This window comes from Corylus avellana, chromosome 5 (assembly GCF_965113065.1).
Source record: "Corylus avellana chromosome 5, dhCorAvel1.hap1.2, whole genome shotgun sequence".
Classification (NCBI taxonomy): Eukaryota; Viridiplantae; Streptophyta; class Magnoliopsida; order Fagales; family Betulaceae; genus Corylus; species Corylus avellana.
The window spans coordinates 17,112,394-17,184,482 of record NC_142494.1 but is presented as its reverse complement, the minus strand read 5'-3'; the positions used below and the strand labels follow the sequence as shown (position 1 = coordinate 17,184,482).

General features: G+C 36.7%; 5 protein-coding genes across 6 annotated transcripts; 2 read left to right on the top strand and 3 right to left on the bottom strand.

The window, feature by feature from the left end:
- Nucleotides 1-14,336: 14,336 nt before the first annotated feature.
- LOC132182329 (toprim domain-containing protein) lies at nucleotides 14,337-50,598 on the bottom strand. Of its 2 annotated transcripts, XM_059595540.2 has the most exons (22): nucleotides 50,285-50,598; nucleotides 49,733-49,939; nucleotides 49,343-49,476; nucleotides 41,271-41,326; nucleotides 41,118-41,175; nucleotides 40,905-41,012; nucleotides 38,024-38,107; nucleotides 37,242-37,322; nucleotides 35,947-36,012; nucleotides 35,748-35,864; nucleotides 34,877-34,924; nucleotides 34,708-34,793; nucleotides 34,547-34,607; nucleotides 31,498-31,680; nucleotides 23,935-24,066; nucleotides 22,967-23,028; nucleotides 18,742-18,825; nucleotides 18,047-18,178; nucleotides 15,822-15,918; nucleotides 15,616-15,750; nucleotides 15,474-15,541; nucleotides 14,337-14,745 (listed from the first exon to the last, which is right to left on the bottom strand). In XM_059595540.2, exons 1-22 carry the CDS (start codon nucleotides 50,442-50,444, stop codon nucleotides 14,691-14,693), a joined length of 2,214 nt encoding a protein of 737 aa, XP_059451523.2. In that variant the 5' UTR covers nucleotides 50,445-50,598; the 3' UTR covers nucleotides 14,337-14,690. The 2 variants fall into 2 exon arrangements, with proteins under 2 accessions (XP_059451523.2, XP_059451524.2); XM_059595541.2 differs by lacking the exon at nucleotides 49,733-49,939.
- Nucleotides 24,872-28,058, bottom strand: LOC148585858 (uncharacterized). Its single transcript, XM_088516335.1, has 3 exons — nucleotides 27,871-28,058; nucleotides 25,570-26,529; nucleotides 24,872-24,977 (listed from the first exon to the last, which is right to left on the bottom strand). Exons 1-3 carry the CDS (start codon nucleotides 28,056-28,058, stop codon nucleotides 24,872-24,874), a joined length of 1,254 nt encoding a protein of 417 aa, XP_088372461.1.
- A 4,210-nt stretch (nucleotides 50,599-54,808) lies between the features above and the next one.
- On the top strand, nucleotides 54,809-56,672 carry LOC148585857 (uncharacterized). The gene is made up of 3 exons (XM_088516794.1): nucleotides 54,809-55,390; nucleotides 55,640-56,092; nucleotides 56,664-56,672. The coding sequence occupies exons 1-3, from the start codon at nucleotides 54,809-54,811 to the stop codon at nucleotides 56,670-56,672; spliced, it is 1,044 nt and encodes a 347-aa protein (XP_088372920.1).
- Nucleotides 56,673-58,072: 1,400 nt separating this feature from the next.
- Nucleotides 58,073-58,456, bottom strand: LOC148585856 (uncharacterized). The gene has a single exon (XM_088516793.1). The coding sequence runs from the start codon at nucleotides 58,454-58,456 to the stop codon at nucleotides 58,073-58,075; it is 384 nt and encodes a 127-aa protein (XP_088372919.1).
- Nucleotides 58,457-68,342: 9,886 nt separating this feature from the next.
- Nucleotides 68,343-71,706, top strand: LOC132181110 (UDP-Glycosyltransferase superfamily protein). The gene is made up of 3 exons (XM_059594178.2): nucleotides 68,343-68,814; nucleotides 70,312-70,760; nucleotides 71,213-71,706. The coding sequence occupies exons 1-3, from the start codon at nucleotides 68,346-68,348 to the stop codon at nucleotides 71,684-71,686; spliced, it is 1,392 nt and encodes a 463-aa protein (XP_059450161.2). The 5' UTR covers nucleotides 68,343-68,345; the 3' UTR covers nucleotides 71,687-71,706.
- The last annotated feature ends 383 nt before the right edge of the window (nucleotides 71,707-72,089 follow it).

Sequence of the window (72,089 nt, the reverse complement as noted above, 5' to 3'; positions counted from 1 at the left end):
AAGTTTTCTTTGATAATATTTTCAAGCTACATGGGATTCCCAAGACTATAGTGTGTGACCGTGATCCAGCCTTTACAAGTATTTTTTGGAAAGAACTCTTCCGCTTGAATGGAGTACAATTTAATTTCAGCTCGGCTTATCATCTTCAAACGGACAGTCAAACAGAAGTAGTAAATCGCACCATTGAAATGTATTTACGGTGTTTCACTAGCTCAAAACCTAGTGATTGGGTTTGGTGGTTACCATGGGTGGAATTCTGCTACAACACTAGCTATCACTCATCATTGAGATGCACTCCTTTCCAGGTTGTTTATGGAAGAGAGCCACCTAATTTATTAACATATGTGCCGGGTACTTCTAGGGTGACAGCCGTGGAAAAACAACTAGTGGACAGAGATGAGATGGTTAAAGCAGCTCGGGAGCATTTGAAGGAGGCACAAGCGCGGATGAAGAAGGTTTATGATCAACACCACCAAGAGAGGGAGTTCAAGGTGGGAGATTGGGTTTATCTACGCCTACAACCATACAGGCAAATGTCGGTTCAAATGCGGAGGAACTTGAAATTATCCCCCATATTCTATGGGCCGTATCAGATTGTGGAGAAAATTGGGGCTGTCTTACAAACTAGCTTTACCATCAGGATCCAAAATACACCCGGTTTTCCATGTATCTTTGTTGAAGCAAAGGTTGGGCATGGCTGTTCAGGTGCAAGAGAAGTTGCCTTATGTTGATAATGTGGTTGGGGATATGCTGCCACGGCCAAGGACTGCATTGGAATATCGAACCAAGAAGGGCATTGTTGAGGTTTTAATTCATTGGGAGGGTCTTTCTCTGACTGATGCAACATGACAGATCTTGGATGACATTCAACAACGTTTTCCGTCTTTTGTCCTTGAGGACAAGGACAATCCTAAGGAGGATTTACGTGTGGAGTTGGAGACCACTTAGAAGTTGAAGGGCTAGAGAGGCGTGAACAATACAGAGTATTGTTGTTGCAGTAACTATGTTTTTTTCGGTGTTTATTTTCTATTAGAATTACTTTATGTTTGATTACTTAAATTAGATTAGGCTTATGTTTATCTTTAGGAGTTGAATAGAAGTCCTATTGGGACTCTATTTTATACATATTATGTTCCTTTAAATACTGCATTATTATGGAATGAGAAATCAATCAACAATTTATTCAAACCTTGTGTTTGTGGGAGTTTGAGAGCTTCTCTAATTGCTCTACCAAAGGAGGTCTAGGATTCCTCGAAAATCCTATCGCTAGAATAGTTTTCTTCTTGATTTCCCCACAATAGGAAGGTTAAGGAAGAACGATCCTGGTAAATTTCCAGTTCACAAACCTGTTACGCATTTAGATTCTCGAGCACGTAACTCATAATCAGTACAAACTAAAACAACAATTGGAAAAAAAAAAAAAAAAGGTAGTATTATAAAAAATATATATTATCATAGATATCAGCAAGAAGGCTTCTCGTCACTAATAATTTTAATATCAGGAATGTCAAAGCTTGTTCCTGTTGATAACGACAAGAAGCCTTATCGTCGATGATAATTTTAATATCAACGACAAGAAGTGCTTTTTTTTTCAGCGAGAACAATAATAGTTTTTCTTGTTGATAATGTACATGCATTTTCGGTGGAGCGTCAACAATGATGTTTTGGACTTTAGGGATGAATTTCGTTGTTGCTAAAGCCCGAATATCTTGCAGTCAATGAAAGTATTTCCGCGTGTTTATGTTTTGTGATTGGGTGTCCAAAACTTTATTTCATATTTTTGAGGATTTGGTTAGTTGTATACTTAGATCTACCGTCAACGATGTTGAAGATTGCTTAAATAAATTACATCAACTGATGTTCGATCGGACATAAACATCTAAGACATGCATGGTTACCCGGATATAAATGAACAGCTCCAGGCAGTCACAGACGTGTTTGATAGACTATTAAGAGTTTGTTTGGGATTACTTTTGAGGGACTTAAAAATACTTTTAATACTCAACAATTCCGTTTAAAGAAAAAAAAAAAAAAAAACTCGTTTGGTAAAAAAAATTAATAATGTTTTTAAGAGTTCAAAAAACCTAAAAATAGTAAAAAATTAAAAAAAATAAAGAAAAAAAAAAAACTTTTAACAAAAGTTTAAAAAGAAGCTTTTGTTCAAAAGCTATTTTTAACTAAAAAGTTTTATTTTTCAAACCTAATTCCAAACAGACTCTGAATCAAATCAATTTGATATTAAAAGAGAGAGATAGGGAGAGAGGGGGGAAGAGAGGCAGTGTATACAATCTAAACCAAGCGGTAAACAAATTTGATTATTTATCTGCATAATAATAATAATAATAAACAACACGTGAAAAAAAAATACAATGGTGATAATACCAGTGTGAAAATAAATAAAATAAAATAAAATAAAATAAGAAAATGAAGTGAAGCCAATCACATGGTCGACTTTCACATAGAAAGAATGATTCTAAATTGTGTATGAAAAACAATAAGAATGGTCTCTGGCAGGGCCGGCTCAGTGGCTAGGCCACTGAGGCGGTCGCCTAGGGCCTCGAGTTAGTTAGGTACAAAATTTTTCTTAATAAGGCCCAAAAAAATTTTTAATAAGGCCTAAAAATTTTTTTAATTTAATTTTAACTTAAGGCCTAATTTTTTTTTTTTTTAAATAAAGCCCAAAAATTTTTTCCATAAAAATTTAAGGCGTCTAAAATAAGACCATAATGTAAAATAAGCTCATTGTAAAATAGGACTAATTAATCCAAAAAAACAAATATATTACATCAATTTTTTTGGGCAACTAGATAAAAATTAAACTTAAAAGTCATGAAACAACAATGAGAATAAAAATAATAATAATATTATAAAAATATAATAATATTATTAAAATAAATATTATTTAATTAATATTTAAATATTTAAAAAAATAAGGTTCAACATCAAAATTTCGCCTAAGGCCTCTAAAAACATTGAGCCGGCCCTGGTCTCTGGAATTGTATGGATCCTGATCATCAGAAGCATGCGTCCAGTACACAGCAGCAACACAAGGCAGCACAACTGCACAGTAAACAAATACCACACAAATTAATTATATATCTGAAAAAATAATAATAATGAATGAATAAAAGAAAAGAAACAAGAGGAGATAGATAGAGGGCTTACCATCCTTTCCAGAAGCCATCGCCCCTAGACTTGGTTTCCACCGGAGGTGGAGGATTCTGAGTCTGAGAGTAGGCGGAGGCATCTTTTGTAGGATACCCAGCGGGTGGTGGAGCCACTACATAAGGGCCTTGTGCAGATGTAGGAAGCTGATCACTTGAACTCATGGTTGAAAGCTCTTCAAAAACCGAGGAAAGATATATAGATGTGTATATGCAAGCAGAAAGATAAAGAGAAGATGAAGGTGATGAAAACAATGAGAGATTAGGTTTATATATAAAGAGAAGTGATTCGATGGAGTCTTAGTTTCTTGGAAGACTAGAGGGCAGCTGTCGGCTGTGCCGCGTGACTAGGTGGCCGGTCGGAAAGGGAAGGAAGGAGGCAAAATTGGAAGCTAAAATACTATACGTTACTCTCTCACCCTCTCCGGAAGTATATCTCGCTTCCTTACGCGTCATATCAGGTGGGCCACCCGCGTTATCAGATCTTTTTTGTTTGCGTGTTGTCTTTTTCCACGTGTTATAATATTTCTAATAATTAAGATCGTCAAATAAAACTTGAATTTGAAGATTAAAATTTATTTTATTAATTTAGAGGGTTGTTTTTAAAATGAATCACATATCCCATGTCTTTCTCTATTTTTATGAATTTTCTTAATTTTTTTTTTTAAAAAATAAAATTTAAAAAGCTCAATAAAAATGGTAATGAAACTTTCAATAATATATCACAGGTTAATTACAAGTCACTACAAAAAAAAGGGCAATCTTTTGACGTGGCAAACAGTATTCATTTTTTGCCATGTCAACAAAATTTTTTTTGAAGTGCCAAAAGTGGCGCGTCAACATTTACTGACGTGTTAAATATAACACACCAGGATTTATTGACGTATCAATATTTGACACGTCAATAAATTTGAATTCAATTTAATTTTAAAACTTTTTATTTAAATAACTTAATAATTTAATATTTACTGACGTGTCAAAGTGACACGTCAGTAAATATAATGTTTATATATATATATATATATATGGTTTATTTATATTATATTTATAAATAATATATAATATGATCCCAACATTCAATGATAGTTTTCTACAAAATAAACACTTTACTTCCTCTTTATTACCCCATTTCAACATTCAAAAATACAAGACAATTTCTAACTGTTAGCCATGCATAACAAGAAAGCGTGCATGCTTTAATTGGGATAGCATATATATATAGCAAAACCAAAATGATATATAACATTTTAACGTGCATGGTTCAAACCTAAACGATATATAACATTTTCCTCATTAAATTAACGTGCTATAATTTGGAATCTCATTAAAATAATTAAAGTAACATTAGTCATATTGAAGTTTTGACATATATATATATATATATATATATATATAAAATAAACATGATATAAAAAAATAAAAAAATAAAAAATAAAAAAGATAAAAGAAATTCTGACGTGCCATATGTGGCACGTCAGGAATTTCTTTTATATATATATATATATATATATATATATAGTTTTATATCATTTTTATTTTACATTATATATATTTTATCTAACTTTTGTTTTTTATTAGGAGAGATTTTAAATGAAAATGAGACTCAAAATCTTCCCAGATCTTTATTAAATAACTCTATTGTTGCTCTTGGCCTTCCGATCCAGATTTCTTTGATTTATTATTCTCTATTCTCTTAGTATAGAAATTAAAAAAATTAAAATATGTTTTTTTTTTTTTTTTGCACGAAAAAACACTATTTATTTACAGATAAAACAAAGAGAGATAAAATGAAATTGTCGTTGCATCTACTAGGTTTTCTTCTTCATGAATTCTTTCTTCCTCGTCTTCTTCTTCTTCTTTTCTTGTCAATCAATCAGACCATTTTACAAAGTTGTTTTAGTGCACAACAAACAGTTATATATAATACGAGCACGATGACAATTTGATATTTTCCTATATATATATATATATATATATATATATATATATATATATATATATATGTGTGTGTCAAAACTTCAATATGAATAATGTTAATTTAATTATTTTAATCAGATTCCAAACGAACGAGGAAAATGTTATATATCCTTTAGGTTTGAACCATGCATGTTAATAAATTTTTATTTAGTATTAGATCAGTGTGGGTTAACCACATCTTACTTATTGAGTGAATTAATATCTTCATTCATCTTATTTACTCTTGTTAATAATTTTCACCATCACCTTATTATTTAGTTTGAATTTGCCAAAAAAAAAAAATAATAATAGTTAATAGAAATTCTGACGTGCCACATATGGCACGTCAGAATTTCTTTTATCTTTTTATTTTTTTTATTTTATATATATATATATTCCTAACGTGCCTATGTGGCACGTCAGGAATGTGCCTTGGGAAGGCCAGCAGGCCCATCGCCCAGAAATATCAGAAAGTGACACGTCAGAAAATTCTGACGTATTAAATCTAACACGTCAGAAATTTTTCGTTTCTGACACTCATAATTTTAACACCTAAAACACGTCAAAAATGCCATGTCAGGAGGATTTTCTGACGTGTCAGACCACCTGACACATCAGAAAGCGTGTGTGTGTGTGAATGATGTAAGAATAAGTTTGTTACTGATGTTGACATTATATTAGTTAGAGATATTGGAGTTGAATTCTTGATTAAGGTCGAACGATTTTTTGTTTATATTTATGTATTTTTCATTTTTGCCCCTGACTTTGAGCTGAGGAGGAATAGTTTCAGTGTGACAGATTATCTCTCACGGCCGGTAAAATAAAGTTTTAAAGAAATTTGAGCTAGTCATGTCTTTGATCTAGTCTGCTTTTGAAAACAGGAGCAAATTTGTTTCAGAAGAAAAGTCGTGCATGCATGGGCTAGTGGAGGATGCTATCATAGATAGTTTTTAATTGTAGGATTTTACTGATTGTATCTATGACATTGTATTAACATAGCTTTGTACTATGTTATGTAAGAGCATTATTCTTTGAGATGTTAGAGCTGTTATGCTCTAGATCTATTTTGAATGAAAAACGAAAGATTTTCTGTTAAAAAAAAAAAAAAAAAATTGTATGATGATATTCTTTAATATAGAGTTTAATCAATTAAGCATGTGCTGTTGTACATTTGTTTTATAGGTCACAACAATAACCATGTAGAGACTTGCTATTATTTTAATTCTCGATTATTTATTGTCTAACTCTTTTTCAAATTTACTATTGAATATATAGTTTAATAGTATATATATATGGAGTTGGACGGGAAATGGATTGGAGATGAAAAAACATGTGAGTCATATAGATTCAATAGTAAATTTAATATATATATATATATATATATATAAAGTTGGACAGAAAATACACGTAAGAAGGAAAAATAGCATTTCACAGACTATGTAACATCCAGATTAGTTAAAGGGGTTTGGGGTAAATTTGATTGAAACTTAAAAAAAAAAAAAAAAAAAAAAAAAGTCTGACGCGTGGTGGGGAATGACCCACCCCACCGAAAACACTTCCACTAGAAGAGAAGAGAAGAGACTGGGAGAGAGAGAGAGAGAGGGGGGTAGAAGGTATAAAAGTAATTGGTTGAGGCAACAACTTGTTCTTCCAAGGTGAAATTATCTTTATCTTAAATTTACATGATGATTATAGTATTTTGGAGAGAAAATTTGGTTTAATTTGGTGTCTTTGGCTATGGAGAAAGGATAAGGGTTTTGAAATTTTTTGAGATTTTGTTGGGTATTGGCCGAGTTTCTCTTGGGTGTTAAGAGTTTTGGAAATTTTCTTGCTATAACGGATTGTGGGTGTTTCAATTTTGGTTTTTGATTTGTATACTTGATGGGCTTTGAATTTCTAATGAAGAAAAATTTGTTGGATAGAATTTTAAAGAGAGAACTGAAATAGAAAGTACAGGGGTTGTGAGATTTGGTTAGGATTGGCAATTTTTTACCTAAACCGCTAATTCGATACAAAATTAAAGGTTTAGGGTTAGTGAATCTTACCCGTTTAATTAAATAGGTCGGGTTTCAGTTGATCTATATATCCTTATATCTATGTCTTAATACAAGGCAAACCCGACGTGCGAGATAGTGGGCGACATTTTTTTATATAACACGCGAACTTGACGTGAAATATAAAATTAAAGGGTTAGAATTGAGGGGTTTGACCAATTTAATTAAAGTGGTTAGGTTAGGGTTTACCTATGTAGCCTTATATTCATATATTTTGATAATTTTATAGATTAAAAAATATGCAATTTTGCTTTTATATATTGATATTTAATTATTTTATTTTATGAATAAGTGACACATGTTGAGGCGTGGTTTAGAGGAAGCACTTGATCAAAAGTTTGGTGCAGGTTGACACATAGCTTTCTGTACAGCTTAAGTCGTCAATTGTGGATTAATGGGTGTGAACTATATTCCCAACCACAGAGAATTGATGCTATTCGCTTGATACATAGCAAAATAAAGTCAACCCTAATATACTATCGATAAGAGAGCATATGGCGCAAGGTGCAGTTAGATAAGAAGACAAAAGTGTGTGCAAATTGAAGCCATGTCATGACCGTAGGTTTTACAAATGAAAGTTCGCATGGGGCAAAATTATTAGTACCTATGTAAAGACGCTCAACTAAAGTTTATTAACAAGTGATACAGTGTGATCAAGTGGAAGATGATGATATATGGATGATCACACCATAATAAGTGTGGTCACCCCCACATCAGAATATTCCCATAGAAGATAATAATTTCCATGAAGGTTAATAAAAGTGAATAGTAAAACACCATATACAAATAGAGCGGTTGTCAGAAACCATTGTACGTTAAATTTCTCTAACAATATTCTTTGGCTTATTTTTTCTTTGTCCTCCATAGGATTTTCACCCTAACGGGAAACTTCCAAAAGATCATAGTTTATTGCTTAAATAATTCTTCAAAAAACGTTGCTTTTTGTCGGCACTTTCCTTGTACTTGGCCACAAAATCTTGTAATTTGAATTGTAGCTTTGTAAGCTTCTTGAATCTGAACAATAATAAGATCTTCGGCATTGGCATTAGCATTCATTCACTTCGAATCAAGAACATATATGAAATATATTGTATATTAGTGCCTCATTTGAGACTTTAGTCTTTGGAGCTAGGGTGTTTTTCTATGCTGAGCAAAATAAGATACAATTTGTTGTGCCTCAACTTCTCATTGGGTCATCAACACATGAACATCCGTTAAAATTTCTCCATCTTTCTTGTGAGAGTGCTTTTGTCATGATATTGAGTGTGTTTTTGTGTGCCTATTTTTTCTGCGAGGACAACAATATTAATAGCGACAACATTGTTGTTGCTAAAGATTATTATTGTTAATACAAATGATAGTTTTTGTCGTTGTTAATGTGCATTTTTTGACGGAGAATCAACATACATTTTTTGGACTTTTGGGATGGTCTTTGTGGCCGCTAAAACCCAATTTTCTTGTAGTTATAATTAATGGAAGTATATCCGTGTGTTAGATTTTGTAATTGACTTATTCGGTGTCCAAAACATTATTTCCTATTTTTGGAAGATTTTGATAGTTATGTACTTGGGTTTTACCGTTGAAAATGTTGAATATTGCTTCAAAAAGAAGAGTGTTAGAGAGACAAGAAGCGCCGTAAACCAAATTGGATATTAAAATTGAGAGAGAGAGAGAGAGGTATTGTGTACAATCCAAACCAAGCAGTAAACCAATTTGATTATCTACATAACGATAATAATAAACAACATAATAATAAGAAGAGGAAGAAGAAGAAATAAACCTCTGAAAGAAAAACAGGGGTGATAATAACAGAGTAAAAGTAACAAAACAATAAGAAAATGAAGTGAAGCCAATCAGACAGAATCAATCCAAATTCTGTATGAAAAACTCTCTGCAATTCGATCGATTCTCAGAAGCATACGTCCAGTGCACAGCAGCAACACAAGGCAGCACAACTGCATGCGCAGTAAACAAATACACAAATGAAATCACAATTAATGCCACTCCTTTAAGTAAATCAACAAATAATGAATTAATAAAAGAAAAAAAATAAGAGGAAATAGAGAGCTTACCATCCCTTCCAGAAGCCATCGCCCCTAGGCTTGGTTTCCACCGGGGGAGGATTCTGAGAGTAGTCGGAGCCATCTTTTGTAGGATAGCCTGCTGGAGGTGGAGCTACTACATAAGGACCTTGTGCAGAAGTAGGAGGATATGCTGCTCACAAATTTCAATATATAATAAATAATCCCATATATAGAAAACAATAATAATCCCCATAACAAGCTAGCTTATGAAGATCAAACAAACTACTTGAATGAAGAACATGATCCTATAAGATAAACCCAAAAAAAAAAAAAAAAAATCTCCCGAATATATATTAAACAATTATTGAGTAAATACCTGCAGGTTGATCAGTTGAACTCATGTTTGAAAGGTCTTCAAAAACCAAGGAAAGATATATGTGTATATATGTAGAAAGAGAAGATGAAGAAAACAATTGAGAGACTAGGTTTTACTTATATATAAAGAAATCTGTTCGGTGGAGTCGTTGTTTCTTAGAAGATCCTATGACCTAGGGCGGCTCTACCGCGTGGCGTAGCATAACAACCAAGACCGGCTGGCAGGAAAGCAGGCTAAATACTTTTTTATACCGCAGGAGATATTTAGCTAAATTTTAGTTAAATAATTACTTTTTTTTTTTTTTTTAGCTATATATATATATATATATATATACCTTTCCTACTTTCAAAAGAAGGCCAAACAAGATTTTTTATTTATTTATTATTATTAATATAGATAAATATTTGTTGATAGCTCAGCTCAGAGCACTTACGTTCCACTGAGCAAATGTCTAGCTAAATGATGAGATTTTTCTATTTTAGCTATCTATTTTTTTTTTTAAAGTACTTACATCCATCTCAGCGTTTTAGTTATCAATTTTTGTTTTTTTATTTAAAATATTATTTATGGAAAATGGTAGATATTCTTCTAGTATTCATCTGATATTCTTCTAATTGTGATGTGACTTTTAAAATTATTGTTAAATTTGAAATTATCATTATTGACTTTTAATCTATTGGTGATTTTAAAAGTCACATCACAATTGAAAAAATATTAAAAAAAACACTAAAAAATTACCTAATATTTTTCATTTGAGCTACGGGCCAACTCAACAAACTCTTAGCCACTTTGACTAACCAAATGCGAGGTCCTTTTTCCTACATGGCTTTTTGTTGAGCTAGATATACGTATTCTCGGTAAATCTTTAGCTATTTTGTGAATCGGATGCATAATTTTTTTTTTTTTTTTTAAATATACATAAATAATGATTTTTTTTTTTTTTTTGAGTATTTATATTGAGTCCCCCATGTGAAGGCTCGCCTGTGAAGTCTTTACTTTTAGATTTATTAATGTATATATGGATTTCGTAGTCGTCATTATGAGCCCGTCCTCGTCGGCAATCTGATCCATTCCTACCTACACGTGGCCCACTTTTTTTGTTTGTACATCATCTTCAACGGAACTTGCAAGATAACATTCTTTTTGCCTTTTTGCCCCTTCAATTATGCAACACATCTGCCAGTTATTCCTCACTCTTTCGTATTCCTAAAGGTTCTTTCTTTTTTTGTTCGAATCCATCTCAAAGTTGACTTTTTTTTAGAAGTTTTTAATAGGAGAGAAAAAATGAAGAGAGATTTAAAAAAATTCAATCTCGACCATTGATTAAACTACAGTATACATACTGTTATTTTAATAACAGCACTTAAGCCAGATACTTTTTTTCCTCTTTTATTATTATTATTATTATTATTATTATTATTATTATTATTTTGTTTTATTTCTAAAAGTATCAAAACCTTGATGGGATTTTCTAGAATAATGTTTCAAGAGTCAGAAGTGATAGGCTATACCTTTGAATAACCAATTTTAATGTTATGACTTGAATATATATTGTCATCTAGAATTTCAGCTAACAAAATATGCATCGATTTTGGTTTTGACTATTTAAATTATTTGTTTGTAACGGCTCTTTTTCTTGGTTTTGCCCGTTGCTACAATTACAAGCACGTGAATAATGAATAATACAAGATAAAAACATTTAATATCGGCGTTTAATATTTTTATTTATCTCGTGTCCAAAAAACACACATCATCCCATGCATTAATCGAAGCAAGAAATACAGAAACAGAGTCAAGCAAAACACTAAGCTTTTTACCACTGAGAAACCATATTTTGCATCAATATTACAACAAAAACACTAAAAAATAAGAGTTGCAAGATGGTTTGTATAGATTAAATTTATTGTTATTAATATAAAAGTAAAAGAAACGTGTAGCGATAAGAGTCTTGTATACCATCAAATAATAAAGAAAACATGTAGCCAAGAATAAGCTTTGACGTGTGGACATACGTCATCGACTGAACCGCTTTAATTATGTGTCTTTCTTTCATGCTTTCATCTCTTTAAATTATTACGTAATTCTATTCAATTTGGTGTTGCCCAATTATGACACATTCAATTCCTATTTAGCTATAAAGAAGTGATCAGACAACATGATGAATCATCTTTATTCAATTTGGTGTTGCCCAATTATGACAGATTCAATTCCTATTTAGCTATAAAAAAGTGAGACAACATGATTAATCATCTTTAGCCTTTGCATGAAAGTAATACAATGTAAAGAAGAGTATAACAGAAGTATTTGTTGCATGTAAACGGGAAGGTTTACAAAGGAAAGAAATGAGAGAAATAGTCTACTCAACGACTAAAATTCAAGTAGTATACAAGCAAGCAAATCCAAGGCCTTCCATTAGGTTATACTTGATCACAAAGACATGGCCGTTGAGGAAGTTGATGGGGGTGGAGGAACGGAAGCTGTGGATGGTGTTCTCTTGATATGGGTTTTAGATTTATCGTTCATTTGGTTGATAGTAGATGTGGTCCGTTGTTTCCGTCTTGAATTGTCTTAGTGTTTGTTGATGTGCCCTAGCAGCCTACTGCAATTGGAGGGCACAAAAAAAAAAACCTAATTTATGTAAGGTCATTCTCATCATTTATTACTTTCTTTATAAGCCAAAGAAGTCATTTTTTAGCTTTAGATAAGCCAAACGGAGCGGTTCGTTGATGTGCCCTATCAGCCTACTGCTATTGGAGGGCACAAAAAAAAAAAAGTCTAATTTATCTAAGGTCCTATAAAAGTTATTTTCAATCATTTATTACTTTTTGCATAAATCAAAGAAGTCTGTTTTTAGTTTTAGATAAGCCACATGGGATTCAACTTAAAAAGAGCAAGTTGATGGGATAGATTGTATAAGCATCCAAATTCTTTACTACTCCTTTAGATTGCTGATTATTCAAAGCCAAACAAAATGTTACTTTCTAGGAAGAAAATAGGGTCTTGACAAATCCATCAGTGGAGTTGATTTCAATTGATGTTGCAATGTTGCCTAATTCTTCTCCTTGTCTGTCCTTTTGACTAATGAGGGGCTAATTTCGCTCATATCATAGCAAAAACAGAAGATATTCAACTTAAAGATTTTACCAAATTGTTTTAAGCGTGATTCATTTCACTAATAAGAGCATCTACAACGACATTATTTAAATTACCGAACCAAAAAGTGTAATTCTCTACTTTAGTTATTGTTTTTTTCTATCTACACTCTAACTAAATTTTTATTCTCTTTTCTATTTATCTATAAGTATTATTTTTCTTTTTTTTTATTATTATTATAATCTTGCTAACAGTCATATTTTCAAACATTTGTCTATTCTAACGATCATATTTTTCAACCGTCGTATTTTTCCAACTAGATTGCTAGAAAGTCACAAAAACATAAATGCCACAAAGTCACAAAAGTCACAGAAACGTGTCTACTTTTAATGCCACAAAGTTACAAAAACGTAAACGCAAACGTAGCAGCCAAAAAAAGTAAATGCAAAGAATTAAAGTAGAGAAACAATAAAGAACAAAAAAGTAACAAGGAGGATGAACAAAATATTCACGCATTGTGATACAGTAATTAGCTAGAGATTTTGAGAATTACTGTAGCAGAAATGTGTTTACATGTTCTAAAGATCATATCATGAAGAGAAGGAGATGCAAGAGATGATGAAAATACCTTTTAACTTTCTATGTTGGAAGAGTTGCAAAAAAGAGGTTAGGTTAGCTAGAACTCCAATGGCAACAATGATACAATCTTCAAATATGTGCTAGGAAAATGTCTGGGGAGGTGAAGGGCAAGAGAGACGGCAGGCATTTTACATTAACAAATGTTATTTTCCTTGATCAACTAAAAATGTATTAAGTTGAATCAAGATTTTCGGCTGCTTCAAACACCTAAAACTAGGAAAAACATTTTTTGAAAAAAGGTTTACGCCCAAGCAAACAAAGCCTTAATATTATAACTCGTGTATAAGTTCAATATTACATATTACACCTCTCTATGTTATTAAACGAGTAATTGACTAGACATTTTTTTGCTATTTAGACCTCTTACGAGTTTTAATATCAATCCATAAACCGACTTTTGACAGGGGAGGGGAAAAACCCTCTTTAACTGGAGTAATGCTACAACTCACTCTTGTGTTACTTCAAAAATGATGTAACTTCTAAAATTACCATTGACCTTGTGATTGATTATTATTGAATTTTAATCAAATAGTAATTTTAAAAGCCACCTCATTCTTAGAGTGTCACAAGAGGGACATAATTGTGACTTTTAGAATTACTCCTTCAACTAACATTACTTTTTTTTTTTTTTAACAAATAGGAAAAAAGTTGCAGAAAATCAAAATACTGAAAAAGAGGTGGACTCCCCTTCAACTAACATTGGTCAGAGATGTTGGAGTTGCATTCATTGGTGTATGGAATCTGTATGATTAGATCCTTTATTATAGAGTTCAATCAAGCATGTGCTGTGTATTTATTTTATTGGCCACAACATTATCCACGTGATGATAACCAACTAAATTATAATTAACACACCTACCATTCCTAGTGGCAGTGGCTCATTGATCAATTTTATCCAACCAAGCCACACACATTGAGAGTACATTGACTAATTGATGAGAAAAAGAAATAAATTAGGTTGCTGAACATAAGTTGATGCCATACAAGTTTACACAAAATAGATTAAGATTATACAAGTTTACACAAAATAGATTAAGATTATACAATTTTACACAAAATAGATTAAGATTATACAAGTTTACACAACCTATATCATATTATACAAGTTTAGCCAAAATAGATCATCAAATGATTCATCTCCAAAAGGAAGTCTCTAATCATCAAAAATTGTAACCTACCCTCCGGAATAGCAAGTTAACCATAATCTGATCAACTGTCGATGCTGAAATACCTCTGATTTTCATCTCTAACCACCATAATTATGCATGCACCAAGTGAATGCAGCCACCCCGCCATTCGAGTTGGCGGAAATCTGGCAATAGAAAACCCGCCTCGAGTTGAGGGCTTATATTTCGGTCGATCATACATTTTCTTAGTAATCATATCATTTCTTCTCGTTGCCAGATGGTAGACCAAGATCCATGAATTCACCAGTTACCCTACACAAGTAGCATCAATGTTGCCACCATTATTATTTTTTCCATATAATATACATAACAGAAGGAAGGAGAGAATTGGGGGCATGATATAACAAGAACCATCAAATGTTTGATATGAAGAATGTGTCCTCAGAGTGGCAACTAGGATTATGCATGATAACATGCAAGGAGTTTGTTTCTCTCTGTGTCTCTCTTCTTTTTCTTTATAATTCAAAATCATAAGATCGTTTACTATATGATTTCAGAGAGCAGATACCATTATTTTTTTTTTTCTTTTGTAATTGGTTTGAACAATCCTCCAACATCTCGAAAGAACTAGTTAAATTATTTTACAATTAGAGTATACTTTTCACCCAGAATATTTCCTTGAGAAATATTCCACTATCCTTTGCAGTTAGTTACTCTCTTCTCTAATCCTCTTGTTCCATGGGAAAATAGTTAAGAGTTCCACGGCCAGGCAGCATGCTACACACTTAGGTGCCGTAAAAAATCTACAGCATATGTTGTAATTTTTCAATGGTTCAGATTTAATTCTAAGATTTTATGAGAGAGAAAGAGAGTAAAATTAAACATGAACAGTTGAAAAAACTACAGCACATGCGTTGTAATTTTTTTTTACAACTAAGCCAAATCCAATGATAAAAAGTAAATCCTGACAATATATTCAATGATTTGCCATAAAAATTTAGTCAGTAAGAGACTGCAATAGGAAAAGATTAAAATCATACCTATTATAGGACAAGAAGGAATCACCTACGGTTCCAGCAACCTTATTCCGAACCTTCCGAACACAAACCTACAAGTACAATTAAAAAGGTCACGAAATAGACTCCAATGTGCAATAACCACAACAACAAATATAATACTCACCTGTACTCTATCGAGAGGCCCAGCCTCTGGATCCCGATTACGATGAATCACAATCCCATTGTCACATTTGTTTATAAAGTGTGCACTTCCGCTAATATCATACATATTAGGAGGACCCCCAACCCACTGGTGCAACTGTAAAACAAGGGGAGAAATTAGAAAAGAAAGAGATACTCTGGAGCATACCAGAGATCATGGTGGCCAACCTGTCTTGGATGTGCTACAAACCAAACATGGCAAGAGTGATGTTGAGCAAAGCGTTTGATTTTGGTAAGCATCTGACTCACATACTCTGTCTCGGTCCTGTCAAATAGATAGATTTTCAATGGAATGCAGCATAACATGACTGTCCAGAGCAGAATAGTAGGTGTGAGAAGAGATATCACTACAGATTTGAGGTTCACTCGTAACACTTTTGAAGGGGACTGCTCCTGTTCCTTCTTCTAAATACAGTGCATAGACATTAAGAACCAGGAAACCAATACAGTTGTCATCAAGAACAGCAGCAGGTGTAGAAAGAAAACACCCCAAGTTCCGAGGACTCTAAAAAACCATTCTGCTAGTTACCACACTGGTTGCCAGAGCAAACATGACAGATGAGAACTTGAAACAAAACTTTCAAGCATCCTACTTCTAGGCAAGGGTATATGGGAGAAAGAATTTTAAAAGAGAAGGTTTCATCCAGTAAGCTGGGCAGAGTGAGACCCACAAGCAATTTGAAGGTATTTTAAATCACCATTTGTCCTAAAAGCTTAAGCTGATAAACAAAAGTAAATTTAATCACTTAATCATTACTTTAACAAGGTATCCTCAAAAGGGCCTGATCACTAAGTTTTTTCCCATGTGAAGCTAAAAATCCAAGTCATGTTTAACTCATAGATAATGCTAAAGCCAAAGAAATTAAGGCTTCCACTCCATCTTGACGGATGAGAGCCATAACTTGATTTGAAATAGGGTGCGAATGAGCCGAGCTGATTGTGGAGCTGCTAGGGTCAGTTCAATGGCTATAAGGACTCAAAGATAGACTCAAGCCAAAATATCTTTCTTTAAGCATTGACTTGATTGCTGCTTGGATGGCTCAAGACCTGTTCTACCTCTACTTGATAGTAGAGGTTGTGTAGTCTTCTATTATACAAGATTTGTCATATATCTAAAGGTTGTAGTTCAAAGACAAAAAAAGATAAGGAGAAAGGCGTAAAGCCGACAAGACGTAATGGGAAATTGTGCATCCGGAACCAGAAATTACACAAGTTAATTCTTTGCCATTTTTTTATGTATGTTATGACATATACCACATGAAAGTTTCCAATCAAACTGCTAATGTAAAAGCCAAGAAAGCAAGAAAATATTATGCTTATGCCACAAGATTGTATGTTAACGAGCCCACACAGGTCAAGCTTGTGCCTGCTCATATGAAATAAGCTTAAAAGAGGACTTCAGTTTGGCTCATTAATTAAAGAAACAAGGCAGAACAAGTACATTCTTGAGCTAAAACCAAGCTACTTAAGAACAGCTCGGTCCATTGTCAGCCCTAATTTCAAGCAGTCATAAAGAAGTACACAATTCCACGGATGATAACAACTCATACTCTTCACAAACCTCAAATTTCACATATTAATATGATACAGACCTACATGGGGCATCTATGACGCACTGCCCTCTATTACGCTCTTTTGGGTGTGCTTCAAGCAGAAAATTAGATACCAGAAATATGAGTATACATCATCTCATTATAATGTAAATGCTCGCTTAGGCACTTTTGGCATTACAAAGAGTTCGAGGCAAAATATTACAAGGAAGAAGAATAGTGGAAAATAATGAATTTGCGGAAAACCACCAGAACACCAATTAACAACTGACAAATTAAGTAGAGCTGATGTGGTCGTGCCAAATTCTCATATATGAATTCACCATTAGCATTAGAATCTAGTCGAAGGTTTCACAAGGATGAGGAGAAGGGCAGAAAGGCATAAATTAAGTTCGCAAACTTCTGCCCCATTATTTGCTTGAGAGATCTATCCCAAGAGCTGATAGCACAAGATGAATTTGTGAAAGCTCAAACAAAGTCATATTCACCGCCCAAATTTTCCTCAATTATACAGTCACAAACTACATCATCTGTATAGTCCACTTGGTTTGAAAGTATCCCAGGAATTATACAGTTTGATGTGACAAAAACCTAAAAAACAGGTCTTAGTTAAAAAAGCATACAGCCTAACTAAAGAAGGCCTCTCAAATATGAAGAACTTAACAATCTAAATGTATGGCCAATGCCAAAACATGAATTGAATCCATATAATTGAACCAAATAGATAAAACACTTATTAATCAGCAGTAGCTACTTTTGGGGTCCATGGTTTAAACCTTTTGCCATCTTTCACAACAATCATTATCAGGCTAGCTCAATATGATAGATGTTGAAAAGACTCACTGGTTTGCAGAACGCTGATGATCAATCTCATTGTAAGGATCAATTACAAGTCCACGCACACCATGCCTCAGAACTGCTGCTCTTGCAAGATCAAGAACCCATTTAATATTTGGAAGGGAATCATCCTCACACCTATAGCACAGCCACAAACATAACCAACATGAAAGTCATTTTCATGGGCAATAAAATGACATCAGTCTTAACCTAAAAGGCAATAATATGATCATACCTCAGCACACAAAAGCATCAAAGTTTTTGTTCAAGGACTTTTCCAGTAAACCATTTTTTTAAGTGTTGATCCTGATTGCCATTATTATATTCAATGCTTTGTATATCAATAAGATTATAGAATGGCACTTCAGTATGCATAGAAAAGGATCTTCTTCCTCTGGAGTAGTAGTCATATACCACAGTTTTTAGCATAACTGCCCCATGCAAAATCATCTTCTGAGAAAACTGATCATCTTGAAATCAAAACTGTAGTGACAAACTGATAATGGCTCTTTAGAAAGACTAGTTTTGCTAATCTATAAATGCAAAAACCAGGGCAAGCACAACAGAAATATTGATACAAACCAGCCATGACCAAAAGAGGTTTGGTTGCAGTCTCCCACTGCATAATAACTCATAATAACATATAAGAACAGGTTACATTCCCCTCTTGCCTGGACAATGGTCTTCAAATTTCTAGTTACCTTATGAGATAAAATGTATCACTCAACCATTGCTTCCCGTTCTCCAAGTCCTCAACAGTCATACGTTCAGCAGATCCACCATAACTACAGTTTAGCCAAGGATGCAATACAAAGTTAATGACACTCATATGAGTTGTAAAATGTAACTTAAATATTCAACACATAAATGAACTATGAATGACAATAAGTTGGTTCATAGATAACTAACACTTGCAGGTTTTGATGGTAGGAGAATTCCATATAAAGACTAATTTTCATTGTCAGTTATATTTTTTTTGATAAGTAATAACTAGTCTTATTAAAAGCGTAAGGCACCCCTAAGCACACATGGAGTATACAAAAGGAATTACCTAACTAGAAAGGCAAAAGCAAACAAGAAAATCATCATAACTAATCGACAAAGGGGACACAAACGTTGTAGTCCAAAGATACAACGTATGAAAGAAAGAGGATAAAATGTCCTCCAACGACCTCTCTAGGTACTCAAAGCACCAATTGTTCCTTTTCCTCCATAAACACTAAAAGAGGTGAGTACGCACCACCTTCAAGACCGCATAACTCCTCCGTCTTCCAGAAGACCACCAATAGGCAAACAAGTCGAAAACCCATCTAAGCATTACCCAAGACATCCCAACATGACTAAAGATGGCACTCCACAAAGCTGAAGCTACCTCATAATGAAGAAGAAGATGGTCCACCATCTCCCCATTCCTCTTACATGTGCAGCATCTGTTCATCACAATAATATGCTGCTTCCTGAAATTTATCCAAGGCTAGGATCTCGCCTAGAGCCGCCGACAATGCAAAAAAATACTACCCTCGAAGGAGCCTGCGTCCGCTACACTCTTCCTGGGAATGCGACTACCTTCAGTACAATCCAAGGAGTAAAAGGACTTGACCTTGAAAATGTCTCTTTTGGAGGAAACCCACCACAATTTATCTTCAACAACTAGAGAAAGGAAGCAAAGACCTCCACCTCCTAGTCATGCGCCTCTCTAGAAAAACTCACATTCCACAGTTTGGATCCACCCAAAAACTACAAATTAGCCGCAACTGAGGCATCCTTCACACGAGCAATGCCAAATAAAACTGGAAATGCTACCTTAAGAACTGTATCTCCACACCACATATCAGGCCAAAAGTTAATCCTAGTCCCATCCCCCATCTTGTGTCTAGTAAAAACTTTGAGTGTCTCCCTCCCTTTCCTGATATACTTCCACAACCCCACCCCAAAGGCTCCTCTAGGCATAAGAACACACCACCCACCCCAAAAGTTGCCAAACTTCGAGTCTACCGCAACTCTCCACCAAGCATCTCTCTCAATCCCATAGCACCACATCCATTTACCTAAAAAAAGGCAATTGAACACCATCAAATCTTCGATACCCAACCCTCCGTCAATAATCGAAGTGCAAACCTTCGACCAATTCACCAAGTGGTATTTGAACTCTTCACCTATCCCACTTCATAAAAAATTGTGTTGTAACTTCTCTATGCACTTAGCAACACTCACCGAGATAGGAAAGAGAGACAAATAGTATGTGGGCAAATTAGAGAGGGTACTCTTGATAAGGGTGACCCTGCCACCCTTTGACAGATACAACATTTGTCACCTGACCAACCGATGTTCTAACTTCTTGATAACATCATCCCAGATATGCTTAGTCTTATAGGAAGTCTCCAACGGAAGACCTAGATACTTCATCGGCAAAGTGGAAACCCCGCACCCTGAGATACTGGCTAAAATTCCCACTTGATCCACATTCCCCACCGGAATTAAATCTGACTTGTCCAAATGAACCTTCAAACCGGAGGCAGCTTCAAATAGCAGGAACAAACTCCACAAAAACGCAACTGGGCGAGATGAGCATTGCAAACAAATCAGGGTATCATAGGCAAATAGAGGATGAGAGAAAGTAGTATTGCCGACTTAAAAGCCTTCTAATAGCCCCCCCATTAACCGCAACAGAAATCATCCTACTCAATGCATCCCTTGTCTCAACCCCTGGGAGCTATGGAGTGAAAGAATTTAGTGTATTTATCACCTTTAACCACAATACCCAAGATTTTTGCATCCAACTCATTTCCTCCGTAAAAGTACACCTCTACCTTCTTCAATAACTCCTCCTCATCCAAGGCCTTTCTTCATACACATCAAAAACCCGAAGATCTTCAAGAAGAGTCCTCTTATTCCTACCTACATTGCCAAACACCTCCTCATTCCATTTCTTCAAATCCAACTTCAAAGACTTGAGCTTGCGTGCAAGAACAAAACTTGCCGTACCTTGGAACACGTAAAAATCCCACCATTGTTTCACCAGATCCACAAACCCTTCCACTTTAAGCCACATGTTTTTTAATTTGAATGGCCAACTCCCACTTGAAACGTCACCACACTCAAGAAGAATTGGGAAATGATCCAAAAAAAGGTGTGGTAGCCTATTCTGCAAAACCCCTGGAAACTAGGCTCCCCAATCTGGGGAAACAAGAAATTGATCAATCCTAGACCAAAAGGCAGGGTCATGAGAAATCGACCAAGTGAAAGAACCCCCAACAAGAGGAAGGTCTATCAGCACCGGATCATAAACAAAATCAAACTCCATCATAGCAGAATCCATATGAACTCCACCCGATCTTTCACTAGGAAAATGGGTTACATTAAATTCACCCCATATACACCATGGCATGTTCCACCAACTGAGCATGCTAGCCAACTCATCCCAAAGAAGCCTTCTATCCCTATCAGAGTTTAGGCCATACACACATGTAAAAGCCCAAACAGATAGATCCACAACATTCTTGAAGGTAACAGACATGGTGTAAACCCTTACACACTCTTCTGCCTTCTCCACCACCTTATTATCCCACATGGTCAAGATGCCCCCTGAAGCCCCACTATAATCCAAATAACACCAATCCACATGACTACGCCCCCATAAACTGCGTAGAATGTTGTGCGACACACCCTGAAGCTTGGTTTCTTGAAGGCACACAATATCCACCTTCCAATCTCTGAGGAGATTACTCACCCTCAGACGTTTATCCTTCGATTTCAACCCTCTCACATTCCAAGAGAGAATCCTTGACTTCATACAACTCCTGAATGACCCCTCGCCTTCCTTTTACCACGACTAGAACTCATACCTCTAGCATCATAATTATTTGAGCGCTCCAAATTCATGACCTCTCTTATCCTTCGTACCACTAGTCGAAATATCATCAAAAGTGTAAAGCGCCCATATACATAGGAAATATACAAGAGAAGCCACCTAGGAATTAGGGGCAAACAAAATAAGAAAATTATGATGACCAAGTACTAAAGGAGATACATAAGTGGCTGTCCAAAGATACAAAGTGTTGAAGAAAAAAGATTTCATCTCCTCCAAAGTCCTCCCGCAGTCCTTAAAACATCTATCATTCACTTCCCTCCAAGACACCACAAAAAGCACAAAGGTACCATCTTCCATACAGCCGCACTATATAGACAATTACTATTCACAGTAGACAAAATATCTATTGTCAAGAGACAGAAGATGTAAAATAGAAGCCAGTTAAGTCATTATTACTATAAAAGTACCTGAGTCTAAAGAACAAAGAAGCATCGACCATCATGTATCATTGTGCCTTCACCATAAATTTCATTCCCTTCCCTAAATGTAAGGAAAACTCCCAAAAAGCTCCCTGCAACAAACTCCCTTGGTGTTCCCTAAACTAGGGAAACCCAAGGGAAGGGTAGCACTTTTGCTTCTCTTACCATTATTTTATTCAAAAAAAAAAAAAAAAAAGGCTTTCTCTTTCCTTTCTTTCCTCTCTTTCCCCTAGCATTTATTTGAAAGAATATTTAAATAGCTTTCTTTTTCCTCTCTCTCCCCTATCAGTTATTTAAAAGAATATTTAAATAGTATAGGAAAAGGATGTGGGAAGCTATTGAGAAGTCTATTTGAATAGGGAAGCAAAAACTAGTTTGGTTCCCTAAATTTAAGGAAAATCTAAGAAAAGTTGTTGCTAGTGCTCTTAAAGTGCATCCTAAGCAACCTAGACAGATTGCAAGAGGTGAACAAGAGTTTTTTTTTTTTTTTTTTCTTTCTCTTGTTTGGGAAGGTTGTTGTAGGTTGCCAGGCAATCTGTGCATTTCCAATGGTAACCTTACTGGTACTAATAAAACAACTAATTTTAGAAACCCCATCATTTTAAGCAATAATTAATGATATTAAACCAAACTCACCTTGCATTAAAGAAAGGCTTCTTTATGTGTTTCTCCAAAAGTTTCCTTGCATGATCCCGAACCTAAAGATCGCCAAATGGAGAGGGATTGAGATGAACAAGGATACAAAAGAGTACCAAAGAGCAGCAGGACAAGTATCAAAAGTTTAAAAGAATATTTAACATATGCCTTAGAATACTTTACCCAATTGGGAACCCTAAGAAAAAAGTCAGAATTAACAAATTTCAAGTAAAGAGTAAGAGTATGACCTCAAACACACACACACACACACAAAAAAAAAGGTACAATATATTTCTTTCTAAGAAGGATACTCCTATACTACTCCCAGAGTTTTTGGCATAACCATGTCACAGGTAAAAGGAGTAGCAGAAAGACTGTCAACAAGATATAGATATAGATAGTAAGATCAGTACTTATTAAGTTTATATGATTCATGCACATTTAATACAATCTTAAAAAGAAGGAATGGCAAAACAGATAGCTTTTAAGTTCAAAGACAATAATAAATCATTATGAACACACCACAAAAGAGTGGTAGCCCCCAGGGAAGGGGGGAGAGAAGGAAAGCAATTTATCACAGACAACGTTTGTGCCAATGGTAGGATCAATCAAAAAAATTATTCATCAACCAGCATCTCAACCAAGTTCAGGTAATTGGGTGACATAAAAGTACTTGTATATGTTGTCTTGAGAGAAATTCCTTGAATAAGAGTTATCAAAGGTGCCATACAGCTAAAATACAGAATAATACAGTGAAGAGTTTGTCAAAGATTTAATATGATAAATTCAACAACATATACAATGCTTTCAAACAATTCTTCTGATTGTCCAAGTGACACTCTCTACAAGCATCAAGTACAAGACCCCACAGTAAAAAGTTCCCACACATAATAGAAACATAAACCAAGATCAGAAGATCCCATATAGCAAATAAATATGAAGTCAAATTTGACCATAAACTACCTTACCTTGTTCTCCATAGAGCAAAGAGCAAATTTCCAACCAGTACTTTCATTAAGATTGCACAAGAGAGCATCAATCCACTCACTCTTGCCTGAATTAGGAACCCCAGTTACTATAGTCAACTCTCCTGGCACAACCTGTTTAAAATATTCAAATTTAGAACAAGAGTAGAATGCATCCCCACCACTACTCATCAACAATACCACACATCCATTCAGGCTAGTTATTTGCACTGATCTATATAAAAAATATAAAGGGAAGTACTCCCTTTATGGACATAAAAAGATAAGCAATCACACACTTTCCAGATTCCAAATGGCCAGTATGTTCTAACCAACTCATCTAACTGATCATCAAAGAAATCTTAAAAAATGGGTGGGTGGTGTTCTAGTGAGGTTAATGGGTCGCATGGGGTTGGTCTTTTGAAATTCATCAGGAAGGGTTGGGGGGAATTCTCTAGATACACTAGATTTGAGGTAGGGGATGGTTCCAAGATTAGCTTTGTATGATGTGTGATGTTGGAAGCAGGCCCTTAAGGTAGCATTTCCAAAATTATTTAGTTTAGCTCGCTTCAAAGATGCTTATGTGGCGGATCATGTACGGCTTTCTATTGCATCTCATCAGTGGAAAATTAATTTAATCGTAGTGGTGCCAGATTGGGAGTTGGATGTTTTCACCATGTTTTCCAATTTATTGTATTCCTTCAGATTGAGATGAGGTAGTGAGGACAAATTATGTTAAGCCCCTTCCAAGAGAGGGTTATTTGATGCCAGATCATTCTATAATATCCTTGTTCCCCATGACAGTGACCCCTTCCCTTGGAGGAGTATTTGGCATAATAAGTTTCCCTCAAGAATCATGTTCTTCGTTTAGTTGGCAGCTTTAGAGGTAGTGAGGACAAATTGAGTTAAGCCCCTTCCAAGAGGGTTATTTGATGCCAGATCATTCTATAATATCCTTGTTCCCCATGACAGTGACCCCTTCCCTTGGAGGAGTATTTGGCATAATAAGTTTCCCTCGAGAATCATGTTCTTTGTTTAGCCAGCAGCTTTAGAGAATAACTTAAAGGAAACGGCATCTCATAATGGTAAACGGGTGTTGCATGTGCAAGAAAAATGGGGAATCTGTAGATCACCCCAAACTCCATTGTGAGATTGCTTATGCCTTATGGAGATATATCTTCGGCCATTATGAGTTAAAGTGGGTAATGCCTAGGCAGGTGGTGGATCTCTTCGATTGTTGGGGAGGGCAGTGTTGCTCTTCTCAAGGATAGCAGTGTGGAAGATAATCATTTCTTACTTAATGTGGTGTGTTTGGAGAATGATAAATGATCGTAGTTTTGAGGATTGTGAGAGAACATTTGTGGAACTAAAGGCCTTTTTCTTCAAAACTCTATACCACAGGACAGCTGCCTTTTAGTGCGTCCATGTTACAAGCTTCAATGATTTTCTTTTTGGGTTTGGCCACCATAATCGCATAGTGTTATAGCCACAAAATGCACATATTTTTTTTTTTTTTTATAAGTAATGATGATATAAAAGAGCGCAAAGGGACGCAACCCATATACACGGGAAGTATAAACAGAGAGCGCCTAGGAGGGAGAGAAATGAAAAAGAAAATCAGATAAATTAATCACTAACGGAGCTAGCCAAGTGGCCGTCCAAGAGTAAAGAGTACAGAAGAAAAAATGAGTCAATTCCTCTATGGTCCTAGTGGAATTTTCAAAACATCTAGCATTTCTTTCATTCCAAATACACCACATAAGACACAGAGGGATCATCTTCCAAACAACCGCGCTTCGAGAACGACCTCCCGACCACCAACTAGCAAACAAGGCCCTCACCCGGCAAGGCATGACCCAGTGCAACCCAAACCGCTGAAAAATCGTGTGCCAAAGAGCACTTGCAAGCTCACAGTGGAGAAGAAGATGATCGGCTGACTCTCCGGTCTTCTTGCACATACAACACCACTCCACAACCACTATGTTCCTCTTACGCAGCGTATCATGAGTCAAAATTTTGCCTAGGGCTGCTGTCCAACCGAAAAAAGCCACCCGCTGAGGCGCCTTAGTACGCCATATGCTCTTCCAAGGAAACTCCTCTTGATTAGAAATGGCCAAGGCCTTATAGAACGATTTAACCTCAAACTTGCCCTTCTTGGACGGAGCCCAGCAAATACGATCTACGCTGCCTAGGGAAACCTTGCAAGAATACAACCGATCAAAAAAAGGAGAAACCAAATCCATCTCCCAATCTTGTACTAATCGTATGAAAATGACATTCCACTCAACAACCCCATTCCTTCCAATAAAATTATCCTTCACCCAAGCTTCTTTGTGTCTGGCGATACTGTATAAAGATGGAAAAGCTTGCTTCAAGGAATTGTCCCCACACCAAATATCATGCCAAAATCGGACTTTCGAACCCTCCCCCACCTCAAACCGAGTACTTTTGGCAAAGAAATTCCACCCTTTCCGAATATGCTTCCATAGCCCCACACCATGAGAGCCCGAAACCTCCTTCGTGCACCACCCACCTTCTTGGTCTTCATACTTAGCTTTGATCAACTTACACCAAAGCGCCCCGTTCTCATTTGCATATCTCCAAAGCCATTTCCCCAAAAGAGCTTGGTTAAACTAATGCATCTTCCGAATGCCAAGACTACCATAACGAATAGGGGTACAAACTTGGTCCCAACTTACTAGATGCAACTTGGGCTCATCCCCCATTCCTCCCCACAAGAAATCTCTCTGGACTTTCTCAATCCTTTTAGCTACACTAACAGGAATCGGAAATAGAGATAAAAAATAAGTCGGAAGGTTAGCCAAAGTGCTCTTAATGAGGGTTAAGCGACCTCCTTTAGAAAGGTACATTCTCTTCCAACCTGCCATTTGACGCTCCATCTTTTCGATCACTTCATTCCACATAACCGTATCCTTATAAGACGCCCCAAGAGGGAGGCCCAAATACTTCATAGGCAATTCGGCAACACTACACCCAAGAATGTTAGCTAAGCCCCTAATATTCTCCACCTCACCAATAGCCACAATCTTCGACTTTCCAAGATTCACTCTGAAACCCGAAACAGCTTCAAAACATAAGAGAATGAGACGAACATACCGGATTTGCTCGATAGAATCTTCACAAAAAATCAAAGTATCATCCGCAAATAAGGAGTGAGAAATCATCAACTCCGACAAGACCCTATTTCCCACCGAAAAACCAGTTAAAAGGCCTTGGTCAACCGTTGCATTCACCATCTTACTCAAAGCCTACATAACAAGCACAAACAATAACGGTGAGAGAAGATCCTCTTGCCTGATTCCCCTCGAACTGTTAAAGAACCCTTCCAGAGAACCATTCACAAGAATTGAGAATCTTACCGTCTTAATACACCATTCTATCCAAGCCCTCCACCTCTCGCCAAAACCACATCTATGCAGCAAATACAAAACAATGTCCCAATTTACATGGTCATAGGCCTTTTCCAAATCCAATTTACAAAGAACACCTGGCACCCCTGATTTCATGTGACTATCCACACATTCATTTGCAATAAGAACGGAATCTAGGATTTGCCGGCCCCCAATAAAAGCATTTTGAGAATAGGAAATGACCTTACCCAAAACAGTTTTCATCCTACTGGCAAGAACCTTAGACACAATTTTATACACCCCTCCCACCAGACTAATGGGCCGAAAGTCCATCTCCACCGCATCCGCCTTCTTTGGAATCAAGGAAATAAAGGTTGCATTCAAACTCTTCACCAATTGACGTCTGCGATGGAACTCTGCAAAAACCGCCATGACATCTTGCTTAATAACACTCCAGCAAGCTTGAAAAAAAGCCATGGAAAAGCCATCTGGACCCGGAGCCTTATCACCATCCATACCTTTTACCACCTCCCAAACCTCCTTTTCCTCAAAGTCTCTTTCTAACCACCTATTGTCCTCCTCCTCGATGGACAAAAATGGCTGGTTATCCATTCTAGAGCGCCAAGAACTTTGTTCCAAATGAAGACTTTGATAATACTGCACTATGTGATCTTTTATCTCCACTAGATCACCAGATAAGATGCCATTGATACGAAGCACTTCCACCCGGTTGTACCTTCGGTGAGAGTTAGCCATCTTGTGGAAAAAGCGAGTATTTCGATCCCCCTCCTTGAGCCACAAAGCTCTCGATTTCTGACGCCAATGAATTTCTTCACACAACAAAGTATTCTCCAAATCTTTCAACTTGTCCGTCTTCCGGATTTTCTCCTCTTGATCTAATCCTCTTGATTCTGCCAACTCATCTAACTCCTGGATATCTCCCAATAACTCCTCCTTTTTCCTCCCAATATCCCCAAAGACCTCCTCATTCCACTTTTTCAAGTCCACTTTAAGGGATTTTAATTTACTAGCAAGCACAAAGCTAGGCAAACCCTCAAACGAATATGACCCCCACCAAGACGCAACCTTATCAACAAAACCCTCTGCCTTAAGCCACATATTTTCAAATTTAAAACCCTTCTTACCTCCACAAGGAGTCCCACAATCCAGTAATAAAGGGAAATGATCGGAGAGCAGACGTTGAAGTCTTCTTTGAGAAACTGCTGGCTAGTGATCTTCCCAATCCGAAGAAAACAAGAACCGGTCAATCCTTGACCAACTCTAATTTTCTTGATTATTAGACCAAGTAAATTGACCCTCCATCATCGGAATATCCACCAGATTATTCTCAGAAATGAAGTCCGAGAAATCCATCATGCCCAAGGAGTAGTAAGAATCATTGGATCGCTCACTAGGAAAGCGTACAATGTTGAAATCCCCACCCAAACACCAAGGAACCTCCCACATCCCAATCAAACCAGCCAACTCTTCCCAAAGTGCCCTTCTCTCCACTTCCTCATTCGGTCCATACACTCCCCCAAACGCCCACACCCATTTATCCTCTACATTTTGAAAAGAGCAAGCCAAAGAAAAATGTCTCACGCACTCCTCCTTACACTCCACTACCCTCCTATCCCACATCATTAACATCCCCCCCGACAAACCATTAGAGCCTTTAACCTTCCACCCCACATGTTGACCTCCCCAAAGACTATGTATCACCTCTCTGGAGATAGTCTCCATCTTCGTCTCAATCAAACACACTACATCTACCTTCCATTCTTTCAAAAGACCCCTAATGCGCAACCTTTTTTTGAGGGCATTCAACCCTCTCACATTCCATACTACTATATTAAGCTTCATGATCCACCAAAGTAACCCTCTCACTTTCCTCAATTTCTCCGAGACCTTTGAGTGCAGGAACACCTGCAGAAACACCTCCCAAATCCAAATCGTACTGCCTTCTAGAAGCTTCAATAGCATTGAATAGAGCTTCCAAGTCCTCCTTTTTCCCCTCATCAGAAACTCCAACTTTTGGGCAAAAATTAAGGCAGTTTTCAACTACCCAGCTGGATGATATCGTGTCTGACCCTAAATCCTCCAAACCTGCTGTTTCAGCAACTCTATCCCCATCCAAGGCTAAATCAGACCCAAAAAACTTCAATTCCGGTGTTGGGTCCCTCCTTTCCTGCCCAAACTAAACCAACTGACCCAAACTCCTATCCTCCCCCCGACAAGTCTGCTGAGCCCACTCCCCCACGGCCAAACCAACCTTCCAGCGAGAGGGACTCCCCCTCAGAAACTGACGTGTGGCCAGAAACGACCCCTCCCTAGCCACGCCGGTCTCCATAGACCTCTCCGGCGCCATCTGTTGCCTCTTCGGCGCCATCTGTTGCTCCTCCGATGACAGCAACGTCTCCGGCACTCTTTGAGGCTTTTCCGACGTCAGTCCCAGTAGCCCTTTCAACTGCCCAGACGTCGACATCGAGGCTTCTAGCGAACCCATCCATGTTTCGTCCCTTCTCTGCATCCCGGCCTTCCTCCTCCTATAGGTTAGAAGAGTTAGTCCGTTACCAGTGGGCTGAAACTCCTCCGCCGGGCATGCGGGATTTTTTAGAACTGACTTCTCATCGGAAGTGCCGACAGACAACCTGGGAATCCTTTCTGCCGCTGACCCAACCCCCCCTTCCCCTAATAGCTCTCTGGCGGCCAGCAACGAGCGTGCCGGTGAAGGTGTGAGAACTCGCGATCCAGTCGCGATTTTCCCAGAGGCCTCCGACATCACCAGCCCAACTTGAGAATGAAGACTATCTTGAGATGGGCTAAAACTACAGCCCACACCAGAGCCCACGACACCTCTTGGCTTAAACATCACCTTCTTCTTCAACTTCAGCCTGCTATTGGTCTTCTTTGTTATTCCTCCCGGCCCAGTTTTCTCCTTCTCTTTCCATACAGCCTTCCCCTGACCTGCAGCTACCTCCTTTCCCGGCCCAAGCCCACTAAGCTTCATCTGATTAATCGCCCTGTCAATCTTATACATTCCCACGTCACATTCTCACTTCAGACTTCTCAACGTCTCCTTCACGTTGAGGAGCTCAATGCCTATCTCAGAGTAGGTCTGCCCAACATGGTACCCCATCCCTTCCCTTCCCTTCACGCTATCAGAGACTGACAACTGCACAGTCTGCGCTGCCGACTTTGCTGACCCACTCGCCGGACCTCTTCTCATCAACTCTACGCAACCTCCAGATATCGTATCGTTCACGCGAGGCTCTGCCGGACCTCGAGCAGATTTCGCCGGCCAGGAGGATTTCATCGGAGCCATAACAGATTCCTTTGGAAACCCCCCCGAAACTCCCTGAGCCATTGTTGGACCTTGGAACTTCTTCGGACCTAAGCTCTTGTTGATATAGCTTCGCCGACCTGGTTCTTGCCAGACTTCAGAGTCTTTCTGGGTTGCCTTCGTTGACAGTCGCACTATCTCCGCGTAGCTATTCTGTTTCTTCGCCTCCTTTTCTCCCTTTTCTCCCCTAAACTCTCTACGCTCACTGATTCCTCGATGATCACAGAGAGAAGAATTAGCTACTTGCAATTCTTTAATGAGACGATCCCACCCAAAACCACGACGACCTTCAGGGATGATGATCGAGCCGCATCTTCTTCTTCCATCGAATTCCTCCACTGTCAGGAAGTAACCATGTCTATTAGAACACTTCTGGGCAATAATTCTGGGGTATCCAGCTCTGGATTGATCCCAGAATACTTCAGAACTATCCACTGCCACCAAATCATCCACTATTCTCACCATCCAGGCTAGTTCATCCTTTTTAAGAAAGATGGACCTTTTGATTCTAATGCTCCTCTCAAAAATCCTCACTCCTGAAGCCCCTTCCTTGAGCAATACCTCAAACTCCTTGGACTCCACCATCCACCTCCTCGGTCCAGCCATGACACAATCTGAAAACTAACACCAAACACCTAACACGCGGCCCCACGCGCCGACACTCAAACTAACATCCACCTCCTTGGTCAGTTGGAAAGGACACTTTACTAAACTACAAAGACATACTAGAAAAATTCTCTAAACAGCTAACGAGAGAACACACAAAATCTCAATAAACGAGAGAATTGCTCTCTAAACAGCCACAAAATGCACATATACTTTATATATTTTATAATGCAGGTTTCTACTTACATTATATAACTCGTTCAAAGACCTCCACCCAGTTGGGATACCAAACTCACATCCATGAGTTCGGTGATAGTATGCATCAATTTCATCGAAGTAGTTTCTAAAGTTGAACAATCCACGTATAGGGTATAATTCAGCATTCTCAATTACTTCCTTCAGTACATCGGCGCCCAAATTCATGAGAACCTGTGAGCAAAATTACTAGGGATAAGTATAGAGATATTAGAGCAAAATAACCAAGATAATAACTTAAAATGTCTCTTCAGAACAAATTTCCATGTGAGGACCTTCATAAAGTCAGATATGCTACAACATGCAGCAAGAGAAACAGAAAAGTATCCCAAAAACTAACTCAATCTCATTATAGTAAAAGAATATTAGAGTGCATTTGGATAAGTTTTCTAAAAGTGTCTTCAAAAATGAAATATGAGAAGTGTCATGTGGGGTCCATATTTGAAAACTTATTTGGATAACTATGTTTGGAAAGTGTTTCTCAAAGAAAAAAACTAAAAAGGGAAACTACACTTACTGCCCTCAATCTACCACCCTATTTGCAGTGTCCCCCAATTCTTCAATTGGTTTAATATACCCTACCAATCTACCACTCAATTTGCACTGCTCCCCCCCTCCCTTCGTGAGGAAATTTTGTTAAGTCAGATGATAAGCGCATCTCATGACCTACACGTGATGTAAAATATCCATTATGCCCCCATGAAATTTATAAATATACAATTATACCCTTAATTTAGTTTATACAAAAACTCGCTTCGAGGTAACCAACAGCCAAGCAGTGGGTCTCGCACAACCTACGGCCTGGTAGTGGTTCACGAGTTTTCTATATATAATTATACCCTTAATTTAGTTTTTTTTTTTTTTTGCTTTTTTCGTTTTTTCTAAAACTTTTGCCTTTTTCTACACTTTTTATCTTATACGAGGTATTTTTGTTATGTTGGGTCGGATGAAATATCCATTTATACCTTAGGCGCACTCTATTTATACTTCCCGTGTATGTGGGTTGCGCTCCTTTGCGCTTTTGATATATATTACATTTACTTATCAAAAAAAACATGAAATATCCATTATACCCCTCCGTTAGGGTTGAACAAAATCTTAACAAAAGTGGGACTTTGCAACCAAGCATGGTAGATTGATAGGGTACATTAAACAAATTGAACGATTGGAGAACATTTGTAGTTTCCCCAAACTGAAAAGTGTTGAATGAAATATTGAAAACAATTTTTCCAAAATCCAAAGAAAGCAAAGAAATACGGAAAATTGTTGAATCACTTCTGGAATTTTGGAGGCTTTATCCAATCGCTCCATGAGTTTCTAATTTTATCATTTAACACCAAAGGCTTCGTGCAGGGACCAAAGCAGTCCTCCGCTGGATTCAATGACATTGCCAACACCTCAGCGTAACTCCTCCTTCACCACCTGTCCCTTCTTTCCAGCCTTGACACCGCGGAGAGCCAAGTTGGCCAAACGCACTTCCAAGATGAAACGATCCCAACCTTGCCCAAAGCGCCCTTCTAGAATAATGACTGGCCCAATCCTTCGCCTCCAATCAAATTCCTCTATCGTCAGGAAACACCCATGCCTATTGGAGCAACGCTGTACAATAATCCTTGGATAACCCGCTCTGGATTGATCCCAAAAGACCTCCGAATCTTCCACTACCACCAAATCCTCCACTATACGAACCAACCACGCTAACTCATCCTTCTACATAAAGATGGACCTTTGCTTCCCTTTGCTCCTTTCAAAAATCCTCACGCCAGAAACCCCTACCTTCACCATCAATTCGAAGTCCTTTGCCTCCACAGACCATCTTCTTCCTCCCGACATGGTGTTTCGGTTGAATACTTCAAGATCTTCTCCAAGCTTCTCCTTCCTTCTGTCACAACTTTTTAAATACATGAAGAATAACTTTACTCGGAGGAATGGGGTTGTCGAGTGGAACGTCATCTTTGTGCGGCCTGTCCAGGATCGGAAATGGGGTTGTCGAGTGGAACATCATCTTTGTGCGGCCCGTCCAGGATCGGGAGATGGATATGGTCCTTCCTTTCTTTGATCAATTGTACTCTTGTAAGATCCCCCTTGGTATTGTGGATAGTATTCGCTGGTCCTCGTCCAAGAAGGGTAAGTTCGAGGTGCAGTTGTTCTATAAGGCCTTGTCCAACTTTGACCATGAGGTGTTTCCTTGGAAGAGTATTTGGCGTACTAAGGTGCCGTTGCGAGTGGCTTTTTTCCGGTGGACTGCGGCCCTCGACAAAATTCTAACTCACGATAATTTGCGTAAGAGGAACATTGGTAGTGGAATGGTGTTATATGTGTAAGAAGACGGAGAGTCAGTCGATCATCTTCTTCTTCACTGCGAGATTGCAAGTGCTCTTTGGCATACTATGTTTAATCGGTTCGGGTTGCTTTGGGTTATGCCTTGCAGGGTTAGGGACTTGTTTGATTGCTGGTGGACGGGAGGGCGTTCTCCAAGTGCGGTTGTGTGGAAAATGATTCCTCTTTGTCTTATGTGGTGCTTATGGAGCAAAAGAAATGCTAGATGCTTTGAAAATTCCACTAGGACTTTAGAGGAACTTATTCATTTTTTCCTTTTTACTCTTTACTCTTAGACGGCCACTTGGTTAGCTCCATTTGTGATTAGTTTTTTTGACTTTCTTTTTCATTTTTCTCCCTCTTAGGCGCTCTCTCTTTATACTTCCCGTGTAATTGGGTTGCGCCTCTCTGCTCTTTTTTTATATCAACATTACTTATCCAAAAAAAACTATGTTTGAAAAGTACTTTCAGCGTATAAAAAAGTGAAGACGTTTTTTGAAAGTCCAACCAAACACGCTCTAAATTTTATATTGATGCATCTTTTATATGAAATTCCCACTACTCTGCCTGGGTGCTTCATGCATTACAATTATTTGCGAAAGGCCTTTAGTTAGTGATCAAGGGTACTTGTAATGAGTTAAAGATAAAATGCAAAATATAATATAATATTCAATGAATTTCAATCACTAATTACGTACATATACATATATTAATAACTGACCTCATTCGCATCTTTAAAATGGTCTACTTCATTTTTCTTTGGCCATTTTACACGCCAGCATCTGCAACCATACAGTCAACAGAAGGTTATTCTTAAGAAGCCTTCTGGAGATTGTTTTAGATTTATGGTAAAAAATGATATCTGGAAACATTCATGTAAACCTTTCCCTTCCAAGGCGGCGTGCAAGCTCTTCAGCTAAAGCTTGACCAGGTAGATCCCCATCAGTGGCAAGTATAATGCGTGATGCCTATCAATATCAATAAATTAAGAAAAGCAAAGCCTTATAAAATTACAAGTTCTAATTAAAAAAGTAAACCTATAACAATCAACCTGCTGTAAGTACTCTTTGCAGTTCCACAGATACTGATACTTTGTGTCCTAGTTTACAAAATACAAAGAAAGGCATCAGATGGAAATTTAAACAGGCATCACAAACAGGGGCTGATATTACAACTATCCAATGACAAGAATGCAGCACAACACATATATAGAGACAGCTTCTGAATGTAAATTAAGGGAGATATATCACTCCATGTGAATGAAGCTTATACTATATTCTTCTCATTCATAAAAGAACACAAGCAGCAAAAGTGAAGCTTATGGTACTGCAAATAAAAATAATAGGGATAAATTACACAAACTCCCTCAAGGTTTGGAGGAATACCAGACTTACTTCCTGTTTTCAAAGTGACATTCCAACCCCTGAAGGTTGTAATCCATATTACAGGTACACCATTACAACCATTCATCTGCCATTACAAACTACAAAATAGTCTTTTTTTCAAATTAAATTCTTGTCCACATTAACCTCAGATAATCGTTACTAACTACTTTTGTTAAATGACAAGGAAAATTAGGGAAAACACTTGAAAAAACATTAGAGGGACAAAATGTCATTTATAAAAATAGGAGATAAGTCCAGGTCGGAGTAATTTACAAAATAATGAACATATATAGATGTAGATGTTGGAGTATGTGTTGTATCTATTAAGATAATTTTTTGAAAATAAATCCTCTTCGATGAAAGAAATATGCCTCATGGGAGTATATCTGACATTTCGGCACACTTCAAGGTCAAGCACCAAGTTGATATTGGTTGAGTACCGCCACATACACTTTCTTAACAGAAACATGACTAGACTTAACAATCATAAAAATATTAATTCAACTGACATCTCAGAATTTTAAGGACGACAAACACCTTTTCTTCAGGTGGCAACTCCTTACTGGAAACTGATGGAGGGGCACCATCTGGGACACTCACACAATTAAAGAACCCAGCTTCTTCCATCGCAAGCTTGTCCATTTCACCTTCAACCTATACTGATTAAGTTAAATAATGAATATGAGGTGATATCATCATGATTTCACCTAATATGACAGAAGAATGGAAGACATACAATGATGATTTCACTTTTTCCTTGAATATCATCGAGCCCATAAAAAATTTTTTCAGTGTCTGCTTCCTGAAATAAAGCATAAAAATAAGAAAATCAATTCATTTCTACTTCAAACATCAAAAGAAGAAATACATGGGTAAGGGGAAATATAAAAAACATTAGAATCTCAAGTCCATGTTTAGTACAAGGTAGAAGGTCCAACTGCAACATAGTTAAAAGTTCACAGACCTAAGTAAACAGATAATAACATTTAATTATTTTCTGGAGTCCCTTTCCACAAAAGGCTCCTGATTAGACTACCATAGTCAGCAGATGGCTTCCATCAGATATTTCACACCAATTAGAAGCTTTCATCATCCAATTATCAGGCTTTTGAGCAAATGAGATTTCCTTGAAAGAATTTCACCTATTGGACGTTGACCAAACGGTCTAAAAGACGGTTATAATAAATAATAGGACAAATATCAAATAACCACCATGTACTAAGGCCAGTTCTTATTTTAAGACCTCGCTTTTCAATCTTTCTTTATTTCATTACCTCGAGCTATCCAAATTTTGAAATACGTGTCCTCCACTTTCCATAAATTGATAATAGAAAGCATGTACAAATACAATTATGCTCCCAATTCAAAATACAATTTTCTGTCAACCTCCTTGGCAGATTTGAACCTCCTCCATTGTTCTCCACAGCCATGGTGGCTAACATTGAGGTTCGACCTCCATGGCTATCGAGAGCCAGCAATGAAGGTCAGCCTCTATGGCTGTTGAGAGCCAGGAGGTCCAACCCCCACCTCCATGGTGGCCAAGGAGTTGGACCAAAGCCATAAAGGGCCATGGCCATGGAGGTACCTTCATGGCCAAAGCGGACCAGGAAGGAGGTCCAACCTCCAGGGTGGCCATGGCCACCATTGATGGGTAACGCCAAGCCAGCTACAGAGACCTTTTTTATCTTGTTCTTTTTCTTTTTCTTTTTCTTTTTCTTTTTATCTTTTTATCTTTTTTTCTTGTTTTTAGCTTTCTCATCTTAACGGTATAATTGTAATCTCATAAGTTTTCCATTATCGATTTGTCTGGGGCAGGCTGGTGCATTGCAAAAGTGGAATAACCTTCAGTAGTGAAATTATAAAAAAATTAAAAACCGAGGCCTTTAAGTAACCACCGGCCAAGGTGATTATTTGATATCTTCCCAAAATACCATGTTATCACATCAAGCATGCTTTTTTTAGACTCACCGTATAAAACATTCCATGTTAATTATTGATTTAGATAGCTAGAGTAACAAGTATTGCTCAAACCTGCCAAAACTTCTTGTTGACATCCCGATACTTGCAACCAACAAGCATTTTATTTCGCCAATAAGTAAATGCAATTGCTATCTGCCAATAAAATTTCACAAGCAATCAGAAAAGACAATCGTTGTCACATTTAGACTAAAGCAACCAGAATTGTATATTTTCCATGTGAACAGAAATAAGCTTGTCCAGAGTTTGCCATATAGAACTGAGCTTTCATGCTTTCAGTTTCACATGATAAAAACTACACTCTTTTCTCTTCACAATGGACAAGAATCAAAGTGCCATTTTCTTTGAAGTCAACAGATGAGCTTATTTTCTTTTTTCCCCTCTTTAATTTTCTTCACCTTAAGTATCAATTCTAATAACTCATTGTTCAGAAAACTAACAATGTCATATATGCTACTGGGGAGTTGGATTCTAAGAAATGAAACCGGACAGATGATCCAAACAAGCCACACCATCAACCCCTTTTCTCTCACTCAGTCAATAAAATTAAACTTTCTAAATATTCCATACTCATCAAATGTAGCTAATGTAATCATAATTCACCAAATGGACTAAATTCTTCATATAATATAGATATCATGTACAGGATCCTAATGGTAGTTATGCCTTCATACATCAACTGATTTAGTTTTTTGCTCTTTTTTATACGTGGAACTTCTATGGACCAGTTATTCAAATCATTATAATGCGCACATAAATATTGTTTTCTAATCTAGACACAACGATGGTCAACGATATGATATCAGGTTTCCATTCAATTCAGTAGTGCCATGGACCTGATCACCATATCTCTTCTGCATTACACCGTTTCTCTGCAGTGTTCCCTCTGTTATTGATCGCTCAGCGAGATAACCAACTAGCTGAAATAAGACAAATAAGATTATATTCAGTACATTGTGTAAGGCAAACAAAATAAATCTACTGAGAAGGTAGCAGGTGAGACCATCACAACCTAGTAAAATCTATTCTCAGACATGAAAGAAAAACAAGCATGTCTAACGCATAAGGAAGATTTTTCATCATATAGGAAAGGTAGCAGGTGAGACCATCACAACCTAGTACAATCTATTCTCAGACTCGAAAGAAAAACAAACATGTCTAACGTATAAGGAAGATTTTTCATCATATAGGAGAGAGAGGCTATGATTTTACAATGCTTGCATTGCATACATTCATAGCCTTATAACATGCAGTAAGCATAAAATAAAAGCAAACATGACAGACATTTGGCAATCAACTTTTACAACTTAATTCATCAATTTTTTTTTTTTTTTTTTGATAAGTAATATTTTATATCAAAAGCACAGAGGGGCGCAACCCTAGTACACATGAAGTATACAAGGGAAACGTCTAACTAGAAGAAGAGAAAAGAACAAGAAAATCAAAATAGCTAACAACTAAAGGAGCGAGCTAAGCCGCTGTCCATGTGTAGAGAGTATGGAAAAAGAAGGCCGTGAGTTCGTCCAAGGATATAAATCATTGAAGATAAACTCAAGTGCTAAGAGCCTTGGTCATGGTGGCATCCTCATCAGGTCTAAGGTTCGAATCCCCTAGGGTGCGAACAATTCCTTGGGGCCAAGTCCGCCGGCGAAGCCGGAGTCTAACTCAATCCATGTAAGAGAGCGCTTTGCACGGGTCTGAGGTTTGCATGACAAGGGTGAGTACACAAAGTGGCCTTACCATGGAGAGTTTCCCATCATCCAAAAAAATAAAAGGATAAAGAACTAAGGATATTTCCTCAAACTAAACATGCTAGGACAAGCTACATGGTAAACAACAAATCATAGTAAGTGGAATGGAAAAACTAGTCATGTGTATATATTGAAACCCTCGTCGGGGACCTGCCTTCGATTCAGTATTCCATAGTACCAAAATTGAAAGATAAGCATACTAACAAAATAAGAAATGCTTCTTATAGATAGGTAATATATTACAAATTTCTTTTATGCCATATCTAGCTATTGTACATGCTCGACCAAAGAAAAAGGGTCTAAGAATGTTGTTACCACAAAGACTTCCATAAAGAACAATGGGTAACATACTCATTCAACAATGCTGTCAGACAAGTTAGTCATACAAGGTTTCAAAGAAAAAGGTTTTTTTTTTTTTTTAATAAGTAATATTGTATATATCAAAACGAGCAGAGGGGCACAAACCTAATACACAGGAAGTGTACAAGAGGACACCTAAGTAAAAGGAGAAAAGAGAATGAGAAAGTCAATAAAACTAATCACTAAAGGAGCTAACAAGCAGTTGTCCAAGTAAAGAGAGTAAAAAATAAAAAGAACTTGAACTCCTCCAAAGTCCTCTCTTGGTTTTCGAAATTTCTTTTCCCTCCACATGCTCCACATAAGGCAAAAAGGAACCATTTTCCACACGACAACACTCCGAGAGCAACCACCCATCCACCAGTAGGCAAACAAATTTGCCACGCGATAAGGCATAACCCAGGAGAATCCAAAGCAACTGAAGATAGCATTCCATAAGACATTGGCGACCTCACAATGGAAGAGAAGATGATCAACGGACTCCTTGCTCAGTTTGCACAAGCAGCACCTATTAACCACGATGAGACGTCTCTTCCTAAGGTTATCCATGGTAAAAATATTTCCTAGAGCCACTGACCAAGCGAAAAAAGCCACTTTATTGGTCCTCCAAATACACTTCCAAGGGAAAGGAAGACTGTCTTTAAAAGCAAGGATCTTGTAAAGGATCTAACATCAAACTTCCCTTTGCGAGACAGGGCCCACCAAAGCTTGTCCTCCACTTCCCTTCTCGCTCTATTGGAATACAACAAGGTATAGAAGGAAGTCATAACATCCACTTCCCAATCATGAGCCAAACGAATAAAACTAATATTCCACTAAAGGGAACCGCTTGAGCAAATCCATATCAACTACAACATGCACATCCTTCACACAAGCAATGTTATATAAAACTGGAAATGCTTCTTTGAGACTCGACTCTCCACACCACACATCTTCCCAGAATCTAATCTTGGTCTCATCTCCTGGTCCAAATCTGCTATGGCTAGAAAACAACCTCCACCCTCTTCTAATATGCTTCCAAAGCCCCACCCTATGTGACCCTAGGGATCAATAGAGCACCACCCGCCCCAATCACAGCCAAATTTAGCGCCCACAACAACTTTCACCTAGCCTCTCTCTCATGCACATAACGCCACAGCCACTTCCTTAAAAGGGCTCTATTGAACAGTCTCAACTTCCAAATCCCTAATCCTCCCTCATAAATAGGAGAGCAAACCTTGGGCCATCTGACCAGGTGATATTTAAATTCGATGAATGCTACATTTACTCTCATTTTTTTACACAATTTTTCTACACCCTTAGGTGGCTTTTAAAACCATCATTGGATCAAAATCCAATAAAGATCCATCTCATATCCAATGGTGGTTTTAGAAACCAGCTATGGGTGTTGTAAAATTTTCCATGCAATCAGCAATAAATTGATCAATGTGCCTTAGTAGGAAACTACTGCCATTACATGTTTACCAACGAACAATGTATTATTGTGCAGAAAAATAAGTAAGCAAACTATTAGGGACAAATAACAGCTATAATAGGAACCACTCACACATTCTAAATCAACAACAATTTCACACGAGAAAGAGGTACAAAAAAGTGAAACTTAAACAACCTCGTCACAAAGTGGTTCTAACTGCAGATTCTCCATCGTGATTTCTCTTATATTCTTAAGTTTGGTTATTTTCTTCAATCCAAATGATGACCTGCTATCTGCAAAGGCCTGCAACCAAAGGGACAACACTAGCCAGTGACCCTCGCATTTAGTTATTTCAGAGGGCACAACTAGGAATAGGCATGAATAACACAGATGAGAAAACCATCTTACCGTTGTACTACCTTTCCATCCACATTTAGCACGGAAACACATCCATAAAGCAGAGCCCCTAACACTCAAAAATGCACAGCATAAAAAATAGTAGCAATCGGCTAAGAATCAAAGACAAAAATTAATAAGATAGATAAAGTACAAGAAGCATACCCATCTTCCGTAACAAAAATAGATAAGCTCTTTTCCTCTGAATCCCCACCTTTGCACTGACATACCAAAGTTAAACAAAAAATAAATTCAAATTTAGCACTACAAACAAAAATTGTTCTCACTTAAACAAAACACATGCCCAAAGGCATATCTATGTTAGGATTGAAACAAATTTATGATAGAAAAATGTGAAGGCCAAAAGTCTCTACTACATAAGATGATTTTTCAAATGTTCAAACATTTCCCAAAACCGGCTTAAATTTCTTTCATAATAGTTTTTACAATTGAAGGGCCACCTTCCCCAAGCTAGATGATTCCTTCTACAAATCTTTCACACTAATATATAATACCTCATAAATTGATTTCAGGATACGCAAGGATAGAGCTGCAAAACCGATTAGTGTAAATTCAACTTGAGTTCAGTTTTTTCTATTAAATGAACTAAGCATAAACAAAAGTTTAGCTCTTATATTAAATGAAAAAAAAAAAAACTAGTGTAAGCTTAGCTTGGTTCATACAAACGCGTATAATTTTATATATATATTTGATAAGTAATGATGCATTAAAGAGCGCAGAGGGGCGCAACCCAAGTACACAGGAAGAATACAAGAGAGCGACTAAGTAGAAGAGAACATAAAAAGAAAATCAGGGAAATTGATCTCTAGGGGGGCAAGCCAGCCTGTCGTCCAAGCAAAGAGCGTGTACAAAAAGAAATGAGCAAGGTCCTCAAGGTTCCTCGACAAATCCTTGAAGCATCTAGCGTTCCTTTCCTTCCATAAGCACCACATAAGACACAAGGGAGCCATCTTCCACACTACCGCACTTCGGGATTTACCACCCGACCCCCAACTAGCAAACATCTCCTTGACGCTTCTAGGCATAACCCAACACATGTTGAAACGAGAGAAGATAACATCCCACAAAAAGCGCGCAACCTCACAATGAAGAAAGAAATGATCCACAGACTCCCCTTTCAATTCACACATACAACATCGATTAATCACAATAATACCTATCTTCCGAACATTATTCAAGGTAAGAGATTTCCCAAGGGTGGCTGACCAAGCAAAAAATGCCACTCTCGAAAGAACCTTGGTGCGCCAAATACTTTTCCAAGGGAAATGGTTGGACTCTTCAAGTATAAGCTTACTATAAAAAGAGCGAACCTCAAACTTCCCTTTTCTAGATGGGATCCACCACATCCGGTCCTCCCCTTTCCCACGCAACGAGAGCGAATACAAGAGCAAGAAAAGGGAGGCTAAGGCCATCTCCTCCCAATCCTGAATACTTCGAATAAAGGTAACATTCCAATGAACCATACCATTTATGCTCTCCCTGATATCCGCAATTGAAGCGGCCTTATTGCTAGCAATATTGAAAAGGCCGGGAAAAGCATCATTGAGGGACATTTCACCGCACCAAATATCCTCCCAAAATCTGACTTTCAGGCCCAAGCCAAGGTCAAATCTAAAGTGAGAGTGAAACAACCTCCAACCCCTACAAATGTGTTTCTATAATCCCACCCCATGCGAACCACGAGGAACTTTAGAGCGCCAACCGCCCCAAAACACCCCATACTTTGCCACTAAAATCCTTCTCCACCAAGCCTCTTCCTCATTGGCAAATCTCCACAACCATTTCCCCAGAAGAGCTTGATTAAACAACTGCAAACTCCGAATCCCTAGACCACCCTCAGAAATCGGAGTACAAACCTCATGCCAACTGACCAAGTGAATCTTAGGCTCGTCATTGAGCCCCCCCCCATAAAAAATCCCGTTGAATCTTCTCAATGCGATTCGCTACAGAGGCGGGGATCGGGAAGAGAGACAAAAAATATGTAGGAAGGTTGGATAAGGTGCTCTTGATGAGAGTGAGCCTAGCCCCCTTGGACAAATACGAGCGTTTCCAAGGGGTCAACCTTCTCGCAATCTTCTCCAACATGTCTTCCCAAATAGTCAAAAGCTTTAAAGAAGCCCCTAGAGGAAGACCCAAATACTTCAAAGGCAAAGAGCTGGTGCCACATCCCAAAATGCCAGCCAACTCACCCTCCTCACCCGTGCCTCCAACAGGGACCAAAACAGATTTGGCCCGGTTAACTTTCAACCCAGAGACAGCCTCAAAGCCAATAAGAAGGGCTTTAATAAATCTAATTTGGTCAAGGGCAGCCCCACAAAAAACCAACGTATCATCAGCAAAAAGGAGGTGGGAAACAACAACCCGATCAGACTCACCGGCTCCCACATAAAAACCATTGATGAAACCCCTGTTGATAGAAACATTAATCATCCTGCTGAACGCCTCCATAACCAAGTTAAACAAAAAAGGCGAGAGAGGGTCGCCTTGTCTCACCTCACGCGAACTCTCAAAGAAACGGGATGGAGAACCATTGATCAAAACCGAGAACCGCGCAGATGAGATACAATGCTCAATCCATAAGCACCATTTCTCACCAAAGCCGCACCTTCTTAGCAAGTAGAGTAAAAACTTCCAATTCATGTGGTCATAAGCCTTTTCCATGTCCAACTTGCACAAGAGACCGAGATCCCCAGATCTGATTCCCATTCATTGGCAATAAGAACCGAATCCAAAATATGTCTACCTTTGACGAAAGCATTCTGCGGATTGGAAATGACCCGATCCATAACTCTCCTCATTCTATTGGCTAAGACCTTACTATAATAAGAACATTTGAAGTGTTCAAAAAGATTGAAGTAAGTCTTATCCCTAATGGGATAGATCAAGTGTGAATCCTTGTAAACTTAAGTCTTGATATATGTTCATGTGTGTGTGAGAGTCCACACGCAAGCACATGTGAATATATATGTATAATATTTTTTTTTTTTTAATAAGTAATCAAAATATCATTAAAAGCGTAAGACACCCACAGGTACACAAGAAGTATAAAAGAAAAGCCATCTAGCTAGTAGGGGCAAAAAAGACAAGAAAATCATGATAACTAATCGCCAAAGGAGAAACAAAAGTAGATGTTTAAAGATACAATGTGTTGAAAAATAAAGACTTAATCTACTACATGAATATATATGTATACTATTATTTAGATTTGAGATTAGATTGCCTAAATTTGTAAATAAGGTTGTAAGATATGATATACATAATTCATTTTGTAATTAAAAAAAAAAAAATTATCTCTGATTTGTTATAAACACAAAGTATATTTAATTTTTAACTATTTTTTTTATCATTAAAAGCATAAAGCACCCTCATGTACACAAGAAGTAAAGAAGAAAAGTCACCTAGCTAATAGGGGTCAAAAAAAAAAAAAAAAAATCATAATAAATAATCACCATGTGTAAGGCACCCTCATAAACACAAAGCATCATCTTCCACACAGTAGCGATCCCTGCCGGCAATCCACCAATAAGCTTACAAATCGATTTCTCATCTAGGCAAAACCCAAGAGAACACAAATCGATTGAAGAAAGCATTCCAAGTGGCACAAACAACCTCACAATGAAGAAAAAGATGGTTCACGGACTCCCCATTCTTCTTGCACATAATCTATCAACCACAATGACACGCCACTTCCGAAGGTTGTTTATGGTAAGAACCTTTCCTAGAGCCACCGACCACACAAAAAAGGCCACCCTCAACAGAACCTTAGTCCTCCAAACACTCTTCTAAGGAAAATGGAAACCATCATGACAACCTATAACCTTGTAGAATGATTTAACACCAAAAAACCATATCTTGGAAAGGACCCACCACAGCTTGTCTTCCCCTTCCCTTTTCTTCAATTTTCTTCCCTTTTCTTATTCTTACTAAATACAACATCCTGAAGAACGAGGCAAAGGCATCCTTTGCGCAAGTAATACTAAATAAAACTTATCAAAAAGAAATACTAAATAAAACTAGAAAGGCATCCCTAAGGGCCATATCCCACACCAAAGATCATGCCAAAATCTAACCTTGGAGTCATCTCCCACCTCAAATCTGGAGAGTACAAAACTTCTCCCAACCCCTCATAATATTCTTCCATAAGCCCACCCCATACGCCCCAAAAGGCTCACTAGAACACCATCCTCCCTAAGAACTTCCATATTTAGAGTCCACCACCACTCTCAACCAAGCATCTCTCTCAAGCCTATAGTGCCAAAGACATTTACCTAAGAGAGCATGATTGAACCTCATCAAGTTCATAATCTCCAACCCTCCCTCAAAGATCAGCATGCACACTTTGGGCCAATTCACTGGGTGATATTTGAACTCTTCACCTAGCCCACCCCATAAGAAATCACGTTGAAGCTTCTCAATACGGTTTGCAACACTCGTAGGGAGAGAAAAAAGGGACATGAAGTACGCAGGGAAGTTGGATAGGGTGCTCTTGATAAGGGTAATCCTACCACCCTTAGAAAAATACAACATTTTCCAACTAGCCAACCGACGTTCTATCTTCTCAATAACACCGTCCCATATATGCTTGGCCTTATAGGATGCCCCCAACAGAAGACCAAGATACTTCAAGGGTAGGGACGTAACCCCACAACCCAAAATCCTAGCCAGCTCAGCCACATTAAGAACATTTCCAATCGGAACCAATTATGACTTGGCTAAGTTCATCTTCAAACCTAACATAGCTTCAAAACATACGAACAAACTTTGTAAATTGCGAAGGTGATTTGGGTCGGCCCCACAAACAATCAAGGTGTTAGCAAATAGAAAATGAGAGATATCAACCCATGTCCCCACAAAGAAGCCATACAACACACCTCCACTCACAATAGCTAAAATCATCCTACCCAACACCTTCATCACTATGACAAACAACAAAGGAGACAAAAGGTCCCCTTGCCTTAAGCCACGAGAGCTACAGAAGAAGCTTATGGGAGAGTCATTCACCAAAATCGAGAAACACACTGGCGAAATACAATGAGTTATCCATGAGTACCACTTCCCCTCAAATCCACATCTTCTCAGCACGTACAATAGAAAATCCCAACCAACATGATCATAAGCTTTTTCTAAGTCCATTTTGCAAATAATCTTCGATTCTCCAGATCTCATTCTACTATCAAGGCATTCATTAACAATAAGAATAGGATCTAGAATCTACATACCTTAGATTAATGCATTATGTGACTTAGAGATGGTCTTCTCCAACACCGTCTTAAGCCTGTTCACTAGAACCATAGCAATAATCTTGTAAATGCTACCCATCAGACTGATTGGGCGAAAATCCTTAGGGACGACAATCCCTGGAATCTTCAGAATGAGGGCGGGGAACATAGCATTAAGGCTTCTCTCACTTCCCACTAGCATGTAACTCACGAAAGACCTTCATAATACCCTCTTTCAAAACAACCCAACATGCTTGGAAGAAAGCTATAGAGTTACCATCAGGGCCCGATGCCTTGTCACAACTTCCCACACCTTCCTTTCCTCAAACTCCCTCTCCAACCAACTAGCCTCAACCTCATCAATAGAATCAAAGGAAAGATTGTCCACCACAAGTCTCCAACTAAACTACTCAATAAAACACTTCTTATAAAACTAGACAATGTGCTTGTTAATCTCTGATTGGTTAGTAGAAATCGTGCCATCAATCAACAAAGAGTCAATGGTGTATCTGTTGGAGTTGGCCAATATGTGAAAAAACTTTGTGCACTTGTCACCCTCCCTGAGCCACAAGACCCTAGATTTCTGCCTCCAACTCACCAGCTCCATGAAAGTAGATCTTTTTAACTCTCTAATAATTTATGCCTTCTTCATTTGCCTAATGCCCTTTCTTCTTCAAAGATATCAAAAAAAAACATGTAGCTCTTCTAGAAGAATCTTCTTTTTCCTTTCTACATTGCCAAAAACTTCTTCATTCCATCTCTTTAAGTCAACTTTCAAAGCCTTGAGTTTTCTAGCTAAAATGAAGCTAGGAGAGCCTTGAAAAAGATAAGAGTCTCGCCACTATTTCACCCTGTCCACAAAACCCTCATACTTTAGCCACATATTTTCGAATTTGAAGGGCCTACTACCCCTAAGAAAGTCACCACATTCAAGGAGGACCGGGAAATGATCCAAACAAAGTCTAGGAAGCCTGCTCTATGACAAGCCAAGAAACTAGGCTTCCCACTTCGGAGAGTCCAAGAATCTATCAATTTTGGACCATGAGGAATTATTTCACCAGGTAAAAGTATTGCCTACAAGAAGGAGGTCCATCAAGCCCTGCTCATAAATGAAAACAGAAGACTCCACCATAGTTGAGCATGAATGATCTCCAACCAATCTCTCACTAGGAAATCTGGTAATGTTAAAATCACTCCCAATGCACCAAGGCAAATTCCACCGAATAAACCAGCCAACTCATCCTAAAGAAGTCTTCTATCCATATCGGAATTATGGTCATAGACGCCTGCAACATCCCAAGTGAAATGATACTCAACATTTCTCAATGTGACAGCCAAGGAGCAAATCCCCACACACTAATCGATTTTCTCCACCACCCTCCTATCCCACAAAACCAAAACAATCACCAAAGGCCGCTGTGGAATCCAAACAAACCAATCCACATGATGGCAACCCCACAAACTACACACAACACTACGAGACATGACTTCAAGCTTAGTTTCTTGGAACTAAACAATGCCAACCTTCCACTCTCCAAGTAAGTTTCTCACCCTCAAACGTTTTTTATTCCCCTCATTCAACCCTCTCATGTTCCATGATAATAGTTTAGGTCAAAATGATAATTAACTTGAGGAAAATAATCTCAACAATAATTAACTAACTAATAGTTAACACAGATATACAAAAAACATCATTAAATTCCAGTAATGGTATTTAATTTATGTGGGAAAAGTTAATCAAATAGCTTGTAAACAAGCTCAAGCTTGTTCAAGCAATAAATAAACCAAGCTTGGAAGTGTAATATAGTGTAGTAATGAGCTCAAGCTTGGCTAGTATTCAAATGAAACTAAACAACTCAATCTCGAACTTTTAATACTGACCTTGGCTCAGCTTAATTACTGACTAGGCAAGGATACTCCTACTAAGGATAATAATGACCTCAAGCTATTTTGACAGTGGAACAATAGATGATCCAGGGCTTCTCCATCTTTTTCGTAGATGTAACACCAAAACACAAGAAAAATGATTATTCATAATCAAAATCTTCTAAAGAGTAGCAGTGCAAGCATGAAAAACTACTTTAGAAGACCTTAAGAACACCAAATCTCATTCAAGGGATGTTCTATTTCTAGGACCCTCAAATCCATATATGATAACACTTGAGTCAAAATGATTATTCCTAGATATAGTCCATTCCACCTCATCTCCCATAGACAAGTCCCTTACAACAGTGTACATTAAATATTACTGCAACCTAAGAAACTCAACAATCAAAGCCAGCCACCAAGCCATAAAAACCATGATGGAAAGTAGACTCTTTTGGAAATGTCACATAGAGGCTCATGTCCAATTTAGTAATGGATTATCTCTTTCTAGTTTGCAGAAAATGTAGCCTCAAATTTACTAAATAGCATACATCGCTTGTCTAGTGAACATAAAGATGTACTCTTTCTTCTCCTCTAATTTCCTTGATTTACTCTCACATTAGATACTTGTTTTCCCGTAAATCACCAGAATCAACAAAATAGTTCATCTAAGTACTAGATTCAATTGAATAAAAGCAGTACAGCTGAAATATCAAATGGTTTTCTTTTTTCCCCTCTTCTCTTGGTGATTAATTTTAAGTCTGCTCAAGCAATAACCATGGAAATTCCGATTGAAATTTCATTAGCTAAAGCTATAACCTTCCCTTTTCTTCACTACCTATATAGTCACCTAAGTTTGTTGCCATAATTGAACCCATTTCCTTTTCTGAAACTGGCTTTTTACGGCTAGGCTGCCGAGATTTCAGATAATATTACACCATCAGAGTGCATATTCATTCTGTATACTTCAGAAAGTTGAAACTAGAAAGAAAATCGGTACATAGAAGTACAAATTTTATAAGTTTAACCAGACCAATTAAATCCTTGAAGTGCTTAAGAATCAAATTACCCGGAAGAACATGTAAAGCAATCAATATTATAGAAGCAAAACTAAAATGTAAATGTGCATACTATCGGACACAGCAAGTGGTTGTATTGCCCCGGAATACATATATCGGTGTCCATGCCAAGATTCTCCAGTTTCTTCTTCAGAATCTCCGACACTGCCGGATCAAGGCAATTCTTAGCCAGCCCCTCCCATTGAACTTCAAAAAAGAAAACCAGTCATATATCAACATATTTTCTCTCACACATACAAAGAACAATATTGATTCTCTAATAAGTTACGTAAACAACAATAGAATATACAAGCCTTCTAATTCAAAACATGGCACACTATGAACTCTTAACAAAAAATGTTTAATGAATCCAGTAATAATTTTTGCAAAAAAATAACAGCGTACAAGCCCTCCAATGTACATAATCCAAACGACATTCGCATGCGTCTTAAGTGGGAAATACCTGAACTTGGGGCATCGGCATGAGGCATAGAAGAGAAACCATTAGTTTTGAGGGAAAATGGCAGAACTCTAGAGATGGGTTTCGAAGAATGGGCAGAGAAGAGGAGTCTATGAGTGTGAAAGAGGCGTCCATGCGAAGAAGGGGCTAATGGGATTGCAAAGGAAGTTGATTTCAACATGTTCTTGGAGCCCATCACCCAACCCTGGCCTGTCATAGGTGTAAATGTACAATAATTTTAATATGAATTTAAATAATCTTGAATTATGCACATTTCATTGCTCCTATAAGCAACATAAAGTATTGCATAAGAATAAAAACCCAATTTTCAATTTCTTTTCCGTTGTTATATCTACGGCGAAACAAAGGGATAAAAAAATGATTGCCAAACAAGAATCAAGAAAAAAGGCTAAGAAATCAAAACAATGAGATAAACAAAAAGCTCTACACCTGGGCATGAACTGTTGTTGATGATATGAAAATGATGTAAGAAAACAGAGCATGAGGTGTTCTCCAGTGTTGGTTGGCGAGTGGTGAGACGAAGGAAGTAAGTACCTGGTGGAGAGGGGGCCTTGGAAACGGAATGGGTGGTGGCATGAGAGAGAGAGCGGTGCCAAACACGGCCTAATCTCCTGGGCAAGGTAGTAGAAGAGGAGGATGAGAAGAAGAAGGTGTACTGGAGAGGACGACACAGGCACTGCCGACTGAGTGCCATTTTTATTTTTATTTTTTTGCTCCTTTTAGGGTTCTTCAGTCTTCACTGCGCTTCCAACTTCTACAGAGTGAAGTACGTTTGTTGCTTCTCGTTGTTGCGAAGCAGTCGATAAATTTTTCCCTCAACTGCCGTGTCCCAAATTTCAAAAAGTTTTGGAGAACTAGCAAGATACTCTTTAGGGCTCTTGGCCATTTTTTGCATTGTTTTTTTTTTTATTATTATTTTTAACTGTATTTAATTGTGAATATCAATAAAATTATTTTTTTTATATTATCTTTGGATGGTTTAAAGAATATGTAACAAAATTAAATTGAATATATTTGAAAAAAAAAAACTAAAAAATAATTAAAAAAATCTCTAAATTAAAAAAATTTAAAAAAAAAAAAGGCAAAAAAAACACTTGGGGTGGTTTGAAACCAATGGCTAAGGCGTTGTAGGAGGGGGCTCGGCCACCCCCATTAATGAGACAAGGTGGCCAATCACTTCCAAAAACTGCTTAGGGGTGGTTCTCCAAGTTCTATTAAGGGATGGCTCGTCCATCCCCATTAATGAGACAATGGTGGCTGACCACCTTTGAAAGCAATTGGGGTGGTTGAGCGACCCCAAGCATTGTCAAGCCACCCCATTAATGAGATGGGGCTGGTTGAGCCACCCCCGAAAGCCGCTCAAATGTGGCTCGGCCACCCTCAGTTACCTGGGAGTGGTTCAACACCTTTGGAATTTTTTTTTGAAAAAAAAATAAAAAATTAATTAATTAATTTTTTATTGCTTTTTCTTTCTCTTTTTCCTCTTTTTTAGTTGGGTATAAAAAAATTAGAGTTGGATGTAAAAACGCTCAAACATAAACTCAAAAAATAGTAAAAAATAATTAAAAATAAAACATCACCCAAACATGTTAAATTTTCTCAAAAAGCTTCATGCAACAAGTGCTACTCAAGGTATAGTCTTTTTTTCTTTAAAACACTCTCAATGTCTTAGCCTTTTTTTAATGCAAAATAACTAACTAAAACTTACTTTTATCTAATTTAGCCGACAACTTTTCAAAACCTTCATACACCAGCTTATATAAATGTCTTCTTGTAATGCCCCGCTCAATTGACACCTATATTTTTAAATAATAAAATATGACAATGAAGGTAACATATTATTCCATCTTTCTCTCGTTCGATTCTTTTAAAGGTATTCTATTCAAAGTCATGTCTTTCCTACAATTAAAAGAATCCATTTATTTTATTTAAAAGCTTGCAACCTTCGAACAATCGAAGTTGGGTTCGAATGACTGCCAAAGAACGATCGTCCTCGAACGATCGATGTTGGGCTTAAATATGTCCAGACAACTTTTTTTTAAATGAAACTTTTTGAAAACCCTAACCACAAGGATAGCCCTATTTTAAAGGCAATGATACGGTTTCACACCAATTTGTTCTCCTATTTTTGAATCTCTAGTGTAATACCCCGACAAAAACACTTGTTTTAAAAAAGGTTAATGAATTACTATGAAACAGCTAGTGTTTTCATAAAACAAGGTTTTGTAAACCAAAAGACCTAAACCTTGTATAAGTAGCCCAACCCTTGAGCCTTTCAAAATGCAAAACCTAAAACCACTCTCTGACCAAACATACGCAAGGGGACCACTCGAGCGTACGCTCTTGACCTAAGTGCGAGCGTACGCTAAGGGGGCCACCATGAGCACTCGTTGACCAGTCTTTGAGCCAATGGGCAATACCCCAAACGTACACCTGAACCCTTTTATCCAGTGTGTAATAATACTCGAACACTCGCTGAATACTACTTGAGCTCGCTTACAAGTCTGAAAAGTAATTTTAACCCACGTTTTCAGAACAAGGCACGCCCCAAACCCCTATATAAACCATACCCTTCAACTTCAGCCTCTTCTTACACCAAGAAACCCTAACCCTAGAGTGATGAGTGATTTTAAGAAAGAAGGAGGAAGCCTTGGTAGAGTTTTGCCATCATCAAGGTAATTTCTTAACCTTTCCCTCCAGCCTTTTATGTTGTTATTACTACTTTATTGGTATTACAAGTTTTAAAGATGCCTTGGCAAGTCCTTGCACCCATTATCTTACAAAACCAAGAGTGATTTTGAAAAGCTTTAAACCCGCCTTTGGTTTCTTTAAAGTTTGCACGTTTGTACCTTGCATGTGTCCATTTGGAGCCTAGGATGAGATATACCACACCTTAGGAGCTTGAGACCCCGTTTGGAGCATCTAGCCAAGAGTTCCACTCTCTAGCCAAATGTACACCCACAAGACCGAGCGTTCGTCCAGAGAAGCGGATGCACGCCCAGAAACCCAAATAGGTGAGTTTAGGGTTTTGACGACCCCTTTCGCTAGGTAGAAACTTATTATGTCACTTTGAGAGTTCTCTAGCACTACTTATAATGATGTATCATATTATGCTATAACAGCAATTTGTGATATCGGAGGACTTAAGCGAGCGCACGAAGTAAGTAAACACTTACGACCACTTTCCTTAAAAATATGGGATATGTGAGCTGATTGAGCATGCCTATGATATGAGCATGCCTATATTTTTGTACAACTCGGTAACTGCTTTAATAACTGATTGATAAGATGCATTGTATGACATGGTACACCGGTACATGCGACATAATGGACATGGGCTTACTATATATACTTGATTTTATGGTCAAACCGTGTGCAGATATGTTATATGGGTCTTGGATCTAATGGTTAGTCACTATAGGACGTAAATCATTAGTAGCATCGGCTACTTAACGTCGGACTCGGTCAGGTTGCTACTGTTATGTACAGTAGCATACAATGGTCGGGGCACCAACATTGTATTACAGGTCCCTCAGGAAAGTGTCAACTCTACTGAAATGAGTAATATCTCGGGTAGATCATATATGATAGTTATGACTCATAAAGTATTTGTTTTCTGCATTAAAATTTCTTAGGTGATTGCCGTTGGAAGTACACAATTTTCTGTTAACAAAACAATACTTTTTGGGTGTATTAACAGAGACAATACCATTTCAAACCTCTGCCAAATTGCACGTTTATTTCTGTTCAATTATAATTGGCTCATGTCGTACTCAATTGCGAGGTTTACTTACTAAGTCTTTAGACTTGCGCGGTTATTAAAACCTATTTCTAGAAAGAGAAGAGTGGTAAGTTGCCACTACGGACTTTGCTTAAGATTAAGATCTTCACGTTGTTATCAGGTTTGCCAAAGTTATTATTTCTACTAGTTGCTCTGTGTGTCCATATTTTAAGGATATTACATGTTTCATCTATGGTTATTAGACATCTCAGATTTATTTCACCTTCATATGCATTAACTCTATTGTTGCTTAGAGGGGCGGTTCCTCATTTAGTTACTAGTTAGCTAAACTAGGGTAATTACCAGTAACCCTACCATATTGGTCAATGCCAGATTTGATGACGTTACACCTAGACCTAGAGGAAGAGAAAGGTGAGAGAGAATAGAAGCTATTCTTAAGAGTTGGTCTCTTCTAGGCTTGGAGGAATCCTGCCTAAGAGTAACTAATCCTTCACCTCGTAGTTTTATGCATACTTTACTGTTTTAAATCATGCTTAAATATGTTTTGTTGTTTGATAAGAAGAATGTGAGATTTGTTAAAAGGGTTGATTTTTTTGGGAAAATAATCTCACATGAAAGGTTTTACATTGAACTATGTATTCCAAGTTTAATGGTAATCAAATGCTTTTAATACGATGTTTCCATCACATGTGCTTACTATTTTAAAAGATAGGTTTATTATACTTGTGCTCTATGTGGATGATATATTGCTTGTAGCAAATGACAATGGGCTCTAGCTTGAAACTAAATGTATGTTGTCCTCTCATTTTGATATGAAGGACCTTGGTGATCGAGGCTTCCTATGTATTGGGTTCATGACAAAACTAATGGTGTTCTTGGATTGTTTCAGAAAACCTACATTGATCAAGAATTGAATAGGTTTCATATGCAGTCTTGCTATCCTGGAAAGACACCACTTGTGAAGGGTGATACATTTTCTAACTCTCAATGTCCCCATAATGATAATGAAAGAATTCAAATGCAAGCAGTTCTATATACATCAGTTGTAGGTAGTCTGATGTATACTCAAGTATGTACACGACCTGATACTGCTTATGATGTAAGTCTGCTTGAGAGATAGTTGAGTGATTCAAGTTTAAGTCATTGGACAGCTGCAAAGAAAGTACTAAGGTACTTCTAGGGCACTAAAAATTTTATGCTCTCGGTGTATCTCGTCGGTGAGGTTCTCGGTGTTGATCAATGGTTCACCTTCCGGTTTCTTTGGGAGTTCGCGTGGGGTTAGACAAGGCGACCCTCTTTCGCCTTTCTTGTTCATCATGGCCATGGAGGCTTTCAGTAGGATGATTAATGTCTCTATCAGTAGGGGTTTCATCAATGGTTTCTATGTGGGTGCCGGAGAGCATGGGCGGGTTTCTGTCTCCCATCTTCTCTTTGCTGATGATACGTTGGTGTTTTGTGGGGCATCATCTGAAAATGTCAGATTTATTAAAGCTATCATTATTGGTTTCGAGGCGGTCTCAGGGTTAAAAGTTAATCGGGCCAAGTCTGTTTTGGTTCCAGTCGGAGATTCGGTGGAGACGGTTGAGTTGGCTGGTGATTTGGGTTGTGGTACTAGTTCTTTGCCCTTGAAGTACTTGGGTCTTCCGCTAGGGGCGTCCTTCAAGCAGTTGGCTATTTGGGATGACATGTTGGAGAAAATTGCTCGAAGGTTGGCCCCTTGGAAGCGTTCTTATTTGTCCAAGGGGGCAAGGCTCACTCTCATCAAGAGCACTCTATCCAATCTCCCCACCTATCTTTTGTCTCTCTTTCCCATTCCTATTTCCATGGCGAATCGGATTGAGAAGATTCAACGGGATTTTTTATGGGGGGGGTTCAAGGATGAGACTAAGTTCCATTTGGTAAGCTGGCATGAGGTGTGTTCTCCAATTGCTGAGGGAGGGCTAGGGATTCGGAGTTTGCATCTTTTCAATCAAGCTCTCTTGGGGAAATGGTTATGGAGATTTGCAAATGAGGAAGAAGCTTGGTGGAGAAGTATTTTGGTGGCTAAGTATGGGGTGGTTTGGGGGGGTTGGCGCACTAAAGTTCCTCGTGGAACGCATGGGGTGGGGTTATGGAAACACATTTGTGGAGTTTGGAGGTCGTTTCAGGGTCACTTCAGATTAGATCCTGGTGTGGGAGGGAAGGTCAAATTTTGGGAGGATTGGTGGTGTGGTGAGACGTCTCTCAAGGATGCCTTCCCGGGTCTTTTTAATATTGCTTGCAATAAGGACGCTTCCATTGCGGATATCCGAGAGTGTGTAAACGGGATGGTTCACTGGAATGTTACTTTCACCCGCAGTATTCATGATTGGGAGGAGATGGCCTTAGCCTCTTTCTTCTCGCTCTTGTACTCGTCTTTGATTAGGGGGGAAGGGGAGGACCGGATGTGGTGGATTCACTCAAGTAAAGGGAAGTTTGAGGTCCGCTCTTTCTATAGGATGCTTGCCCTTAAGGTTCCTAATCACTTTCCGTGGAAAAGCATTTGGCGTACCAAGGCTCCTTTGAGAGTAGCGTTTTTTGCATGGGCGGCTGCCCTTGGGAAACCTCTCACATTGGACAATGTTCGGAAGAGAGGCATCGTTGTGATTAATCGATGTTGTATGTGTGAGGCGGATGGGGAGTCCGTGGATCATCTCTTTCTTCATTGTGTAGTCGCACGGAAGTTGTGGGATGTTATCTTTTCTCGCTTTAACATGTGTTGGGTTATGCCTAGAAGTGTAAAAGAGATGTTCGCTAGTTGGTGGGCGGGTGGGAGAACGAGTAGTGCGGTGGTTTGGAAGATGGCTCCCCTTTGTCTCCTTTGGTGCCTCTGGAAGGAAAGGAATGCGAGATGCTTCGAAGATGCGTCGAGGAATCTAGAGGACCTTATTCTTTTCTTTTTGTACACCTTATTCACTTGGACTTCAGGCTGGCTTGCTCCTTTAGTGGTCAACTTTTCTGATTTTCTCCTTATGTTCTCTTCTTCTTTCTCCCCTACTTAGTCGCTCTCTTGTATACTTCCTGTGTACTTGGGTTGCGCCCCTCTGCGCTCTTTTAATGCATTATTACTTATCAAAAAAAAAAAATTTATGCTGACATATCGGCGATCTGACATTCTTGATGTAATTGAATATTTAGATGTCGATTTCGCAGGTTGTTTAGATAATAAGAGATCCACTTTTGGATATATTTTTATGATGGTAGGATGAGTTGTTTCATGGAAAAGTGTTAAATAGACATTTACAGCTTCCTCAATCTATGGAGGTAGAATACATAGCTTGTTACTAGGCTACATGTCAGGTTATATGACTGTGGAATTTTATCTCATGGTTGGTTGTTGTGGTTACCATTGCAAAGCCGCTAAAGATATCTTGTGATTATTCTGCAAAATTTTCTTTTTCTCAGAACACTAGCAGCTCTTCTTGATCCAAGCATATTGATATAAAATACTTATTTGTTAGAGAAAAAGTAGCTAAGTCTCACATTTGTGATGTGCATACTCTCACATAACATATGTTAGCAGATCCACTAACTAAGGGGTTGGCTCCTATAATGTTTCATGAGCATGTGACTCATATGAGGTAGTTTGAATCTTTTATTCTATTGAGTTAGTGGGAGTTATATGTTTTTACGTGTATCATGAGTTATTTGTGTTGCCATGTACTGTTTTACGCGCATTTATGTTGATTATGACATTATTTGTGTTATAATACGAGACATTGTGTGTTAGTTTCGATAGGCTTCAAATGAATATGTAATGATCACTATTTGTATTATTTGTGCGTTACACTTGTATTCTATTTTCCCATATCTCGTGATTGTAAATACTTGTTATATATTATTCTATCGATGTATCCTTAACTTGTACTTACAAACACATTCAGATCAAATTGTGTCATGAGATGCTTATTTGCATTTATTTTGAGATTAGATAACTTATGCGGTCCAAATGGGAGACTGCTATGTTTTATTTCACTTTTTGGGTGGATTGGCATAGTCATTTTAATTTTTAGGTGGGCTAAACCAATTATCTAAGCACTTAAGGAAACCATATATTCTCACCTTATATATATATATTAGGGGTGAAAAGGCAGGCGGTTAATAACCGCTTGCTAACCGCTAACCGCCTTTATTATATAATAATAATAATATTTATATTTATAACATTATCAATTAACCATTAAATCACTATTTTTTTTTTATTTTTAGAATTAAATCACAATTTAAGTATTAATATATTATCACTATAATTTATATGATTATATCACATGATCAATTGATCAAATGATCAATAAATCATATGATTATATAATAACAAATTATACATGTATAATATGATATAAGTCATAAGTATACAAGTTCATACTAATACAATAATTAAGTTCATGTATAATGATAATGTGATTCGTATAATATCAAATTAAGTAATTGACATTGAATTAAACAATGTATTACATATAACCACAATTGAAGTATTAATGTATGATACCATTGAAGTTTTTTTTTTTTTTTTGAAAGACTGATATCATTTATTATAAAGAAACTTGCTCCACAAGTACATACTAGGTAATACAAGACGGGAAGTTCTCAAGCCATACATGTGCGTGATTGAGAGAGAGAGCCAACTTAGCAAGACTATGAGCTACAATGTTCCCCCCACGTGAAACATGGAGTACCCTCCATTCCAGCATATTGCTTAGCAGAGATTTCGTTTCCATCACCACAGCTCCATAACGACTCGTCCAACTACCTTCTTCCCTAAGCATGTTGACAACCATCAAAGCATCCCCTTCAATAATGACCTTTCTCCATCCCTGTTGGAGACAGAATTCCACCGTCTTCTTAGCAGCTAGTGCTTCCGCCGTAGCCGGATCAATGATATAGTCTTGTGTGTCACAGAGAGCAGCCTGAACGCTTCCCTTACCGTTTCTTTCAATTATACCCATTCCCATTTTTTTTTTTATGGGTATCAATAGCTGCGTCCCAGTTGAGTTTAATAAACTCTACTAGGGGTTTCTGCCAACGATGTTGCAATTGAAGTATTAATGTATTTTATATATATATATAATTATTTTTCTATTAGTATAACTTGTGTTCTTAACAAGTTCTGATTTACATTTAAGGACTTTTTTCTGAAAGTACAAGTAGATGTAAATTTGGGGTCAAATATTTTAGATTTTTCAATATGGGCTTATTTTGGAGCAATTTGGCCCAATATGGTATATAAAAGAAAAAGCTCAAAACTGAAAATTGGCCCAAAGGCCCAACTTTGAAAAAAAGGGTTATAGCGGGCGGTTATATGTTTACTAACCGTTAACTGCCTAGCGAATGAGGTTAGTGAAATTTAGTAGCCGCCTAAGTGATTACGGTTAACAATTATTGACAATAACAGCTAACCGCAACCGCCTTTTCATCCCTAATATATGAATGAATTTATCTCATTTGTCTCAAAAAAGAAGGATATCAAAGCAATTAGAGTTGAGAGATTAGTACTCTTTACACACATGACACAACATGAAGTAATTATCAGACGAAAAGATGACAAACTCATCATCTAACAAAGAATGTACATTTATATCTTTCACACGTTGTTCACATGCTATGGAGTAATATAGATTTATTTAGTAAAATTCTAACATTTATGTCTTTTGTCGATAGTTTTTGAGGGATTGATGGAATGACTAATTTGAAAAGTTAGTAAAACCTACAAATTTAATTGTAAAAATTAAAAACTTAAAGATTAAAATGGAAGGACATAATTTCTTAACACGTGAAAATTATATATTTTTTCCTTTCAATTTAGTCTATAAAATTGACGTATGTCTCTTAGCATGTGACTAAAACATGTGTTTCTCACATACTAAAAAAATATATATCAATTTTATAGACTAAATTGAAAATTTTTTCTCTAATTGAGTCGGTAGGGAGGAAATGTTTACAAAGCCAAGCCCTCAATGACGTAATGCAAAAATCTTGTTCTTGACAATTTGTGGGCAGGAGAGTTGAAGACTCCCACAAGGGAACAACATCTTATTACAAAGAGAAATGTTAAGTATTCTCGTGATCTTAGATGAATATTATTTTTTAAAAATCAGTTAAGAGAAATAAGAATAACTTTTTTTTTTGCTTTTTTAAAAAAAAATATTCATATGCAACCAAGAGAACGGAGAGCATGAAAAGCACGTGCGTTTCTTCTCCAAGATGTAAAGGTCACTCACTGCTCAGACAACTTTTGCGTATGGATATTGGCATTTTGCCGAAGTTGAACGCACTCAACTTTATCACTTTTTGGCCCTTTTAAGTCAGCAATGCGTATTAACATTTAAATTTTTCTCAATTTCATGGTTCATAAAAGGAAAAACACATGACATTTTTTTTTATATTATTATTTTCTGATCGGGAAAACACGTTACATAATAAAGGCATTAACGGTCACTGTTTACGAAAGATTGTACTCATATTTCCTAAAAATCTCAAATCACATTAATTAGCTTGAAGATTTCAAATAATATCTATAGGAAAATGTTTTCTAGAATAAAATCTCGAAAAACATTTGACTTTATGTTTACTTGCACCAAACTTCAAGGAATTAACATATATAGTAGATATTAATCTTATTATCATAAGACTTTTACATCAGATTACTTAGAATCTTCAAACAATCCTTTCCCTAACCCAACCAAGAATATAGTAGCACAAAGCTAGCTTTGTAAGGATTAATGCGCATGTGTCTTATCCCCTTAACTTCCTAGCCATGGAGACCCAAACTCATATCTTTAGGATTTGGCTTCCATACAGTTAAAAAAGTAATTGTACATCTGCAGTAGTAAAATAGACGGCCAAGATTTAATAAACACAAATGCCGTTTGTGTCTTTTGTGTCCATATCATTTTACTCGCATCGTCTCTCTCACATGACTATTTGGGAGTAAATGACTATAAAGGTAAAGATAATAATGTAAATACGATCACTTATGAAAGTCATAATTAAGATCAGTCATATACCAAACGAAGGAATAGAATTAGGTAGTCTATTCCAGCGTTACAACCAAACAAAGAAATAAGACTAGCTAATCTATTCCCAGTGGTAGCTAATCATTTTCCAATGAACTAGATAATCCGCGAACCAAACGAGGCCTAAAGGTTAAAACGATCATTTGCAATGACTAATGAGGAAGATAAAAGTAATGACAATCAATCATAATAGTCTTATTATGAGGACAAATAATATCACGTTTTACTTTATTTTTTTAATCCCAAAAGCTTATTGAGTTTTGATGTTTCTTTGATCAGTTTTCAATTTAATAGTTTTATTGCTTCAAATTAAGAATATTTACCAAGATGATTTCCGAAAAAAAAAAAAAAACAAAAAACAAAATACTCCAAATTCCTCCAAGGTAGCCGTGTATGGTACTAGAACCCAACTCAAAATCTATTCTATGGTTGTCTTATGGTGTTGCTTTGCGCCCAGTGGTGGAGTGAGAAATTTATAATTGTAGGGACCTAAATAAAAATATAATAAACACAATTTAAAATAGATAATAAATGTTTTTCACTTGTAACTCTTAGGTACCCACAACCAGAATCTTAAAATAATGTTCTTTAGCTGCAACTCTTAGAAATTTAAGAAGACATTCTTTGAGATTTAAGTTTCGTCATTAAAATTCAACGGCGTATTACTTTTTAGAATGCCAATTTCTTTTCTTTTGAATAAATAGTTTTTAATTTTAACGTTGTGATTCATGAACCTAAATTTTTGAAGTTAAATTATAATTACATAAAAGACAACCAAATTGATAAACAATCATAGAGTCGAGACAAACACACACACATATATATAATCATGAAATAAATTATATACAACTAAAGTATTTAATTTTTTGCTCTGATTATGAACACTTCCCGACTTTTTTTTAAACATATATCTCTCGAAATTTTCTACAAGCTAATTTTATATAAATCTTATAATATTCTCTAAGAAGCAAATAAATTAAATAATGCTTGACGGCTAATGAAACCAAAACAAATATTATTTTTGCATCATTTACTCAATAGAAAAAAGAAAATGGTTACAAATAATTTAATAAAAAGCTTTAGAGTCATTAAAATAAAAAATAAATTAAAAAAAGAAAAAAAAAAAGACACTCATTTTCAAAAGAGGAAGCAAGCCTCTCTTTCAACTTTTTGTTTTTTTAATAACAAATATATAGGAGCCATTTTCAAAAAATTTCTAATATATTAAAAAAAAAAATTAAAAAGCTTGTGGGGCCACAGCCCCACAGGTCACAACGTGGCTCAGTGTTGCTTTGGCAAGGAAAGAAAAACAACACACAAAAAACCCAGGTGGCCGTGTGTTTGCTTGGTGGAAAACCAAGAAAAGCTTAGCAAGGAAAAGCCGAAAAGGAAAGGAAGCAAGCAAGCAAGCAACATTATATTGGAATGAAATTAAGCGAAGAACTAAAGACTTAGGGCTTATTTGAAATTGCGTTTGAGGAGTTTAAAAGTGTTTTTAACACTCAAAAAGTCTGTTTAAAGAAAAAAGTACTCGTTTGATAAAAAAAATTAAAAACGCTTTTAAGAGTAAAAAAGCCTAAAAATGGTCAAAATATATTTTTGGCAAAAACTTAAAAATTAAGCTTTTGTCCAAAAACTCTTTTTAACTTAAAAACTATATTTTTCAAACGCAATCGCAAATAAGCTTTTAGTCTCGTTTGGTTCGCAAAATAGACCACATAAATGGAATGTTTATTTTATAAAAATAGTCATTATTTCATTTAGTAGGGATATACTCCTAAGAATAGTTATTCCCATGGGAATAACTATTCCCTTACGAAGATGAATACTTATTTCTTGAAAAAAAAAATTAGAGGAATAGATATTTCTTAAAGAATATAAAACTTTTCAAAAAAGAATTTTTTTTTTTTCAAAACTTAATTTTTTTTATTAAAAAAAAACAAAAAACAAAAAACATGGAATCGCAGTGGGTGGCCGACCACCCACCACCCCACGCTTATTTATTTATTTTAATTTTAATTTGAGTTTTAAAAAAGAAGAAATAATGTGGGTTTTTTTTTTAAAAAAAAAAATTTGGGTTCAATTCCAATTAGAAATACATATATTGTCACCAAACTAAGGCATATAAATAATTATTCCATTCCACCCTCCTCCATTCACAGTAATAACTATTTATTTTCATAATGAAATGTCCATTCCACAAATCAAACTAGACCTTAATACCTTATTTATAGAAAAACAACTCTAAAGGAGGCTCTGGTCTTGGTCAATTTTGGCTCATCTTATTACAAGCACCTAGTCTAGGTTTAATTCTCGTCAAGTCAACTTCGGTCATTCTTTCTCACATATATACTTAAAAGATACATGCTAATTTTATAGAATAAATTAAAAGAAATTCTTATAATCTAGTTCATGGGCAGGAGAGGTTTACAAAGTCAAGCCCTCAAGTAATACTAGAACGAGAACTAGTCTTATTCTACTTTTAAAATCATCAATAAAGCATTAGTCTAATCCTCCCTCGATAATGTAATGCAAAAATCTTGCTCTGTACAATTTGTGGGCGGGAGAGTTGAAGAGCCCACAAGGGAACATCTTATTACAAAATTACGTTACGCGATGTCATGAAAAGCACGTGCATTTCTTCTTCAAGATGTAGTGGTCTCTGCTCAGACAACTTTCACTCACTCAACTTTATCAACTATCACTTTTTGGTCCTTTTAAGTCGGCAATGCACGTGCATATATATATATATATATATATATATATATATATCATGGTTCATAAAACGAAAAACACGTTACATTTTTTTTTTTTTTTTTTGATGATCGGGAAAACACATTACATAACAAAGCACATTAATTAGCTTGAAGGTTTCTAATAATATCCATGGGAAAATGTTTTCTAGCTAAGAATAAAATCTCGAAAAACATTTTACTTCAATTATGTTGACTTGCACCAAACATGAACTAATTTATTAGGAAAAAATTACATTTTATCCCCTTAATTATCTATCCATCTGTACTTTTAATCCCAATGTTTAAAAAATAACACTTTACCCCCCAAACTTCTAAATTGTTGTAATTCAACCATTCTGATTTTTTTTTTTTTTTCCAAAATGTCCAAATTCCAAGTTAAAAAAAAAAAAATTAAAAATTAAAAATTAAGGGGCGGCCGGCCGGCCACCCCTTAATTTTTATTTTTTATTTTAAACTTGGGATGGGGACATTTTGAGAAAAAAAAAAAAAAAAAAGTCAGAATGATCAAATTGTAACAATTTGAAAGTTGGAGGGGGGGGGTAAAGTATCACTTTTTAAACATTGTGGTTAAAAGTGTAAATTTGTGGATAGTTCAAGAATAAAGTATTTTCAGTTTTTACCATGTCAATTCATTATATCGTAGCCTTGATTTGTCATTCCACTTAATTTGTCATTTTTCAATGTTTTGTTGTTGTAGTTTTCTTTGAATGATATCATGACATGATCTCAAGATTTTTTTAGAGTAATTATTCCACGGTGGGATTCTTAAAATTATAATATTTATTTCTAAATTAAATAGTTCATATTTTACCATCTTAATATTTATCAGTATGTAAAATATAATGATTAGAGAAAAAAAAAAGGAAAGGATATTATAAAAATAGCGAATATTTAGAAGTAGCAAATAAGTTGGTTAAACATTAATTTAAGAATAATAGATAGAATTTCAAGCATTCTAAGGTAAAAATAAAATGCACTTTAAAATATGGTGAGATAACTATGATTTGAATTTTCTTATGTATTAACTCGGCATTGTAATGGCAAAAGAATGGTGAAGATTGTGTCATAATCAAGACATATTGGTGGCCATAATTTTGAAGAGAAGTATTAAGAAGGTTTTTTTTGGAATCCAAATTATTGTACACGCCATCTTACGCTTGGAGGAGCATATGAAATTCACATAATCTCTTGGAAGCAGGGATAGTGCATGGAGATCGAGTAGGGAATGAAGAATTCATTAAAATATGGGAGGATAAATGGCTTTCGAATCATACGTCTTACGTTACCTAATCACCAGTAAGAATTCTAGATAGAGAAGCAAGAGTCAAGGACACAAATTGATAGAAAGTTTCTATGATAAAAGAAATCTTTAATGAAGATGAAGTAGTGAACATACGTAGTTTGGCTATAAGTCCTCATCCGAATAAAGATCATTTATTTTGGACAGGTACTTCAAAGGGGGAATTTTCAGTAAAAAGTGTTTACTATCTTGAAAAATAAATATGTAATGTAAAGGAGAATGCTCTAATGTCACTATTTTTAGCTGTGTGTGGAAGAAAATTAAGAAGATTAGAGCCATTGGAGTAGTGAAAATGTTTTTATGGAAAGCTTTTAATAATCTATTTCCCACAAAAGAAAATCCTTTTAGGCGCCCTTTGCCCTATTTGCGGTTTGGAGGCAAAGACCGTTGGTCATACTATATGGAATAAAAAGATAAAAAAAAAAATTCTCCAGCATAGAAGATGATATTCTTTGCTTCTTAGAAAAGTTATTGGAGAAAATATATGGGGAAGAATTGACATTATTGGCTATAACAACAAGAAGAATTTGAATTTGGAGAAATACAATAGTTCATATGATTTATCCATCCGTCTCAATTAGCAAAAGGTCTAAAGAATCAATGGACGAGTTTCACAAAGCTTCCGATAGTATGGGGAATAATAAGTAGGAAAATAATTAAAGGAGAGGCTAAGATGGGAAAAGTCACATGTTCTGGTGATAAAAGTAAACTGTGATGCATCGATATATAGACAAAATTCAAAAGTAAATGAGAGTGAGTGTCATTGTCAGATAACATGAGGGAAATGTGTTGGCATCTATGTATATTTCAGAGCAGGGCAGCTCGATATGTTGTGAGGTCTAAGGTAACAATTTAAGATGGGGCCTTTTTAATATTTAAATATTAATTTTTTTTTTTAATTTTTATATTATATTATATTTCTATATTTTTTTGTTTTGTCTTTTTTATTTTTGAAATTCAACAATATAATGTTAGAAATAAATTTGTTTATATAGTTTTTAGATTCAATTCATACATATATAATTAAAAATATTTATAAATAAAAAATTTACACAAAAGAATAATTAAACCTGATTTATCAAAGGAGTTTTGCTTTATGAGAAATGCTTGGCTTCATTAAAAAGTTTATTTTTTGGCCATTTTAATCCTAGGTAGCATGACTCATTTTCCATAAATCTATTAATTTATTATTTAAAATCTATTAGTTTTAAAATGGGTCATGCCACCTAGTATTAAAATGACCAAAATATGAACTTTTTAATGAAGCCAAGCATTTCTCTTGCATTATAATAAGATCATATTAATTTAAGTTTACATTAACTAAAAAACACATGTACTAATTTATAAAGAAACATACAAGTGACTGGAAAGCAAAACTTGTGTGGACATTAATTCAAGTTTTTGTCTTAAAAAAAAAATAGTGCTATTTTATTAAAAAATATAAAACATGAAATGTGTGAACATTAATAACCCACATTGCCCGTTTGGTGTGTCAATTTTAAGGAGCCGGCCCTAGGTTTTTCTCTTTAGGAGAAAATTTAGAGAGAAAAAACCTGTGGGCTCCTCTTTTCCCGTCTTCTTTAATTGCTCTCCTTCCTCCTTCTTTTTTTTTTTTTTTTTTCAACCATTCCAGTTGCTCTAGCCATCCATTTCCTTATGCTACGCTACTTTCGTCCGCCTTCTACTGTGCTGCGCTACTCTTCACCTCTCCGCAATCGGTTGCTCTTCGCCCTCCACTGTGCTACGCTGCTCTTCGCCTTCCTGCATGAGTTAGCAAATGTTAAAATTATAGATAGGATTTTTTTTTTTTGACATGTCCGCACAAAAGAGGGAGGGGGATTCAAACTAGTGACCACTGCTTCATTAGGCGTGGTCCCAACTGATTGAACTATCTCTTAAGGACTTGATTGTAAGATTTTTATGTTTATCTTTATGACGTTATAATCTCATAATTTTAACTATGATTTATTAGAGCCTTATGCTATGGATGTAAGAGATTTATGCTCTTAATCGTTTTTTGATGAATAAATATAAAATATTTCCCTAAAAATAAAAACTCACATTGCAATGCTCGAGAAAAGCAAAACAAAGATAAAATGTGGCTGTTCCACAGCCACAAATTTTCTCTTTATCCCCGACAGTTTCAAGTTTTTGTTTGAAACGAAGAAATATCCATTGTTTTGATTATTAAAAAAAAAAATGGCCATCGTCTCATACTCTCAACTCAGTAAAAGTTAAAAAAAGTCTTACAGTTGCAGAGTGCATCACTACATTAGATATTGTTGAAGGGAGAGGCGAAGAGGCAGGAGGTGAGATTTGGCTGGCGGTCGGGGAACTCGTAACGGTGGTCTTAAGAACTCTTCCTGGTGTATGCCCCTTGAGCCAGGAAAATGAACTCTTCCTCGAACGTGGGCATGTGCCAGCAACTGCAAGAGTGCAGCATCACCGTGGGTGAGGATCTGCCATTAACGTTTCAATTATTTTAGTGTATAAGTATGTGCTATTAAAGTTTTAATTTTTTTGGCACATAAATATGTGCCATTAAAGTTTTAATGTTCGGGGCGAATGGACATGTGCCATAATTTTTGTACCGTTAAAATTTGAAATCCTAGTGCATGAGCATGTGTCGTTGGAGTAAATATGAGCAATTGATTGATGACGCTAAAAGTATGTTGAATAGTTTTTAGTCATAGTATGTGAGTTATACAAATAGGAAGGTTAACAAAGCAGCTCATTGCATATATAGTAAAAGCTACCTGTTGGAGTGATAAAAGTAAATTGAGATGCAACGATAGACACAATTAAAAAGTAGATGAGACTGAGTGTCAGTGTTAGAGAACACGAGGGAAATGTGTTGGCATCTATGTATAGTTCAAGTTATATGTAATTGGCCCAACAATAATGGAGGCTTGTGCATCATTAATTTTGTAGAGATATGGGGCCTCAACAGGTCATCATTGAAGGAGATGCATCGAAAATAGTACATGCTTTGTAGAAAGAAAGTCATTATTGGAGTAAATTTGGGCAATTGATTAATGACACTAAAAGTATGCTGAATAGTTTTTAGTCATAGTATGCGAGTTATACAAATAAAAAGGCTAACAAAGCAGTCATTGAATAGCGGCAGCGGCAATTTAATTAATAACCCATGAAGCAAGTTTGAAGGGATGAAAATCATTTGTTTATTCAAGATATTGTAAATTGCTAAAAACAAGCTTTTCCTCATGATTTTCAATAAAAGTCTAACAAATTTTACCTCAACAAAAAAGTGCAAAATGTACACTTAAATAGCTAGAGCCCGGCCCCAAGCCTCATTAGCCAATAAAATTGTTGCCATCTACAAAGAGTTTAGGCACAAAAATTGTAGCATGTAATTCGCTAATCATGTATACTTACCCCCACCCAACCTTCCCCACAAAAAAACAGAAGAAAAACAATTAAATAGCTGATCAAGTAGGCACAGCAGCATGCACAGCAATTAGCCTCACATATCATCACGTGTGGCAAAACCATGGGTGCCCGATTGCCAAACTTGCAACTTTGATGAGTAAAAGATTTGCACTTTTTGATCCACCACACAATCATGTTCCTTTGGAGTGAGCCATGGAAGCTGCTTATTCTATACATCTTGACGCACATGCCTAGTTGACTCTCCCTCTCTCTCTCTCTCTCTCTTTCTCTCTCTTTTTCCCTTCCACTCTTTCTTCTATATATTGGGATTTGCTTAGAGGCTTTTATATGCCAAAACAGAAAAAACATAGAGAATATGAAGTGTGAGAAGAGGCCAAAGATCATTATGGTTCCATATCCAGCGCAGGGGCACGTTACTCCCATGCTGAAGCTGGCATCTGCCTTCCACAGCCATGGATTCGAGATCATCATGATCACCCCGGAGCACATTCACCGTCAGATTGTGGCACGTGTGGAGCCCAAGGACCAGATTGTTTGCTTGCCAATACCAGATGGGTTGGACAGAGACACTCCGCGTGATTTCTTTGCCATTGAGATGGCCATGGAGAACAACATGCCTGCTGTTTTGGAAGCCATGGTAGATAAGCTTGATGAGGATGGTGGGGTTGTATGTATGGTGGTTGACTTGTTGGCATCATGGGCCATTCAAGTAGCCAACCGGTGCAGGGTCCCCGCTGCCGGGTTTTGGCCTGCAATGCTCGCCACGTACCGATTGATCGCAGCCATACCCGACATGGTTCGCAATGGTCTTATTTCTGATACAGGTCAGTTATTTACATTATTTAATAGACTGCTATATAACTGTGAAATAACGTGAACTCATAAAAAAAATGAGTACGGGTTAATTTTTACTATTGGTCGTCTCAGTTGTATGACAGGAGAATGCTGGACTAACGCTAAAGAGCATATCTCGCCTATTAAATAGAGTTTTTCAAATGATATTTATTAGTTAATTAATTATTGCAACTTTACCAGTTTAATTAGGTTGTCACGCGCACATAAGGGTAAACAAATTGGTAGTCAGCTGTTGAGAAAAAAACTATACAATATTTTTGGTGACCTTGTAAAGAAAATATTAAAATACTATGTTGAGATAAAATATATGATGCCATTTCTTTTCTTTGTTTAAGTAACTTTACTAACCAGAAGTTCTTAAACGATATGATCACATGGGAAGATATTTCTCCGACGTGTGCATATATACAAAATTAAAGATTCTTAATGAGCTAATTAATAAGAGATTGACCAAGAACAAAAATATGAAGAAAATTGGATGGTTGTGTTTATGGCATGTGATTGCTTAAATTTTAACTTATCTACACATACTATATATATTGCCATCAGATACAGCCCCCTAGAGTAGCATTTCCTTTTTCTAATTAATTTTTTTGCCAATATCATGACACCAAAGTTGGACAACCTTATTACTTCTAGAGTAATAAGATTGTCCTTTAAAAGGAACACTAATGTTTCTCCGTGTTCTTTAAAAATGAATAATTTAATGGTAATTTTAAGAGTCATATCAATTTAAAAAAAACACAAATGAGATATGGGTCTTTCTTTTAACATTACAAAATTTAACTACATATTTTACATAGTGAATCAATTGTAGTGCAATTATGAAACTTTAAGAAAATAAATCCAGTTAGTATCTCCTTGTAAATGGAAGATATTAGACAAAAATTTCTTACAAACTATAAACCAGCCTCTAAAAGTAACATGTGTCCTTAGTGTGTCAGGAATATGTTTATTTAATAGCATGTGTTTCTCGTCTGCTTTGTTAGTAAATTAAAGGATATAAGTCGTTTTTAAAGACTAGTTTGTAAGAATATATATGCACCATCAATTTCGTAAACTTTCTCATATATCTAAATGGGGAATGTTAGATATTCTTCTGGTTGGATATAATTTTCTATAAACTGAGCGAGAGAAATAAGGGACCGATGGGCCAGTTTCTTTTTCCTTTTTTTAGAAAATAATATCTACCTAGGACCAAGAGAACACATAGGATTTTCCACCCCTAAATTGTCTCCCTTATTTTATTTCTAGTTTCTATGCTTATTTTATTCTCAGCCAAACTAATTATTGTCGAGATTCCTTTCTAAGTCTTTAATTATAATTATATGGTTATCTTTTTAAATTCAAATCTTATGTGCTTATATCTTTTTGTTGGTCAATTAGATGTACGTACGTGTTACTTTATGGAAATATCTTTCTACATTCGCCAACTTTAACTTTAGATAATTTTAATATTTTGGCAGGAATTCCCCAACATCTTGGTAAAGTTTGCTTACCCAATCAACCAATGGTATCAACCGAAGATCTACCATGGCTGATTGGAAGTCTTGCAGCAAGAAAAGCAAGATTTAAGTTTTGGACAAGAGCATTGGACCGATCAAGGACTCTTAGATGGCTCCTTGTGAATTCCTTTCCTGATGAATACATTGATGGAAAGCAAAATGATCAGTTGGTCAACAATATTTCTGAAGATTATCCACTTGTTTTCCCTATTGGACCTTTGAGTAAGCATGCAATGACTAAGAACCCTAGTTTCTGGGAAGAAGATACGAGTTGCTTAGATTGGCTGGACAAGCAGAAGCCTAACTCAATTGTTTACATCTCATTTGGAAGCTGGGTTAACCCTATCGGAGACGAAAAAGTGAAAAATCTAGCATCAGCGTTGGAGGGATCCAGATGGCCATTCATATGGGTAAACACTTGTCCCAAAAGCTTAAACTAATAAGAAATTGACGAATTTAATAATTTACTTTATATTCTAATACTCTCCCTCACATATGGCTAGCAAAACGGGTTCGTGTCAACCTGGTTAACCCGTCAACCTGTTTATGTCAATCTGAACACGACACGTTTATTAAACAGGTGATTCGAACCTGTTTAACCTAAAACTACGTGTTGTGTTCGTGTCAGATTCGCAGGTCAAGGGTTAAATTGCTAGCTCTACCCTCACTTGTGGGTTCAAACTCTTAATAATTGAGGCTTAACGTGTGAAATATTTTATTAAAATATAAGGGAGGCAAGATTTACACTAAAGTACTTAAGTCTAATACTATGTTAAATCATCCCTCGTCTTAAAAGTTTAAATTAATAAAAAATGATAAATTTAATTATTTACTTTATATTCTAACCATGGCCATTTAACAGGTGCTACAGTCTGCTTGGCGTGAAGGGTTACCGGTTGGATACTTGGAGAGGGTCAAGATGCAAGGAAAGGTGGTTTCATGGGCTCCACAAATGGAGGTGTTACAGCACAAGGCTGTGGGATGCTACCTCACACACTGTGGGTGGAATTCAACAATGGAGGCTATACAATGCCAGAAGCCCCTTTTGTGCTGTCCGGTGGCAGGGGACCAGTTCATAAATGACAAGTACATTGTCGAGGTATGGAGAATAGGGGTGAAGCTCAATGGATTCGGACAAAAAGATTTTGAGGAAGGGTTGAGAAAAGTGATGGAGGATGGTGGGATGAAGAACAGGCTAAGAAGGCTACATGAGAGAACAATGGGGGAGGAGGCTAATTTAGGAGCAATGTCTAATCTTGCAACCTTCATTGATGATCTCAAGATAATCACACTTGAGACTGAGCCCATTAAATCTGTTCATGATTTTAATTTCTAGTTTTCAATGGTAATTTTTTTTTTTTTTTTGTAAAATGTTGACAATTTTCAAAAATCAACATGATCAGTTACCATGACAAATAATCTTGATAAGAGGTTGTGTTCTAATTTTTTTTGTCACTGCCAAAAAAAATAAAGGGTAATAGTAACAGTCAAAATAAACGATGTAAAAACAATTTGTAACACTCTTATAGTTGTTTGCTTTGTGGTGTTACATAGAAAATGTTGGCAAAGGTCATTAAAATGGCGCCGTAGTTGCGGAAACACTGATATTTTGGTGACGTATTTTAATTGATGGCAATTTTTTAGGAAATGTCATTATATTGACGACATACTATAAAAGACGTTGAGAAATGTAATACTTTTTAAATTTTTTTCTCCACAATTTAGTTCTAAAATAATAT

Bases quoted from the DNA above. Each gene is read 5' to 3' on its own strand.
- LOC148585858 (XM_088516335.1), bottom strand. From the start codon at position 28,058: ATGGCTAACTCTCACCGAAGGTACAACCGGGTGGAAGTGCTTCGTATC. The intron at 26,530-27,870 runs GTGGTTAGAAAG...ATGGCTTTGGAG, and splicing joins ATCGAGGAGGAGGACAATAG to ATATGCAAATGAGAACGGGG. The intron at 24,978-25,569 runs GTTAGTGATTAA...TATTCTCTAAAG, and splicing joins ACGGCCACTTGGCTAGCTCC to CTGCTGGCTAAACAAAGAAC.
- LOC132182329 (XM_059595540.2), bottom strand. From the start codon at position 50,444: ATGGCACTCAGTCGGCAGTGCCTGTGTCGTCCTCTCCAGTACACCTTC. The intron at 38,108-40,904 runs GTTGTTTAAGTT...GTCTTATTTCAG, and splicing joins TAGAACCACTTTGTGACGAG to CTAGTTGGTTATCTCGCTGA. The intron at 15,919-18,046 runs GTGAGTCTTTTC...TCTATTTGACAG, and splicing joins CATCAGCGTTCTGCAAACCA to GACCGAGACAGAGTATGTGA.
- LOC148585857 (XM_088516794.1), top strand. From the start codon at position 54,809: ATGGCCATGGAGGCTTTCAGTAGGATGATTAATGTCTCTATCAGTAGG. The intron at 55,391-55,639 runs GTAAGCTGGCAT...AGGTCGTTTCAG, and splicing joins ATGAGACTAAGTTCCATTTG to GGTCACTTCAGATTAGATCC.
- LOC148585856 (XM_088516793.1), bottom strand. From the start codon at position 58,456: ATGGGTATAATTGAAAGAAACGGTAAGGGAAGCGTTCAGGCTGCTCTC.
- LOC132181110 (XM_059594178.2), top strand. From the start codon at position 68,346: ATGAAGTGTGAGAAGAGGCCAAAGATCATTATGGTTCCATATCCAGCG. The intron at 68,815-70,311 runs GTCAGTTATTTA...ATATTTTGGCAG, and splicing joins TGGTCTTATTTCTGATACAG to GAATTCCCCAACATCTTGGT. The intron at 70,761-71,212 runs GTAAACACTTGT...GCCATTTAACAG, and splicing joins CCAGATGGCCATTCATATGG to GTGCTACAGTCTGCTTGGCG.